Raw genomic sequence first — 72,089 nt, forward strand, 5'->3', positions numbered from 1 at the left:
GTCATGGAAACCCACTAACCATAAATCTCCCCTTTCAACCAGGCTGTTTGCAGGACCTGCTAGGAGAGAGGCATATGACTGGGAATTTGGAAGGGGAGAGGCTGGAGAGATTTAGTTTGGAGACTGAATCCAAGACCAAGAAATGTGAGGTCCACAGGTAATTTAGGGGACTAAGAATTGGCTCATCCACCGGAGGAGTGGAACCCACAGGAGATCCCTGGGGTACAGTCTTCTAGCATGGACCAGCAATCACTTGGCACTAGAGATGCATTGATTTAAAATCTCCCAACCAACTGGCATTCAGCAAAGAGCCCTGAGCACACATAAGCCTAAACCCCACCTGCAGGAATTCTGCCTACAGGAATTCTCTCCCACTCCAGAAATCCAGAGGGTGAAGCATCATGCTCCAGATGCCTCCCCTAAAACTGCTGAGAAGAGAAGCTGAGAATATTTTGAACTCCAACAGAAAGAATTCTTTACTTGTTTATAGAGTTTTTTTTTCTTTTCTTCATTTTTTGTTTTCTCTGTTTAATTGTGAACTTAATGGATCATTGACATTTGCACATTCTCATATTTGCTTTTTTGTCTTATTTCTAGCATTTTTAAAGGCAGCTAATTTACATGAATCAGTTTTTTGATTAATATGTTATTTGATTAGTATATTTTAGTTTTGTATTCTTTTAAATTTATTTTTAATTTTTAAAATTTTTACTTTGTATGTATATTTTTCTCTTACCTGTTTCCCTTGATTCTCTTTCTCTCTTTTCTTCCACTAACAGCAAATCTCTGTTGTTCTCTCTTTCACTCTTCCTTTAATTTTTTAATTTGATTTTCTCTCCTCCCTCATAATCATCACATCAAATATCACTTCAGCTTACTCCCTGTCCACCACTTAAAATTATAAACCCTTTTGCAAACTTGCTGTTTATATTAGGAAATAAGTGAACATAACATTTCTGTTTATTGTGATAATTAAACTTATAGACATTATAGTTGGAACTATTTAGTTTGATGCTGTATATTGTTTGTATTGGTTGTTGTTATTATTTGTCTCCCCCTAAACAATGAGGTACTGGAAACCTTCAGGGACACTTTAATTCCACAAGGTAGAAACTCTACTGCGTCAGTTCCATGATGTTAGATAGGTGGATACACAAACAACATGGAAAAGCAAGAGAGCAAATCACCACAAACAAACCAAGATACTCCAATAACAGAATCCAGCAACACCACAGTGGAAGAAAATCTCAAAGAAGAAGTTTAGAATGTACACAGTTAAACTGAACCTGTGAAGAAAAAGACTGTATAAGGAGTGGAATCAAAGAGAAGATAAAGGACACAAAACATCACTTAAATAAAGAGTTAGAAATTCTGGGGGAAAAAAAAAACACAGAAGTCCTCATAATGAAGGAATCAATAAACCAAATTAAAAATTCAATTAAAAGCATCACCAACACACTGGATTACCTGGATGACAGTTTAAGGCAATAAAGACAAAATATATAATTTTGAAAATAGAGTTAACTCTTAAAAAATATGTTAAGAAACCATGAACAGAACTTGCAAGAAATATGGGATAACCTGAAAATACCAAATTTGAGACTTATTAAGATACATAAGGGTTAGAGATACAAAGGAAAGGAATAGAGAATATTTTCAATGAACTAATAAGAAAAAAATTCCCAAATCTAAAGAATAAAATATAAAATTAAATACAGGATCAAATATATACAAAATTACAACAGACCAACAGTGAATCACATTATCATGAAAATGTCTGAAATATGGGGAAAAAAGACAATTTTAAAGTCTTCTAGAGAAAACCAATAGGTAACATTAGAGGAAAACCAATCTGGAGCTCAGCTGAACTCTCAACCAGACCTTCAAATCCGGGAGGTCTTGGAACAATATATACCAAGCTCTGAAAGAGAATGCATGCCAGCCAAGAATACTATACCCAGCAAAATTTAACTTCAGGATTTATGATGAAATAATAACCTTCCATGATAAACAAAATTTAAAATAATTCACAACTAGAAAGCCTCCACTACAAAACATACTCAGTAAAATATTTCATGAAGAAGAAATAAAAATTAAAAGTGAAAACCAACAAAGGGTTTTCTACAATAAAGAACAGTTAATCAATAGAGAAACTAATTCATTTTTTTAAAAAAAGAAATAAATAAAAATGACAGGGAATAAAAATCATATTTTAATAGTAATATTGAATGTAAATGGCCTAATTCATCAATCAAAAGATATACACTGGCAGATTGGATTGAAAAACAAGACCCAACGATACGATGTCTTCAAGAGATTTACCTTATAGGCAAAGACATCCAGAGACTGAAGCCCTAGAAAAAGAAAAACAAATCAACACCAAAAGCACTAGAAGACAGGAAGTAATTAAAATCAGAGCTAAAATCAATGAAATTGAAACAAAAGAAATAATTAAATAATTGATAAAACAAAAAGTCGGCTCTTTGAAAAAGCAATAAAATTGATAAACCCTTAACCAAGCTAACAAAGAGAGAAACTCAAATTATTAAAATTTGTAATGTAAAAGGAAATAGCACAAGGGATATTACTGAAATATAGATAAAATATAGAACCTAATTGGAAAATGTATACTTTTATAAAATAGAAAATCTTGAAGACTTTAACAGTTTCTAGAGACATATGACCTGCCTGAATTGAATCAGGAACATAGAAAATTTAAACAGATCAATTTAAAGTAATGAAAATGAAGATGCCATCAAAGGCCTCTCAAGAAAGAAAACCCCAGGACCAGAAAGATTTTCACTGAGTTCTACCAGACCTTCAAAGAACAACTAACACAAATCCTTTTCAAATTATTTATGAAATAGAAAAGGGGAGAATGCTTCCAAACTCATTCTATGAAGCTAATATCACCCTATAAAGATACATCAAGGAAAAATATTTCAAACTAATATCCCTGACGAACATAGATGCAAAAATTCTAATGGAATACTGGAAAATCACATTAAAGAAACATATTAAAAAGTTAGTGCATCATGATCAAATTAGTATCATCCCAGGGATAAAAGTTTGTTTCAACTAATGGAAATCAATAAACATAACTTATTGATCGCATCAATAGACATAAAGACAGGAACCACATGATTATCTCAATAGATGCAGAAAAGCATTTGACAAAATACAGCATCCATTCATGTTCAAAACACCAGAAAAACTAATAGTATTAGGAAAACGTGTCAACATTGTAAAATCTATATATGATAAACCCAAGGTCAACATCATTCTAAATGGAGAAAAATTGAAAGCATTCCCTCTAAAAACTGGAACAAGACAGGGAAGCCCTCTTTTACCATTTTTATTCAAAATAGGCCTGGAAACTCTGGTCATAGCAATTAGATAGTAGAAAGAAATTAAAGGGATAGAAATAGGAAAATAAGAATTCAAATATTAAAAAAAATAAGAACTCAGGATATAAAATTAACATCCATAAATTAATTGCATTCCTATACATCAGTGATGAATCAACTAAAAGAGAAATTAGGAAAAGTATTCCCTTCCCAATAGCCCCAAAGAAAATGAAAAATTGAGGAATCATCTAATAAATTAGGTGGAAGACAACGAAAACTAGAGAACACTAAAGAAAGACATGGGAGAAGATGGAATGATCTTTCAAATATTCTTGGATAGGCTGATTTAATATTGTCAAAATGTGCATACCACCAAAAGTGCTATACAGATTTAATGCAAGTCCTATTGATTTTCCAATGATGTACTTCATAGAAACAGAAGTCCAGTCATGAACTTCATTTGAAAAATAAAGGCCAAGAATACCAAAGCAATCCTCAGCAAGGAAAGTGACGCAGGAGACATCACAATACCAGACCTTAAATTATACTACAGACCTATAGTAACAAAAAATGGCATGGTATTGGCACCAAAACAGACATGAAGATCAATGGTATAGAATAGGTGACTCAGAGACAAACCCACATAAATACAGTTATCTCCTACTGGACAATGGGGCCATGGACATAAACTGGAGAAAAGATAGCCTCTTCAAAAAATGATGCTGGGAAAACCGGAAATCCATATGGATGTAGAACTGTATTTTTACATTATCATATTTAGGTATCTCTATCAATCAATGTCTAATACATGTAATAGTGTTTTTAATAACTGCATTATAGCTATTTTTATTCACTTATTTTATGTGGTGCTGAGGTTTGAACACAGGGCCTTACACATGCCAGGCAAGTGCTCTACTACTGAGCCACAACCCAGCCCCACATGTAATAGTTTTAAGCAGAATATTTAATCAACCCAAATATACCAATTCATCCTAGAATCTTAGATAATACATTGGTATTGAATTTTTTTATTCCCTTCTTTTTTTTTTTTTTCTAATGAAAGCTTTCAGTTGTTAAAAACTGATTTTCCCTCGATGCTTCTTAAGTATGGCTCAGCAAGAAGCCCATCACAAATGGTTTATTACTGCATAACAAAATGGTTAATAGCAGTGGATTCTTTGGACCCAGAGAAGCCTTTGTACATAACAGTTTGGAAACTTAATTGAATCAGTAAGTTAATTAATTTTTGTAAGCCTCAGTTTCCTTTCTTCTAAAATGGAAGAAATAAACTATAGGGCTTGTTAGCCAAACTCCTGGACACAGTTTGTGCTGTTTTGACACAAGAGGCAAATGCCCTAACAGGGACAAAGACAAAGGGTAGTGGCACTGGGAACAATGGTAGAACCAAATTTTTTTTTATCCTCAATAATTTGCATTCAGCAAATTGACTTTGTTTTGTTTTGTTAGCAAATTAGCTTTAGGTAAATTAGTCATTCGGCAAACTGGCTTTCAGCAAAAGAGTTGTCAGTTAATTGGCTTTCTGTAAGTTCTTTTATATACATTAGTCTATTTCTCTTCCAAACTAGTGTTTAGAATTAGTGGACATTTATTCTTTCAAAAGAAATAATCAGTGGCCACAAAAAGGTAAAATAGATTAAAATAATACATGTCAATATTTACAGCTCCCTAGTGCTGTCACAAAAGAAACAAGAAGTATATCTGTTTCATTATTTTAAGGGGAAGTTTCCCTCTTCTATATTTAAATGCTGGACCTTAATGGGAGAATGTTCTTGGAGATCCCTTTCCCCAGATTATCTGTATAAAAGCCCTCCCTGGGGTCCCATGTCTCCGGACAAGGTAGCATCAGCTTCACACCTTCAGTGATTCAGGTCATATTATGATTATTCTCTAATGTAGGCCACCTAATCCCTCAATGTCCCTCCCAACATCAAATGAATCATGTTATGACATATAACAATTATTCAACGATCAAAATAAATGTTATCTATATCTCTCCAACAAAAATAGTCAGTTTATGTCCATTTTCATTCATGATTTTTGCATCTATTCTGTTATCAAACTAGCTATTTTAGATAACTAATCAATTTCTGAGTTTAAAGGGTTGAAGTTGGGGGAAACTGAGGGAGAAAATTTAATCTTTGGGTAAACAAATATTTAGATTCTACTCTAAGGAGTTCTGGTTTTGCTTTCTGAAGAGATATCTCACTCACTGTGGTAGCATCCTATAAACTCTTCTGAAATAAACACATCTTGGTATCACATTTCCTTTATTTTCTCAAAAAAAGTTCTCAGATCCAATTGTTCATTTGTAATTTTAACAAGGCAAACTGAAAAATATATATATCACTACCACCATCAAGAGAGAAACCCAAGGTTCAGAAAAGAAAAAAAAAATGGAAGAAACATCCATTCATTTTTCTACAGAGAAGACATATTTAGCTCAGGTGGCGGCTCTTTGAAATGACTACGGTCAAGAATGGAACACGTAGATTTTCAATAAGATGATACCAGAGATAACATTTCAAATGAAATGGTGCCAAAGTAATGTTGCCTTGTTATAAGGAGGAGTACACATTCCTGATGTGAGAATATATTCATGAAAAGCGTGTTTGCCCCTAGGTAAACTCCAAAGAAGACAGACTTCAACCCTCACTACCAAGAAAGATGTAACAGGTTGTATGCACAGCCTATAGAAAGAATAGTCATAAACATGACAGCTATTTATTTTGTTTTGTTGTCAGCTAGCATTTCTTATCCCAGCCCCCCCCACCCCCACCTTTTGGTCCTAAAGCCCTCTCCCACATCTTTGGGACTAACCCTCAACAGTGATTGCTCCAAAGTTTTTTTTGAAGGGACAGATGAGGCAAGGCACCAAAGATAGCAGGAAACAGTTTTATTTGCCTGCAGCCAGGTTCAGAGGGCACAGCTTTTGCTATAATCAGTCAATCCCCTGAACCCTGAGTTCAGGTAGTTTCAGAATTTTATACCCAGCAAGTAAGGGGAGGGCTCAGAAGTTCAAAGTCTGTAGAAGTTCACATAAAAGCAGTTTTTTTTTTTTTCTTTCACTGTTCTGGGCAAGTTAACCCTTCAAGGACAACACCTGAGAAGGGGAGAGCTTCTTCTCCCCTTTCTTTCCTCCCACTGTCAGCTGTTACCATGGAGCCCAATTGTTAACTTCTCTTATCTTAGAAATGTAGACATCTCTGTGAAGCTCCAGCTCAAGGCCAGAAGCCTTGTTTACACATTTCTATAAACTACTATATTGGATACATGTTTGTGAAAGACTAATAAGGGTTGTCCAGCACCTGCAGTGCTAATTTCTTTCCAGCCAGTGGCCAAGTAAAACACGGCAACATGAAAATAGAAAGTTCATCTACATTGAACTCTTTTTAGAGACTCTTTTGCTGACAGTCCTAAAATCAGCCATGGTGAAGATTTCTGGAGAAGCCCAGTTAAGACTTTTTGTGGAGGAGGGGGTGCCACTACAGTTTGAGCCTGGTATGAAGCCAACCCAAGAGACCAGTTTTAAAAGAAGTAAAGAGATGATGCCATGATTTGAATATGTTTGTTCCTTCCAAAATGTGTGTTGAAATGTAACCTTTATTTTGAGCTATTAAGAGGATGAAACAGATGGGACATTTAAGAAGTAATTAGGCTTCTTCCTCACAAACATGATTAATGTATCAATTTATCAGTGGGTTGCTGGTCATATTGAGGGTGAGACTGTTGTCAAAGACAATGTGGCTATGTCTCTTATACACTCCCTGTCTCTCACCATGTGATACCCTATGCTGCATTGGATTCTGCTAGCAAGAAGGATTCAGATGTGGCCCCTTGACCATTGACAAGAACCATGAGCCAAAATAACCTTTTTTTTATAATGTACCATCTGTGATATTGTGTTATTAGCAAAAGAAGAGACTGACACATTGTATCCTTTGCAGATCTGTAAATCAATGGACTCCATGTTCTTAAGTGGCAGTGGATACCTTATTAATATAGAGTATCTTTACCTAAGGGAAGGGAGCCTCCTCAAAAGCAAAACCACTATCAACCACAGGGCAGAGAGTAGAGGAAGCACCTTCATTAGTGGGCAGGGACTTGGAAAAGGGAGAGTTGGTACTGAGTACAGAGTTCCATGGTCTAGAACGGATCAGAGATAACTACGTTGCATAGCTCTATAAATATTTTGTCAAAATCTTTTGCTAATTAGCCTTTGATTCAGGCCAAAACATTTTCCCTTCACAAATGTGAAATTCATCCTCTTTCTTCCAAGACAAGCAAGTATATAGGAAAGAACTAGTGGGCTTACTTCTATGGGAAGCTGATGTCTTCCCTGAGAGATTGTTCTGTTAACCAATCACTCAGAGAAGACGTAAGTCTTTGAACAAGAAGGGAAAGAGAGGCAAGTGTATCTCTTCCTCTGAATCTTCCTGTTGACTTTGACAGTTCTAGATGATCATAATGGTGTTTCTAAGGGGGCAGTGGTCGAACATGTCATCTGTTATTTAAGGACAATCATATGAGGGTCTAGAAAAGAGTTGTTGTATGTCATAATAAAATTCTGCTAAAATTATGCTCTGTCCCATAATCCAATCAGTCTAGCTTGTACTCTTTCCGTTTTGTTATTCTTTAATAAAGTCCTGTCTGAATGCCCCATTTCAACCACACTGAAGCTTATAAAGGTAAACTCCACACACCTATAGTTGTATTAAGTGGAATAGCCAGAAATACACCATAACTGCCTTTCAGGACAAAAGTAGGACTGGGGTTAGATTTGGGATTAAATGTAGTAATATCCCCCATGCTCAAAAAGTCACATAAAATGTACCTACTCTATTCAGCAACTGTATCAGTTTCCTTACATCAACCTGGAAAATCTTGGTTTTCTTTAATATAAAAGAAAAAAAAACTTTCTAACTATTAATTCTGGAGACAAAATACCATGCAAGTTTACAATTATGGAAATTTCTTAAACAAAAACATAGAGCACTGTAATTCAATATATTTCCAGTTTATTTGGACACATACAGTGACATAATTCAAGAACAACTCCACTTCTATTTATTACTCTATAAAGTAGCAACGAAAATAATGGCTAAAATTTTGTTCAAAACACAGTAATTATTTTAAATATTATAAAATAACAAATAAAAAGCTTTTTAATGAATTCATCATGTTTGGGGGTATGTTAAATGTTATTTTTCAATTATGCGATTATAATAAAAAATCAAGTTTCAATGCAGTTACTGCATTATTATAAATGAGAACTGGAGCTACCATTGGCTTTGGCTAAGTTCTCTTCGAAAATAATCTTCTAATGCATTATAAATTACAGTAAATTCCTCTATAATTAATACTTGAGGATGCAAAATTGTATGCATTTATATTTGAGGAAATTATGGTATATTATGTATAAATTTCCTTTTCTGTTATTGTTTTTGAAAGAGAAGAAAATCAGCTAGTCTTGCTACACTGGATTTCTAACTGTACCTGCTATGCAAACATGCACAGATATTTTTTTTTTTTAAAAATGAAATGAAAACAAAATGGGCATTTTCTGGTCTAATGAGCTATTTCCATCAAAATAAATTCTCCAAATGGAAGTATTACATGGCTCATGCTAAGCATAACAATAATGCTTTATGTATTTCAGAGGCATTGCAATATCCCAGTAATATATGAACTTTGAGAGCCAAGCATACAGCTGCAGCAAATGTTCCAACAACTGTATTCTTCACTTCTAATCAGAGCAGCACCCAGGAGCCCTCAAAACAAGCAACATGAATACAGGCTGGAGGGGAGAGAGAAGTTCAACAATAGTTGAGTCTCCCACTGCTCAAAATAACAGCCTCTCAGTGGGCTTGGTTTTATTATCTGTTATATAATGTCTCAAGTTTAGTTATTTCAGTAAGATTGGAGGATTTTTCAGGCGGATTTTGTTTGGGTTATTCACAAAATACTCTTTCCAATTTATGGAATGTCACCTGGAAGGCAATGAAAGATGGCATTGAATAAAGAGGTATTGTTCATCTGATTGACTACCCAGCCCTACCTATCTCTTCATGATGTAACAATTGAATGAGGCAACATAAACTTAGTAAACATGAACATGCTCAAAACGAGGCCCAGTTAGACATCAGGGCAGTGTTGCTGGGGGAGGGGGGCATACCAGGCATTCTGGCAAGATCATAACAAAATAATTCAGTGAGGTGTAGGGATCAGGGTATAGCTCAGGGGTACAGTACTTGTCTAGCATACAAGGGGCCTTTAGGATCCATCCCCAGCACCACAAAAAGAAAAAAAAAAGTATACATATATCAGTGGGGTATAGATGAATATGTGCACATTTTATGTATAGTATTTCTCAATAGAAATTTTCTAAAAATATGGTCACTGGCATGAGCTCATCTTGTTCAATTGTGTCAAACACAAATGCCCACAGGGGCTAGTCAGGATGCGAAAATGAACACGCAGGATGGGCTGGCCTCCTTGGAATGGATGAGCTAATGTCCTGTTTGAAAGGGCACAATTGTTCAGCTCCATTCTCTAGTGGCATGGGACTCACAGGGACTTTGGATTCAGATTTCTGAAGGAAGTATCGAAATTTAGATTTTTCCAGACTTCTCAAGAAAGTATTCAAATTTAGATTTTACACTGTGAGCACTAAGGGGTAAGGAAACTTGCCACTCTTGATCTTAGTGTTCTCAACAGTAAGAATCATCCCAGGGTGCCGGTGTGAAGTTCCATCAAGGGTCAACTGGTAAAGATGGGAGAGCCATAGGCAATAGCCCTCACTGATGAATCACAGAACAATGAATTTCCTGGAGAAGAGGTGCCTAATATCTCTGACAGTTGTTCTGCCAATATTGTGATAACTGGCCAACCTCTGGATCTGAGCTTTTGTGCTACTACAGGACAAGAAGATGTGACAGGTGACACTAGAGGGCACCCCATGCTGCCTGCAAAGAGGTGAATTTTTGACTTGCTTTTCTTCTTAATCTCAGGTCCTTTGGAAATATCACGCAAAGGAATATCTTACAAAGGATATTATGAAGTGTGACATCATTGTCCTAAACCTCAATTCATTCTTATGGGACATAATTTTGTGTTTGATATGATAAGGATGTGAAAAAAGAGGTAGGAGGAGGGAAGGAAGGGAGGAAGGGAGGGAGGAAGGGGAACGAAAAGAGAAATAAAAGGAAAAGCTGACTCTACTTAAGTAAGTTTGGAGTTTGGTTATGGCAAAGGAGTTGAGTGGCACTTTAGGCCCTCACACAGGGAGATCCCATCCACATGATTGAAGAACCTGAAGACCAAATCTTGGCCACCTCTGTGGAGATGAGGAAGACAGTTGTCTATAGTTGTTACTGTTGAAGTTTCCCCCTTCCCTCCTACGTACCTACCCCTCCCCCAGGTCCTCAAAAAAGATGCAAATTCATGCATTCAGTGCCAATTTTTTATTAGATTGGTTTACCATAAATTCATTTGGGTAGTAACTAGTAATATTCAGGTTTTATTTGTTTAAGGTGTGAGAGTTTGAATTTTTAAACTATATCAAGCAATCATTTGAAGATAAGACTCAATGTAAAAAATGTAATTTATAAAGGGCAAATAAAATGAACCCACTGTGTTGATGCTAATTATTGTAGTCTCTTTGAGAAGATACAAGTGGTCCAGGCTCCCCTTCTCAAAGTATCCACTTTTCCTTTTCCCTACTCTTAAAAATGTGGGGATGACTATAAAAATCTATTCAAGTTAACAGTTTCTCCTACTTTTAAGACTAAAGTGACCATCACTATATTTCATAAATATACCACTACCATTGAATAAAATAATATTAAATGCTTGTGTAAATAAGAAATATTGTTATTTATGGCATCTTCCAAAACAGAGCTACCCTCCCACCCTAACAATATGTTTCATTTATGACAAATCTTTCATTTTGTTCTCTCATCTCTAAAATTTTTTAAATAAGTTCATTTGAATTTGTGTTTATTTTTAAACCATAGTTAATCATCCCCAGACCTAATTTTTATTAATTTTTGTTCTAGTTTGGTATATAAGACAGAAGAATGCATTACAATTCATATTATACATATATAGCACAATTTTTCATCTCTGTACACAAATTAAAGTCACACCATTTGTGTTTTCATACATGTAGTTAGGGTAATAATGTCCATCTCATTCCACCATCGTTCCTACCCCATGTCCTCTACCTTCCCCTCTCTCCCCTTTGCTGTATTTAGAGTTTGTCTAATCCTCCCATGATCCCCTCCCCAACCCCATTATGAATCAGCCTCCTTATATCAGAGAAAACATTCTGCATTTTTGGGGGGGGCGGGGGAGATTGGCTAAATTCACTCAGCATTATCTTCTCCAACTCCATCTATTTACCTGCAAATGCCATTATTTTATAGTTTTCATTTGCATTTTCCTACTTGCTATAGATGTTGAACATTCTAAAAGAAGTCATGAGATTCATCTGGAAAACTAAGAGACTCAGAATAGCTATAGCAATTCTTAGCAAGAAGAATGAAGTAGGTGGCATCACTATACCAGACCTTAGACTATACCACAGAGCAAAAGTAACAAAAACAGCATGATATTGGCACCAAAATAAACTTGTAGACCAGTGGTACAGAACAGAAGACATAAAGACGAACACACATAACTACAATTATTTTCTATAAGGCAAAAAAACATACATTGGAGAAAAGATAGCCTCTTCAACAAATGGGACTGGAAAAACTGGAAATCCATATGCCACAAAATGAAATTAAACCTCTATCTCTCACTATACACAAAACTCAACTCAAAGTGGATCAAGGACTTGGGAATTAAACCAGAGACACTGCATCCATTAGAAGAAAAAGTAAGCCCAAATCTTCATCATGTCAGATTAGGCACTGACTTCCTTAAAAAGACTCCTATAGTGCAAGAATTAAACTAAAGTGCAAGAATTAAACTAAAGAATCAATAAATGGGATGAATTCAAACTCAAAAGCTTTTTCTCAGCAAAAGAAACAATCAGTGAGGTGAATAGAGAGCAAATTTGGGGAGCAAATTTGGCCACATGCACATTAGATAGAGCACTAATCTCTAGGATACATAAGAACTCAAAAATCTTAACACCAAACAAACAAACAAAAAAAACTAATAAATAAATGGGCCAAGAAACTGAACAGACACTTCTCAGAAGATGATACACAACCATGCAACAAATATATGAAAAAAAATGTTTGACAGCCCCAGCCCTATTCTATATTTTATTTAGAGACAGGGTCTCACTGATTTGCTTAGCGCCTCGCTGTTGCTGAGGCTGGTTTTGAACTCAGGATCCTCCTATTTCAGTTTCTTGAGCCACTGGGACTACAGGTGTGTGTGACCATGCCCGACTGCCCCAAATTGTTGATGTGTGACTTTTTTAGCAATGTCTATTCCAAAATGAAAAAACAGGAAGTATTTTAAAACCATAGTTTGACTGAGGGGAGGGGAGTTGAATTTCCAGAGGGGAGCTGACTTTCTCCTGGTTCTGTTCAGCAGCATTTCTTTCCTTTTCAAAATAGAGGATTTTCTAGGTGAAGGGTTGATGACAATTCTTCCCAAGCCGTAGAATCAGTAAAGAGGGCTGTGTTGGCCATTAGAAGCATACAAGTACCAATGGCATTTGGCCATGCAAGAGCCAAAGTAGTTGAATATGTGCAGAAGAATCTATCATGAGATTCTCTTTGAAAACAGCAGCAATGAAATTTTAAAGTAGAAAAAAAAACCCTAGAAAATAGTGAAACATGGGTGTTTGGGCATTTTCAGGAAGAATAGTATTAAATAAATGTTGAGTTACTGATAAAGTCAGGAAGGCTCTGAACATGCAAAGCAAAATCAACAGAACTGTTCCTGGGAAGAACAACTGCTAAGAGCAGAGAGAAAGACAGCATGGAGCACTTTAGAAGGTGACAAACAACAAGAACACAAAGGTTGGAGGAAATCAGAGACAGGAATGGAACAAAGTAAGAAGACATCCATTAGAAAAAAATCATTTTTATACTTTCTATATATGATTGTGTTATTTCAAAAATCAGATCTGGTGATACTGGAATTCAACATATACTTATAAATTTTACCAGTCATTAATAATTTGTTGTACATTTTAAATTTGAATGAAAAACTGGTTAAAATCTTTATACACACTTAGGTAGTTTTTTGGTCATTTATTTCTGTTTAAATAGTCTGGGAAACTTGAATGTGAAATAGTAACAGTGAACAGACTCATTGAGCTTTATTGGGGATGAGACAAAATTACCCAAAGACAGTGTCATCAGGTGCAATTGGTATAGACAATAGCACACACACACACACACAAAAAAAAAATGCACCTGAATATCTTGACTCCATTACTAAGAAGTGTTGTTAAAATAGATAGGACATTATGTCTCTGAAGAACTTATTTCCTCACTGTTAAATGGGATAAAGGAATACTACTTGTAATAAATATCTCACAGTTGTGTTATTTAAGAACAAATAAGAAAATATACAATAAAAGTGCTATAGAAAGGTTATTGGTGCCTACTGTTAAAAATGTTCATTAGTACTTGTTTGTGCAGGATACTCATCCCAATTCAATCATTTTCTGTATAGTTTGTTTGGCATATAAGTACTTGCATATTTAATTTCTTTGTAATGATCTTCTGAGATAGAAATTATTTACTCTCTACATAGAGAAACACTAAGGCAGAAAAATGTTATGTAATTTGACCATAGCTAATAGTCTTATATCCCAAATATTGATGTTGGTCAAGTTCTGTGACTATATTAGTCAGCTTTTTGTGGCTGTGACAAAATACCTGAGATAATGAACTCATAAAGAGAAAAGATTTATTTTGGCTCCCAGTTTCAGAGGCTTCAGCCCATGGTTTCTTGACTCATCCTATGGCCATCTAGTGAGGCAGAACATCACAGTGGGGAGCATGTGGCAGAGAAGAGCTGTTTGCTTCATGATGGCCAGGCAGCAAAGAGAGAAAGAGCTTGCTTTGATAGCAAAACCCCTCTCCCAAACCCATTGAGCTATGACTCCATATATAGAAAATCCATTCATGAGGTCAGACTCTTCATGATCCAATCACCTTCCAAAGTCCCCACTTCTGAATACTGCTGCATTGGGGACACTTCTGTTTGAAGTTGTGAACTGTGGAAACGAATAGAGGCTTTTGATCAAACTGTCTGGGTCACTTGTGTGGAAACCTAGAGTAAGTGCCAGTTCTCTGAGAGATCTGAGTGGCATCAAGCAGCTGACAGAGTCTGAACCACTCAGATCTCCATGTGCTGCCTGGACCATCATCTTAATGGAAGCACACTCATGGTTATAAACCAGGCACGAAGTAAAGTACTCCATGTCTCAGTCAGAGATAACCCAACCTCATGCCAGAGTTATGACTCCCACCAAAAGTTGACCTGTCTGTCTCACAATGAAGGACACATTGCCAGAAGCATTGTTCCCTCTCACTCCCAGCTTGACAACAATATCAGAATTTTGACCACCCCTTGGGATTTTGGGTGGATCCATGCTGTTATTGACATTTTTTCAGGTTACAGCACTGATGTGCTTGTTGGATCAGCTGTCTCTGGCTGTCCCTTGAAATGACCTGTGTTATGTTTTTGGCTTTTCAAATAATTTACATTATGGGAATGTTCCACCTTTTATTGGAAAAAACACTCAACAGTGAGTTTATATTTCAGATATAAGTCAAAGACTTTCCATGCATCCACAGGAATCTGATATGACTGCACATTGGAAATGCCCCGCCTCCACCCCGCACAAGGAAAAAAGAGAGAAACGTTTCCTAAGGAATCAAATCAAAATCATTTCTGTCTTTACTTCTCTTTTCTGCTACTGATCCAAGATGTTACCAAGGCTATGTGGTCTCTGAAGGGGGTTGTTTCCAGAAAGAACTTCTTCCCTTTTACCTTCTTCCTGGGTAATGAGCAGGTCAAAAAAGCTGGGGTCTATATAGATCTATTTTGAAAAAAAAAATTGGCATTCTTCCCAGACTTTTCCTAGACATGATGCATCTTTCTTTAACATTAACCTCAGACAGGCCTCCTTTCTATACTCATTGTGCAGTATCCCCATTAAAAGGGGGTCTAGGGAGCTCGAACTTCATTGCGGTCAACAACCTGGATTCTCTTATTGGATTTATGTTTCTATATTATAAGGATAAGTTAATATTTGCATATGCATACTGCTAGCCAGGTAGCTTCTGGTAGCCCACCTAAGCAAAAGAGGGTAAGATAATGTGTCTCTCGAGTTTTGTAATATTTTGTAGTATTTGTGAGTTTTATTATATTTAATACTTCCACAGGATGATCTAGATGCAAATAGGGGATGACTGGAAAACAAAAGGTATGACAGCTATGGGAATTGGAAATGCTGATTTTGTCACAGTGGGGAGAAAGTAATGACTTTGGCACTTACAGAATCAAGGAGATGAGGATGGATGAGAAACTTAGCGGGGAGCTAGGGATGTTAAGACCTGTTGTTTGTCAGAGCTACCCTGGAGTCTTCCTCTTGAATGAAAACACCTTAGTGCAAGTTTCCCAGAGTGTTGCAAGAGTCATATTTAACTGACTGCCTAGGTCACCCATTACCCAGAAGATTGCTATTGCCATGAATTGTACACCATTCCCCTTAACCTTACATATATATCTATTGTCAAGGACACAAAGGTACCAGCTCCTGTTCCTCACACACAAATCACCATGCACCACCCTCATTAGCATAACCTAGGTTTAACCACTTCCTAAAGCAGATGAATGGGATGAGCGTGGTGGCAAGGAGAAACAGAACAAATTGGGAAGATTTCCTCAGGTTTTCCCTCCAAGCACAAGGACTAGTCACCAACCATTTGACCTAAGTTGGGAAAAACGATGCTGACCTCCTAGCCTAGAGGCTCTGTCAACCTATGCCTTCCAACTGATGTAGGTCCCACATAGGCAGCCTAAAAATTATGAATAGCATTCTCTCCAGAGGACTGCACCACCCCAGGAGTGTACTTCTTGGGTGAAATCCAGGCATTAACTTATTTCCCTCCTGAAAAGAGTGATACATATCTTTGAGTATTCATAAAAGACTTTCAGGTGTGTAAAGAAATATAACACCTGGATCAAGAAAACCTCAGATAATTGAGGGAGTTTCTGCCAAATTAAGGTACCTCAAAATTGGGCTACTCAAGAGTACTTCCAAGAGGGTACTACCTAAGTAGTTGTTGTTGGCAATTATCCTTAGGATCAAAGCTATCCAATTAGAAAAAGTGATAAAGAAATTGTCTCTGAGTTTAGCAATAGTGGAGCTTCCAGTGGAGCTCATGGGAAAATCTGCCAGATGCCCAGACAGTATAGAAATAAGAATTGCATATAAGTGGAACAGGAGTCTATAAGTCCTTCAAGTATCTGCCCAGTCTGGGAGCAAAGGCACAGCCCTTGTGATGCCTTTGTTCTGATTATCCTTTAAAGGATATTTATTTAGCAAACAGCCTTGGAATATGGAGAGGTACATCTTTGCAGGTATGTTTATTGTCTTCTAAAAAGGTAAGCATACTTACTGTCCAATAATATAATGTGTCACTCCAGAGAAAAAGTTGGTCTGCATGCTGTCTGTTATAAAATTCTAAGTAGTCTAAACTCAAGGTTTCTCTTCTGTCGTGCACCCCACTGCGATCATAGGTGTCATCTACCACCTTAGATTTAAATCCCTTACCCGAGTTCACAACCTGCAGCATTCCTTCAGTCTTAATATCTTTCTTATTTCCCAATCAGACTTGATAGCTTAGTCTTCATGACTTTTTCTAACCATCTTTAAATGCCTTCCTCATGCCATGATTCCATGGGCAACTCTGTTTAGTTTTCTCTAGAATTCTCCATCCCCCCACCCCCTCTCTCTCATAATGGGAAGATGCTTCTGAGTCTGACTTCTCTCATTTTGAACCAAAACAAACCTGGGGATGTGGAATGGGGACCAGTAATATTAATGCTGAGAAATTGGGAAGTGTTTTGATAAATGTTTCAGGCAACTTTACATGGGTGTGACCAATATACCTCACAAGAACAACTTAGAGAAGGAAAACTTTATATTCACTTTACATTCTTGCATTGTTTTGTACATGAACTTTCGGGAGACACTTCATATTCAAACCATAATAGCCAACATTTTATTTGTGGGACTTTTGTTTTCCATTTGATTGGGTAGTATTAGAATAGAGATAATGACAAACAATTGTGAGTCTTTTTTGCAAAGGGAGGTGATGACTATAAGAAAAGAACTTAATATTAAGCTCCCTGTGTGGCTCCATAAAGCCCACAATTTAGATCACAGGTAAACAGGAGAGTTGGCAGCAAAGTATTATGCTATGGAAACTGTGTCCTTAGCCACTATAACTTAGAGAGGTGCAGTCTGGTATTGTGATTAAAATCAGGGCTTGAGATCAAGTAGGCCAGGTTTCCATTACTAGCACTGTCATTTACAAGCTGTGTAACCTTGGACAAATTACTGAAATCTCTTTAAGCCTCAATCTCCCAACCCACAAAGAAAAAATGAAAAAGGTTTCCATGTTAGGGGTCATTGGGAGAATTAAACTGAATAAACCATGAGTAGTTCAATAGCTGCCAGTCATATGTGCTCAATAAACATTGGGTATTCTGATATGTCCTCTGTATAGGTAGAAAGCCGACTCAGAGTTGAGTCCAGTCATGTGAGTCAGTGTTTACAAAAATATAACCTACAAGAAGTAATCCCTAACTAGGAAATGATTTTTATTTGTATGGCTATTGTAAGCAAAGAATGTCATAATATTAAATTACAACATTAAAAGTGTTATAAAAATATGACATTATTAGCCAATTTGTAAGTAAACAAATAACAGATGTGGTTATAAATCTCAGACCAAACGTTTCTGTTATTCAAAACACTTTTATAACACATAGTTGTGGATTGTAAAAGACAAAAACTTTGCTTAGAGAATGTTAGAAATTAGACATCTTATAAAAGCTTTCATATTGATAGTTTTGCTTGAGGGACAAACTGTAAAAGACATTCACAGCTGTTACACTTCTAGAAAATGTTCAGATTTACAATGTAGTCTTTCGCAATGTATGTCATTTCCCACGTACTTAGATTTTAATCTGACTTGGGAGTATCAACTTTTAAAATGAATATTATAAAAACCCTAAAAACCAACTATCAAACCAGATAAAAACAAAGTACCTGTAATAAAAGTCGCATAAACTTCTGTAGTACACTGGGTTGGTATTTTATATACTCTACAGACAGTAAATGCTCTGCTTAATCATATAAATTCATGTGTAGCTACTCCATATAAATCAGAAATCTGATAAAATATAATGTTCTACCCTGTATTTACAGGGTATTTTCTGAGTCATGCTTTGTTGAACTTATCATCATATGTGTTTATCAAACACATTTGCAGATCCTACTTTGTAAAATAAATATTTATGGACTCTTATTGCCAAAATTTAACTAGGTGTGGTTAAAGCATTGTAGAAGCATCAGCATATTTCCACATAATCTATGTCCATGTGCAATCATGGAGTCATCAAATCAAACTTTTCACAAGTGTATGTATTTTCCCCCAGCCTCCTTTACACTTGATTTCTTCTCATAGATTTAAAAAATTCCTTAGCCATTCATTCCAGTGTAGTGGTGACTATATCAGAAAATGGATTAACAATGTTCATGTGTTGTAGGGACAAAAGAACAGTGAAAACAGTTGGATTCTGAATTGATTTATGATCACAGGGATATCTTTTAAAAAGTATACTCTAAATATTTTTTTTTGCCATATATTTGGAGTAGAGATTGAGAATTTCACAAGGAAAAGAGGGAAAGTGTCCATTGCTCTGGATCATTCACAAATATGTAGCTCATTGTCTCCTCCTAGTCCAGCCTGCTTTCATAGATACACACCCCATTCAATAAAACCAAAGTCCCACCGAGACTAAACCAACTGCCTATAAGAGGTTACCATATTTGATTATGTCCTCCAGCATATAACAAATTTATTTCTCTTCCCCATAGAATATTATCTATGAGAAGAAACGTGGAAATACCATTTTCACCATGCTGTTATGTTTACAGAGATATTTTTTGTGCCCTAATAGTGTTTTGGCACATCTTAAAGATCAGTTCTCTAGCCAATTTCCTGATGAACCCCCTCTTTCATTCTGCTTTAAATACTGAGAATTCAGTAATAAAAACATAATTTCTCCTATTCATGGACATAATAATCTTACTGATTTCTTCACAGGATTAAATAATATGAAATTTAGCAGCAACTTTTAAAAAAGAAACTTTTACTTCAGCAGTCTGTTGGATGTTTTCCCCATTTTTAGTTTTATTTTGAATTTCGAGTGCAGTCTCTTTTCTACTACAGTAGCAAAATATCTATTATTTGTAAAGAAGAGAGGTTCATCATAATTTTGAAGGCTGAAAGTTCAAACAGCATGGCCCTGGTTCTGGTGAGGACTTCATGACGAAGGACATGATGCAGGAACATGTCTGAGAAGGTAGATCAAATGGTAGTAGAGAAAACCAGAATACTGATTCTGGGGTCAGGGTCAGGTTTTTATAGCAACTCACTCTCATGAATCAGCCAGAGTCCCATAGGGACTCTATCAATTATTTCAGAAGGTGGGAACCTCAATTATCCAAGGACCTCTTACTAGGTCTCATCTCTTAAAGATACCCATCTTTTAACACCACCACATTGGGTACCAGGCTTCCAACCTATGAACCCTTAGGAGAGCATATTCAAATCATATCCAAACTGCAGCAGTGAGTTCACTTTTTTCTTTCTAATCCTTATCAATTTAACTCTACATGCAATTCCCATTTTCTTTCCCTTTAAACAACTAATAAAACTACATAAATGCTGAATAATTAAAATTTTACTTGTCCCCAAAACTCACTTTATTCCTAAATAAAATTGGAGCACACACTCACAAACGTCATCCAGCTAAGACATGCAAGAATATTGAATCAGTCAACCTTATTTTTCCATTAAAAGACGTACAGTATATTTTACTCAACCCTTATACATCCTCATATACCAAAATTGATAAGAGAATTTATTTATCACAAAGGATATGAAAAGGCCCAGATTATTTTCTCCAGAAAAACTTGATTATTTTTATTTTTGGTACCTACCATGATGATAAATTTCTGTAAAATTAAATAGCTAATCACCATCTATATATTTTGCAGTCTATGTTGTTTATGCTTTACAATATAGAAAATACTGCTAACAACCTAATCAATTATACTGAGTTTGAGTCTTTTTATTACAGACAAATTCAATGGAATGCAGTCTGGCCAAAATAAAGGAGCTTCACACATATGCACACATTCTCACAAATCTATATATAAATATATAGATAGATATGAGCATTGATCATATTGTCATTCCATAAAACAATTCAAGAATCTTTAAGCAAATTTCTCCATTTTTCTGATTTCTTGATAGTTTTCCTTCATTTTTGCTTCATTGTTTCTAACTCATTTCCAAGTCATTGGTGGCTCTTTCATGCCATGTATAGTATTATGTGACAAGCTCACTGCCAATCTCCAAGTATAAAAGGTGACTATATTATATGAGTACTAGCATTCATTGCTGTATCACAAATTGTTGAGTACTAAGAAGGAGAAACACAAACATGTCAAAATAACAGAAGTACATGATGTAAATATTTATGATAGTGAAAATTTGGGACAGTGTAAATGTCCAAAACAGGATATTAATTAGAAAAAAAATTTAACGTATCATGATTAATGTATGGATGAAATAAGTGTTGTAATTTGTAAAGCTTTAAAGAGCCTATTTCCAAAGACAACCAGATGGTATATTCACTTAAAATGTCATTTATTGAAATTTTGTTATATTCTATATTCTAATGATAAGTATAAGATGACTTGTAATAACCCTGTAACAAATTATTTTTCCCATTTTACAAATTTGTTATTAATTAAGATCTTTTTTGTTTCTGTGTATGTATATGAAAACATAAATAAAAACAAGCAGAGTCAGTTTTTTTGGTTTACAATGTTTTTACCAATTGAGAAAAATGTTTGTCAAACATCTTCTATATGTCATCACTATGTACTGTTCTGGACATTTGGTGCACATTAATGAACAAAACAAAGTACCCTATATTTATAGAATTTACATTCTTATGAACAGAAATTAACAAAACACAAATACATAAGGGTAATAATTGAACTTTATTATATTATCATGGTTATGTTATAGTAAGAAAAATATGGTTTTGTAATGATAAAAAAGTAGAATATATTAAGAGGGGACGGGAGTGAGAGGTACTTTCAATTTTTCATATATAGGAAGTATAGACCCAACTGAGGTGTCATTTAATTAAGGTTACTTGGAGGAGATGTGGTAGGTGACAACATTCTCTCTGGAATCAGAAAGCTCCAGGTAGAGAAAACAAGTGCGAGGGAAAAAAAGGAGGGGGGGGCAGTCTGATTGGAATCAAGGGGTAGAAGAATAAATAGATTAAATAGGGGAAATTTTCTAAATGGTCTTAAATAATTCCTTTTTGTTTAAATATTATTTAGCTCTTAACACAATGCAAAACTGCTTGTGGGGAACAAGAGTCAGTCATAGACCAAAAGATTTACATCCTTTGCAAAGATTCACTTCTAATGGAAAAATAAGGTTGACTGATTCAATATTGTTGCATGTCTTAGCTCTGATATGCTAAAAACAAAACAAAACAAAACATGATTTCATACAACCTACTAAACTGGTCACATTTATATTATTTAACTCTTACCCTACATCTCGGACAGAGTAGCTGCCATAATAAAACCACAGTCTGGGTGGCTCAAATAATGTACATTTATTTCTCTTAGTTCAGGGAGTCTCTGGGGTTTCTACAGGACTGAGATGAGGGTGCCAGCAAAGTCAGGTTCTGGTGAGAGTGCCCTTCTTGAACTGGAGATCGCTGCCTTCTCCTTGTGTTCTCTCATGGTGAAGAGAAAGCAAGCAACTTCTCTGGTGTCACTTCTTTTAAGAGCACTGAACCTTTTATGGGAGTCCCACCTTCATGATCATCTAAATCCCATCACCTCTCACCGCCAAATTCTATCACACAGGGATTAAGCCTTCAGCATACAACTCTGAGAGAGACACGGTTCAATCAATAGCTCTCCACCACTGAGCAATAAAACAGTGATTTTTTTTAATGCTATAAATAATCCAGAGAAGAAATAAACAGTATAAAACTAGGAACTAAAAAACACTGTTTTTTAAAATGCCATAAAGGATTATAGACATGCTATTTATTAGAATGCCCTAATCACCAATCCTTAAAAAATAAGATATTTTTAGTATTAATATTTTGTAATGATCAGTCTTCCTACCAAATCTTAAAGCCAACTGAAATTGTTTTGGATTATATTTTTCTTTAACATATTTCCTTTTGAAAAATTTCTTTCTGTCAAATCATGGGTTACATTTTTCTGTTGTTAATGTGGCCTGCATAGGAATAATGCCAAGTAAGATGGGGAATCAAGATGTATTACCATGAAACTGTGGCTTTGATGACCTAAATTATTTTTCTGGCTTAAATAAGGTAAATAGAGCCCAGTATCAATTAAAGTTGAGAAGTGACTTCTTTAAGCCAAGTATTTAGCAAGGACATTTGTTAAGTTTATTGAGTATACCTAATAAACACTTGTTGATTGATTGGTTAGCACAGATAAGAAGACATGGAATTAAACAGAAATGATGTTATTCCTAGTCATCGACCAAAGCTTTGTTTTATCTTGAAAAATGTATTGGCAAACGACAGCATGCAACAGCCGCAACACATATAAAGTAAATCAACAGATTCAAGAAGTTTTAGGCATTATTGTTCTGGTCAGACTTATCAATAGGAAACTGACAATAATATTACTGCTATTTACATATTGGTACCACACTGGCATGGATTTGCATAATGTATTGAGGCTGTATGCTCTAGAGAGTTGCATTGTAACATATTGGTGCTTAATGAACTCTGAAAAAATTGATTTTCCACAGAGTAAATTAAGGAATGCATTATAGCTGTTAAAGCAATCTTAAGGGAAATCCGAAGCTTCCACTGCAGCACCATGCTTAGTAAGTAATAAATTACATGTTATACTTATTTGCCTTAATTCATGCTAATTTTGTCCAATTAATGTATCACAGTAATTCAGAAGCCTGTCACAGGAGAGCTAATTATTTATTGGATTTTTGTGTTCAGCTCCCTAGGAGTCTACTAGCAAACAAACTTGCGACTGTCTTTCTCTTAGGTCCACGGTGACATTCTTATGTCTTACTGTGGGGAAGTAAGATTTTTTTGCTCCTGTTTCAAGTTTTTAAAAATGAATTATGAGGTATCTAAGTCATATTCTTGTTTTTTTTGATTGGTAAAATAGTGTGACAGGCTGACACTCTGCCAGGGTAAGACTGACTGTCTTCCTTTCAAACTCTTTTCTCTTATAAATCTGTATATTGCAAAACTGTCATAAGAAAAAAGATACATTAAAATTTTTATGCACCAAAAGGTTCTATGTATTGTGAATGTTTTTATCTATGCATCCAAAATGAGTTAAAAAATTGAACTGATTATTTGGATAATTCACAACAAAAATCCCCACTCATTGCCTCAATTCTCTGAGCTTTCCAATGGATTCTCTTATATTCTTCACCTCATTTGGGGTAATATTGATTCTAAAACACAAAAAAAGTTACATGCATCATCCTAAAAGAATTGTTTGAAAAAAAATCAAATCATATTCACAATAACAATTGGTATCTGCTTTATAAAAAATATATTTTTATTTTACAATGGAGCATGTTAAATCTCAACACCCAAAATTAATTATTTTTGAGATAAATAAATAATGAGGCAATTGCTAAATTTTCATATTGTAATAAGATGCAACTTCCACAGTTCCAAAATGTTCACTATCTTCAGAGAAGCTGACAGACCCATGTTTTTGCAGAGGTATTTATAGAGGATAAAGTAACATTTGATCTAGTTTGGTCTCTCCTATGAATACCAGGAGACTACAAGTCTGCTGCTTACCATAAGCTAGCCAAAGGAAAATTAGGTAATGTCTCTTTGAATCCATAAAGCACTGATGTTTATCAGCATGTGCTATCAAGGTGATTCCGTGTAGCAGTAGGTAAAGCATACCACTATTTGTGTCACAGACATAAAAAGAAAAAAGTGTACTTTCACAACCCTCTTTAATTTGATGCGAGAAAATAATGACATCTTTTTATTCAGCCACTTTATACCAGCCTGTTTGCCATAACCAGTCAAGTATCTGAGAATCAGCAAACTTTTCCATGCTACGTCCAATTTTACACCTTAATATATCATTACTTCAAAGGAAACTGCCACCTACTGTATAATCTTATGCTCCCTTCCTTCCAATTGTTCTTATTACCTATTCAAAAGTGGAAATAAAAGTTTCTTTTCTTACCCATTTGCTCACTTTTCCATATGGCATTAAGGTTTCAGCCACTTTGTCTTTCTTTTAACTATAACTCAGAAGGTTAAAATTACCATGTCACTTCCTGGTTCCTTTCCTAATAAACAGTGGTGTTATGAATGACATTACTTCTTGAGAAAATGAATTTGCAATGGCAGCTTCAGCCTTTCTAAGCTTTGACAAGTTAAAAAAAAAGTAAAATAAAATAAAGTAGCTGGCTTGTTACTGAAGTCTTCCAAGGAAAATGCAGAAGAAAACCTGTTAGTTATTTCTTCACCTTTCTGAGGTCTAAACTCTTCAACCTATAGTTTCAAAGCCCAGCACTATCTTTTTTTTTTTTTTAATGAAAGATTTAAACTCTTACCCTCCAAGTTCATTCTTTGCATACACTTTCTTTCCCTCAATTTTTACAGGACCATGACACTAAAATCCTGAGTCCTGACTGAATGCTAACTGAGATAATTAAAGTTGAACCTCATCTGCTCTGTGCACTTTAGAGTCGATTAGTTTTATTTCTGGATTCCTAAAGATCTTAGGACATTACTAAGCTATGCCAAGCCAAGCTAATCCAGAGCATCTGTATTTGACTCAGCCCAGGCATCACAAAACCTGGCACACATCAGCTTTGCACTTCAGGTATCTTCAACAAAGATACATCAAAACAGATAAATAAGCCCTTGACAGTGTTGTCAGATTCCCTGCCTTCCAGAGTTTTCACTTGGCCCATTGAACTTGCTGGGAAGACCATCTCTTTCGAGTCCTGTGGGAACACAGGACATGACTGGAAGCAGATTCAGCAACAACCGCATTAGACTAAGGTTGATTGTCAGACTCTTGGCCCTGAACTGCTTCACCTTTAAAACAGAGTCAGGCAGAGCAGATGACCACTGAACTTTCATATGATAGGCCTTAACAGGCAATAGTAGGACTTCCTGTCTTATAGTCATTCAGGTCCAACAAAGGATGAATAATATCTTGTAAGACATTTTTCTCCCTTCACCCTCTTAAATATGCAGAAAAGTTCCTTCAAGTATATTTGAAATATTTGGCCAAGTCTTGTTCCTTTTTTGATCAAGTTGCCCAAGGCGCTAGATTATCACCTGCTCTAATTCTAGTAGTATTTTCGACTTTCGAATTTTAACACTTTTGTGAAGCATAGTCCAAGATGCCCCCTGCCCACCTCTACTCAGCAGGTCTGAGTTCTATATCTCCACCTCGTGAAGGCAGGGTTAGGTAAGCCACCTTTTAATTCTGCATTCTCTAGGAGGAATCCTAAATAACCGGCATGGGGCTGACACTTTCTTTTTGTAGAAAGGCTCACACACTCCCCATAAAAGTCAATCAGGAGTCATAGCAAAGTCAGATTCAACTAAATTTATTTTTGAATGAAAAAAGAGAATCTTGTATCAAAACTAAAAATAATATGTCTATTTGGGGCAGGATCATCTGCTTTCTGTTCTTTCGTGTAAACCTAAGCTTTTCATCATACAGTATGTTGTCATTATTTTTCTATCTCATTAAATCTACTGTGACAACAATATTTTCAATCTCTGTGCATTGTAAGTCATACTCTAATTATTATTTATTTTTTAGCACTTTTTAAAACCATTTATAAAATTTATCAGCATTTGGAATAAAAGGTTGTCTATAAATGACCACCTTCTACCCAGACCATGGCACAACCACCTCTGAATATAGTATTTAAATGTGTCTCCGGGTGATTTTAACAAATACCCAGGGCTGAGAGTCTATCAGCTAGGAAAAAACAGAGGCTGTAAAAGACTTGACTACTTCGACCTTAGATTTTGACTCTTTAAATGATCATAATACTTCTTTTTGGGAGTTTGGGGTTATTCTTGTTGCTATTTAGAGTAAAATCCCTTTTGTATGAGAATATAGCAATTCTCTCATTAGTCTACATATTCATGACTTAATTGTCAGATAAAGATGAAGGATATGATTCTACAAGACTATAGTTCAATTGTCCACTTACCCCTTCTTATAAATACCTTAGAGACACATAATGCTAGAGGAGTAGTACAATAAACAGGAAGAGTCGAGCAACTTTTCATAGTCTTTTACTACAAAGAAATGAATGACTAATGTTCACATATCTTATGACACAAATTATAGGTTCCTTCAAGAGGCAACTGGACAAGTGATGGTCATGATATTAACATTCTCCCATTGCTTCTTTTAGGATGGGGCATTAGGATCCTTTGATGGGAACTCTTTAATAATATGCAAAAGAAAAATAATGCACAAACTGTAAGGCAAAACAAGCAAATTTAACAAGCATTAATTAGTCCAGCAAAGTTCCATCAATTTATGCCTTAATTAAAACATTCATTGAGTAATATTAAGAATCATATGCTTTTCTATTTTCTGACGCTACCATAGTAAATGGGACAGCTGTGGTTTATGCTCTCTTGGAATTTACACTGTAGAAGTGCAAGAGGACCAAAGGAAGGAATCAAAAGAGGGACCAAGGTAGGTAGGAAATGTCAGCTGGTTGTGGGTCCCAAGCTGAAAGTTAAAGAAATATTATGGGGAGGATATAAAATAATCGATTTCTCTATATTGTGTTGTTAGGGAAAACTTCTTAGCAGAAATAATATTTACAGTAAGATCTGGTTGGCATGAAGGACCGGCAGTCATCCATGGGATGTCCAGGGATTAAGGACATTGTAAATAGAGGAAAAAGCTACAGCAAAGGGTCTAAGATTAAAATAAAACAAAATGAAATGAAAAAAAATAGTACATAATCTATGAATGCTAAAATATACATTATAAAAGATCATAACTGTAGCAGTAGCTCTCACAAATTAGTGGATCACATTTACTAACAAATCCTCTATGGCTGATATAAGCACCATACTTCCTGATAGCAAACCAGGAGTGACAGCTACAATCTACATCAACCTCAGGGTCTAACCACAATAAAATTGTCAATGGTCCTAACTTGTTGATGCTCAAGCTCCTGTCTTAGGATCCAAATTCTTGGCTTTGTGCGCTCCTCCACCCTACCCCTTTTGCACCTACCTTGTTCTGCCTCTAGTCTTTCTGACTCCCCACTGGGCAGCTTAGACTTTGTTTAGATCTTAGTTTGGTCCATACCCAGGGCTGGCTTAGCAAATGCATTGCTCAGGTAGATTCTTCTTTTGCCCAGCCCTCAACACAGTCCTCCCATCTCTTTGATTGACCTTACAAAGTAGTCTACCCATTCTGTTCTTCTACCCAACCCGCATCCTCTTCCTACAGCAAAGGCAAATAAATATATATTAAAATGTAAGAAGGTTCTGAAGTGATCATTGACCTTCCATAAACACAGTACTTCTCAAAACACACACATGTACAAAACCCAGCAAGAATTTCTCTGAGGCTGTGTTCCCATCCAATGGGTGGTAGGAGAGAAGAGTAGGAACTTGTAAACTGCATGATGTGTCGTCAGTCACTTGGTTTTGTTTGCACTGAATGTTTATTTGGCATAGTCTGATAATTACAACTGTCAAGAGTGAGCTAGTAAATTTAGAAGGCTTTTCTTTTCTCTGCTCTTCAGAAGTTCCTATTTTATTAGATGTCAAAATTGGTAGTGGAAAAAAAAACTCTCACTTCTAGTTACGGGAAGGGTATTAAGCTGTGCTTTTTCAGATTGTCTACTTTCTGAAGTTCTGCTAAACTGCATAACCAGATGTTCTGGGCATTGGGCCTGCTTGCTCTGTTACAAGTTGAAGCTGAAGTACCAGGCTCACATCAACCACAATATAATGACAAAGCATAAATGGCATTTTGATGATAAACGTAACCCACATCTGAGTCCATGATTTTACAAAATAAGGCTTAGGCCTATGCAAGCTTATTTGACAGTTCTATGTGCTCTCATTTTATGAAATTCATTGTGTGCCAACATCAAAACTAACTCTAAAATCCAATTCATCTTTTAATGCAATTGTCAACATGACATGAACTGGCACTGAGTACTGGATTTGGAGTACTCTACTTGATAAAGGTTTCCAGATGATTTTTTTTCTCTTGCATAGATCTTGCTCTTAATCTGAAGCCATAAATGTTATCCAATTTACACTTGAGTATTCCTTTAGGCACCTCACACCTAGCTAAACAAGAAGCAAAGGGTTGGGATTGTGACTCAACAGTAGAGTGCTTGCCTAGCACGTGCGAGGCCCTGGGTTCAATCTCCAGAGAGAGAGAGAGAGAGAGAGAGAGAGAAGTATTAAGCAAATTTTCAATCTCAGTTTCTTTGATCTAAAATGTCTATAATAATTGAACCTACTTTCTGGGATGTTATGAACATTAAATAGATAAAACAGTGTGTGTAAGTCACATAGTATGATGTGAGATGGTTGTACACAGTCTAATAAATGTTAGGCAGATGCTTCACTTCTTCTTCTGTAAAATGAACATAGTAGGGAGTTGAATGGTTGCTTTCTAAAAGATATGGCTACATCCCAATCCTAAGAACTGTAAATGCTATCTTAGTTGAGAACAGGGATATTCTTTACAGATGTAGTTAAGTTAAAGATCTTGAGATGAGGAGAGCATCTTGGACCAGCTTGATGGGCCCTAAACTTAATGAAAAGGGTCCTTATAAGAGATACACTCAGGAGACAAACAGGAGAGGAAGCAGAGATTTAACCATGCAGAGATTAGGGTGATACATGGCCACAAGTCAAGGAATGTCTACAACCACTACAAGATGGAGCAAAGGATGGATTCTCCCCCAGAGCCTTTGTAAGCAATGTGTCTTTTCTGGATTTCGGATTTTTAGCATCCATGAATGTGGAAGAATAAATTTTTGTTGTTTTTGTCCTCCAAATTTTTGGTAATTTGTTATGACAACCCTAAGAAACTAATATAGTATATCATGAAATCGTGAGGATTGAGAAAGTTAATGTATGCTAAACTCTTGGCGCCTGTACATACTGCATTAAATAAAGATCAGTTGTCATTGTTGTTGTTATTACTAGCCAAATTCTAACTTAGTTATAAACCTGGAGTCACAAGTCCTCTGACTTGGAGTATATTGTGAAATAAAATAAATAAAGCCTCCATGGTTGATTTATTTCCTCTAAACTTTAAGCTGATTTGTTTTGCTTCCATTTGTCTATAATAATTTCTGTAGGAAGTCTATTGCTCTGTTGCTAATTTTAACTGTATTTGTTATTAAATGCTCTAGGATTGCAGAACAAAGGGCAATATAGCAATGTGAGAATGTATTGTTTCTGTGATATTCCAAAAGAATGTGTTAATGACAGAGATTTATAGCTAAACTCATCATTTCTAGGCTTTTGTTATTTTGAATTTCCAGTGTACCTGCTCTTTTAAAAGAACAGATTTCTTTCTTACAAATTTGAATCTAGTTTGACACAGTAATATTTTGGAAGCATTTCATTTAAACCTCTTCTCATATGGTAAATCTGAATAATAAATTTAAAGCAGGAATGCTGTACTTTAACACTGTGCAATAGCAAAGCCAGATGACATTAGGTTTCGGTATTTTCTAGGATGCATAATAATTAAGATGCTGTTCTACATTTTTCTGTAAATAATTTAGTTTATCCTTACACATATCACCATTTTCTCCTGTCAGTTCAGGACAATGGTTTGCCTTTTAGCTAAGTACCCAATTAATTCATTAAAAAGAACAAACTGTTTGACTGGCTGATGCCACAGTTCAGCCACTGTGGGGGAGCTGCCGATGGAGCTGTACCCAGGAAAAAGTGCTGCACTGAGCATCTGCTCTGCCTGAGTCCTGAAGCACCAAGGCTATCTCTCCATCCATCCCCATCCAGCTTTTGCACATGATGGTGGAGGTGGGGGGCACAAGGAGGAGGTACAAGGAGCAAATCACTGACCTCCAAATTCCCAAGAGACCAGGATTATGGTAAGAGCAAATCAATCAGGGTGTTTCTCTATTTCTATTTCCTTATTAGAAAAAGACCACACAGAGTGAGCATCAGTAACCAAATACAACTGTGAAAACAAGATTTTGGCAGGAAAAAGAGGTGTGAGCAGGAAGGTGAGAAGAGTAACTTTGGAAGCATTCCACTTCATTTTCTCTGGGAATAGTTGGTGAGCCAATAACATAAATCAAGAAAAATGCTTAAAAAACATTCATTATCTTTGAAGATCATTTATTACGTATGTACGAGGTCAACTTGGTGCTCTATGAAAGAGCAAGTAAATGTGTAGCAAGTGTGCTTGGATTATTAAGAAATGAAATAATGTGTTTATTCTTTTTTTCCTAAAAGAGAAAAATAGCCACTATTGAGTAATGTATTTCAAAACCCATTTGAGTAAATAAAATTCCAGAAGGCTTTTGTTGTTTCTTGACTGTTTTAAAACTGAGAACAAAAGAATCTGCTTTCTGAATACATCATTAGACTGTATTTAGAAAACAAAACTTGTTTTATTTTTAAATTAATTATCTTTCAATAGTGTAAGATTTTTCCACATCTGTACAAATGCAGGTACAGTAGGTGCACGCTAAAATTATATGAATATAATTTATTCCCTATCACTGTGTTCTGGTGATTTGTTTCATAAACATATTTGATACAGAACTCAGTGAGAGTAATGATGGTGAATATCTATGTAATGTGGGCAAAATACCACTTCTCAAGTACTAAATGAGAACTTCTGGAACGCCAGACTTCAGATGAAAGTAATGTCTATTAGAAAAGGTAAACATTAGCTTTGGAAGGGCAAACGGAATGTTTCTTAACAGGTTTGGCAAGATGAGTGGAAAGTATTACTCACACTCATATTTTTTTTTCTGAACAAGGGATAATTTGTGAAGGGATAAATTAGTGTTGGAAAAACAAATAGAGATAGACTGTAAGCAACAGGGTAATGAAGAAACCATCCATAGATTCCCAGAAGCTGTTTTTGACACTGAGAAGAACTGTCACTAAATATATGGTAGAGATTACCTTGAAAACCTCATGAAACTCAAAAACATACAGATCATTATCCATTAAGTTATATTTCTGGGTCTTTTTGAATGTGTACAAAATTAGCCCCAAACTTCGACACTATAATTTTCTTTTGATCAAGTACATGGATTATCAGTGTGTTTGGTTTTTACAAACATTCATTAGCAGCTATAATTCAGAAAGGAGCATATTTCAAAATAGTAGAAATTTCCAACTATTAAGTGGAATAAATTGGTAATAGAAACTTAAACACTTATCACATGTCTGGCATCAGACTAGACAGTAATAGAAATGTGAAATGGTACTATCCTCAAGAAGTTTACTGATTTCTTTCAAAAATCAGAAATAATACACAAGATACCAATATGTAGATAATAAATGAAAATGTGACAATTTAAGGGACATAGGTGTTCAAATTAGGGAGAACAGTGAAAGACAAAATTAGGGAAGGCTGACTGACTTATAGATACTGGAGAGGAGTTTAGGACTTAACCATGTCTGTGATTTTCAAGAGAGCAAACACATCTATTTTTTTTAAGTAGAGATAAAGGGCATTGTTTAAAGGAATACATATTCTCTATTATAATTTCATATTTAAAATATGACCTGAGCCAAGGAGTTTTGCTCTTACAGTACAAATAAAGGACAGCAGAGCTTTACTAATCCCTGGCTGATGTTATAAACAAAACTATTGGTCTTAATAAGTAAAGGAATAATGGCCATATCAGAATCTGTGAGAATCACAAAAATATTTATTTACTAAAGCTGAGAAATACAAAAGGAAGTAGCATGAGGATGGGAAAAAGCACAAAAGAGGATGGAAGGAAGTGGTAAATACTGTGATGTGAAGAATAAGGTAAAGATATGGGATTAGAAGAGGTGCTGGTCTCCAGGGAGAATGTTTAAAGATAAAGTGCTGACTGAACAAGACTGGGCTTATTGGGTGGACAGCAAAGAGTTGTCTTGTGATGCTTGAGAATTGGAGTCCTGAGGTGGGCAGGATTTAAGATAGTTAGTCTATCTGATATTGGTAGATAGAATGGAGAAAAAATTGAGAGAAGAAAATGGAAGAAGACATGAGTTAGAGGAAAAATTCAGCTGTGATGCACCAGGGTTGGGGATCAAGTGAGGCTAATAGACTCTCTACTGCCCTAAAGGAAGTGGAAAGCTATGACTTCAGGTCTGGCAAAATAAAATAGATTTTATTGTAATCATGCCCACTCTCTCCGGAACTTGCCTCTTCAGAGTGTGTTTGAAAGCATGCTCACACATTAAAGGACAGTCAGCTGGAAAACAAAGTTGGTAGTTTAGGGTGGGGCCTAATTTCAAGGGCTCAGTATATCCCACACCTTGGTGTAGTTTATCCCTTTGAACAGGCATTCTCCTGTGTTCCATGGGTAAAAATAGTGCTAAATTATAGATACAAAACTCAATTTCTCTTTGAAGTTGGGCTTATGATAGACATGTATATTCAAGAATGGTTGAATGAAATGTTTTTGGCCACAGCTATAAAGAATGCAAATAACTAATTTTTTTTTCACTTTTCATTTGTGTGCCTCTTCCAGCATTTGACCTTTCTTGGCTGGTAATGAAGTGAGAGTTATATTTCAAACATTGTGGTCAAGTGGTATTGCATTGTCCCTTCCCAATGTGGGTTCCCACTTTTTTCTCTGTGGTTCTGAAAGTTCATCCACAAAATCTGTGTTGCCTGGTATACGGAGAACTCACCAACTGTGGATCTAAAATTATCTATCTTGAAGAGGACAAAACGTGCAGTGAATATTTTTCCTGCCTTGACCATAAATAAGAGTTGCTGCACCATATAGAGTTGGAATGAAAAGTAGGCAGAAAAACTGAAAAATGTATGGTTTCTGTCTCACTCCTCTTTCCACAGTATTTCTTAATCAAAGTCAGATCTGTTATCCTGGGTTATTTTTACCTTGGCATGGTGAGGTATGATTTTAAGTTCCAGTAATATGATTGTTTCTAAAGTCTTGTGACATTTTTCTTAAATAAAAGGAAAATGTGGGGCCATCCCAAGGACTCTGTACTGTCAGTGTCAGTTTTAGTGGTGTCAAAAAACGAACTGCCATGAGCCAGCTATCCCTCTCCTCGTTATATACCCAAAGGACTTAAAAACAGCACACTACAGGGTCACACCCACATCAATGTTTACAGCAGCACAATTCACAATAACCAATCTGTGGAACCAACCTAGATGCCCTTCAGTATATGAATGGATTAAAAAATGTGGCATATGTACACAATGAAATATTACTCAGCAATAAAAGAGAATGAAATCAAGGCATTCGAGGTAAATGGTTGGAGTTGGAGGAGATAATGTTAAGTGAAGTTAGCCTATCCCCAAAAAAACAAATACTGAGTATTTTCTCTGATATAAGGAGGCTGATTCATAGTGAGGTAGAGAAGCGGAACATGGGAGGAACAGATGAACTCTAGATAGGGCAGAGGGGTGGGAGGGGAAGGGAGGGGGGATGGGGTTAGAAATGATGGTGGAATGTGATGATCATCATCATCCAAAGTACATGTATAAAGTGTGAATACACTTTGTATACAACCAGATATATGAGAAATTGTGTTCTATATGTGTAATATGAATTGTAATGCATTCTGCTGTCATATATATTGTTTAAAAATTATTTTTAATTTTTTTTAAAAAAAATGAACTGCTAGTTTTGAAAAAAAAAAAAGATATGTCTACAAATATATCACCATTGCTGCCCAAGTCACCAGGGAATATGGTAGTATTGGAAGGGCTAGGTGTAAATTATTTAGTGCTTATTGTGCCTTTGGGTTTGACATGCCACATCCTGGATAATATGGTTTAACTCTATAGAAAAGAACAGGACTATTCATAAAGATGGAATGCACACAGTACCCAGACGCCAGTGATTTTTTTGGATTTGGATAAAGTTTGAGTTGGAAGTTGTGAATTTGAAGAAAGCAACAAAAAATAGGAGAGAATGACAGATAAAGAAGGAAGAAAAGCCAAAAGGATGGGAGGTGATGATGTCTTTAACAATTTAGTTTCCACAGCCTCAAATGAAGACAATGCCAGAAAAAATAAAAGTCAACCTGGATGGAACAGTACTTTGAATGTAATAATCCTTTGCAAAAAAAAAAAAAAAAGAAAATAAATTGCTAAAAATAAACATGTGTAATTCAAAGGAACAGAGTGAAGATTACTTAATAAAGTCACACAAGGAAAATTTGTCAAGGCTCAACAGCAGCAGAAAGGGAAATTGTGACTCTTTGGGTAGAGAACCCTAATAGTAGGTCCCACCATGTCTGTGGCTTCACTTTCTGTGTTTGAAGTTACCTGTGGTCAGCTCACACCATCATGGCTCAATGGTTGTCTTTCTAGCGTATCACCAGAAAGTTAAGAATAGCTAAGAATAGTTAAGAATATCCTATGACATAGGCATTGTGTCATCTCCTATCATCACAGGAAGAAGGATAAGTACAGTGCAAGAAGATAGTTTGAGAAAGGTTAAATTCACATAATAACTATTATTAGTAGCATATGATTATAAATTACCTTATTTTATGATAGTGATTATTGTTATTTTTAGTATACATAAAAGAAAAATTAAGCTTTAGAAAAATTGAACTTTTTGAAATTGAATTTTATCAGAGGAGTGTATATATAGGAAAAAGAATCATAGTATGTATAAAGTTTTATATTCACAGCTTCAGATATGCACTAAGGGTCCTAGGACACATCAACCCTCAGGTAAGTGGGGGACTCCTATGGAAGAATACCAGAGATGGGCAAATCCAATCTGGGTCACAAGAGCAGAGTCTAGCCACAACCATTCTCAGGTTAAGTCCTCCTCAGAATGCTAAGGGCAAGAGTGTGGCCTTTACAGGCACACCTAGGGCTGTGTTCCCAAGCATGACAAAGTTGTTTCTTCTTTATTGTCCTTCATCACTTCCCCCCAAAGATAGCACAGCTAAAAGGTGGAAGAAGAGATGAGGAGAAGTGGGTAGGGTTAGAAAATGTCTGAGAACCAGAAAATTGCCCTTCCCTGCCCATCTGCAGTCTGTTTTGTCAGGAAGAAAGGAGAATAGCCTTGGGCTGGGGATATATCTCAGTTGGCAGAGTGCTTGCTTTACATGTATAAGGCTCTGAGTTCAATCCCCAGCACCACACAAGAAGAATAGCCTTGCATTGAATATGAAATTTAAAATGTAAACCATAAAAACTATGCTTGAATACAAAAAATAAGCTATTCAAACACCAAAAATTTTGCAGAAAAGTAGAATTTATCCAAGATAGTTGCAAGGGAAGAAAAGAGCAAGTACAGCTCAATATAGAACAGTTAATATTTACTTTTATTTCAAAAGATAAAATCTTTTGTTGTCGATATACCTCACTAATGCAGTTATACAGATTTGGCAATGAACCTATTTCTTCACATCTTTTTTATCAGTTAGAAATGTTGTATTTGATCCTGATGGTCCACACAAATAAATCTAGACCCCATTCCCAAAACCTGCTGTCCCTATCTACATTCAGAGCTACTTCTTCCACGAACATTCTTTTTTTTTTTTTAAAGAAAGAGTGTGTGTGTGGGGAGAGAGAGAGAGAGAGAGAGAGAGAAAGAGAGACAGAGAGAGAGAGAGAGAGAGAATTTTTTAATATTTATTTTTTAGTTCTCTGTGGACACAACATCTTTGTTGGTATGTGGTGCTGAGGATCGAACTCGGCAGGCAAGCGCACTACCGCTTGAGCCACATCCCCAGCCCCCCACGAACATTCTTAAACAGCTTTATTGATATATAATTTACATGGTATCTAATTCATCCATTTAAAATATATAAATCAATGGTTTTTGGTATACAGTAGTGTAACCATCAGCACGATCAGTTTTATATCATTTTCATGCTCCAGAAGGAAATCCCATTTCCCATCTCTCCCCTCAACCTCCACAAGCCAGCAAACACTAATCTACTTTTCTGTCTCTTAGATGTCCTTATTTTGGACATTTCTAATATATGGACTCATATTTCTTTGTGAATTTTTATTTAATGTAATGCTTGAAGTTATAATATGAACCAGAACTTCATTTTTTCTTATGGCCATATAAGATTGCATGGTAAAAATACAACACATTTTTTAGTCCATTCCTCAATTGATGAACATTTCAGTTGTTTCCATTTGGGAGCTATTATGAATAATGCTGCTATGAACATTTGTATAGAAGTTTTTGTGTGGACATATGTTTTGATTTCTTATAGGTATATACCTATTTGTGGAAATGCTTTGTTGAATGTTAACTGTTTAATGTTAACTGCTTTGTTGAATGTTAACTGTATAATTGGAATCCCAATTCTCCAAACTAACTCTACCATCTATTGCTGTGTAACCATCAACACTTATTATTATATTTGTTTTTATTTTAGCCATTCTAATTATGTGAGTGGTAGCCCATTGTCATTTTGATTTGCTGTTCCATGATGGTTAATCATGTGAGCATTTTCTCATGTGACTATCAGTCATTTGTATCTCCTCTTTGGAAAATGTCTACTCACTTTTTTTCCTTATTTTAATTCAGTGAATTCTTTTTTAGCTTTTATTGATGGCTTCCTTTAAACTACAAGAAAAATTTGATGTTTGTCTCATCTTTCTATTTAGTTGTTGTTGTTTTGTGTTTTTACTGTTATATCTAAGAGACTGTTGTCTAATCCAGAGTCACGAAAATTTATAACTGTGACCTCTTCTATGGATTTAATGTTTAGCTTGTATATTCAGAAACTTAATCTATTTTGAGTTATTTTTTATGTTATATGATGTGGAGATTCAACTTCATATTTTTTTGCCTATAGATATTCAATTGTCCCAGCTCCATTCTTTGAATCTCTTCTTTCCCTGTGAATTAATTATCTTGGCACCAACTAGATTTTAATGATATTTCTATATTTTGTCTCCATAATATATTTTTCACATACCATTTGTTACTATGAAATGTGGTACCCAGATTTTGGAAGTAAATTTCTACTAGCCTAGTACTAGCTACTGGCTTGTATTGGTGGCCTCTCCTCAGCTCCTCATCACCACCCACCATAACCATCACAGCTCTGGTATGGAGTAACCTCTAGGTAATAGTTGGGTTCACTCCTGATACAACCCACAGGAAATGATTATAAATCCAATTTCTTCAAAATTTTTCTCTATGAAAATTATTATGTGTTTTTTTCTAATCCCAGCCCTTCTCTCTGTTTCAAGGCCTAAATTTCTAGTACCCTATTGGGATCTTCATATAGATGTTCTATAGCCACCACAAAGTCCAGCATATAAAATGTGTGACATCGTAAAGTTGTTCCAACTCCAGCATTCTATTTTCTAGCTAGGGAAATGATCCTCCTTTTAATCAGCAGACGTGCAACTTCAGAGTCCTTTCCAACACTATTTGCTGACTCCTATAGTCCTGTAGCTAATTTTTGGTTCATTTGATCCATGAACAAAATCAGAATTAATTTCTTGGAGAGTTGACTCTTAAGCAAAGACCATATTAGTCTGTTAGGGCCACCATAAGAAAAAAAAAAAAAAAGCACAAATTGAGGTGGCTTACACAAAAGAAATGCATTGTGTCACAGTACTGAAGACTTGAAATCTGAAATCTGAGATGACAGGATTAGTTGCTTCTAAGGGACTTGAGTGGGAAGTCCATCCCATGGCTTTCTCCCAGATTTTGGTGCTTGTTATCGATTTTTGGTGTTCCTTAGTTTCTGCCACATCATTCTTGTCTTTACCTTCACTGTCACATGGCATTCTGTGATTATGAGTGCATATATGTCAATTTCCCTTATGTATAAAAACAGTTATATTGGATTAGGGGTCTGTCATACCCACTATGACTACATCTAACTAATTATATATGCAGAGACCCTACTTCCTAAAGTCACACTCTGAGGTTATAGGTTTTAGAACTACATGTATTTTAGAGGACACAGTTTAACTCATAGGAAACACAGAAGACGAAAGAAAGTTAGGGAAACCTAAACAGGCAATCTCCTCTTTCCTACTGTTGAGAATTGAAGAGCTTATGTAATTTCTATACTTTCTAAATGTTCATTATGTTCATAGGTCCGGGTTCCCCAGAAAACAGGTTTGGAGCCTGAGATTTGCATGTTTGGGAAGTTTGTTGAGGAATTTTAAAGTTTTCCCATGTATAAATATTTGAAGGACTCACAGATTCCACAAAGCACACTTATGTAAAGTGTTTAATTAATGGGAAAAGATGGTTTTAAAAAGAAAGCAAGTACAGGTAACACTGGGGTCAGAAAGACAACTAGATGCTAGCTTCCAAGAGCCCTTATACACACAAGGATCATGCTTCATATCTGGATTAATCCAAGATTTATGTAAGAAATCTTTGGGAGAGCAGAAGCTTCAATAAAAATTTTTATGCCTCTCCAATCATGCTGTCAAACCAGGCTGTTTAACCAGTTAAACCATTTGGAAATCATCAGTAAAAGAAAATGACCCTGGGGGCTGGAACTGAAGTTTCAGACTTTTCACAACATGTGATAAATCTCACTGCCCTTGTCTTGGCCAAGAGTCAATGTCAGGCATCCAAATATCACCAGAAGTTAAATTAGGGTTCTTCCAGTAAAGCAGCAGATCAATTCTATCCTCCAAAAGATTGTTCTTGGGATCACCACCTACAAGTAAGAGAGAGAAATCTAGCAAATTGGAAACAGAGGCTGGGTTGCAATGTCAGAGTTCTCAGCCAATGCTGTGGGGACTCTGGAGGTAGGAAGGCCTTTCAAAGGTGTCCCAGATTGAGGCAAGGAGCAGAGAGGAAAATCGATGTTGCCTCATCAAGCTGTTATGCATGGCAATTGAACATGGTTGAACATGTTAAGCTATATGTAGCCTTAATCAAGGACTTAGCCCTGGGAAGGCAGCTGTCTTCAGTCATGTTCAGTTCAGGGGGGTAGAAAGTAGAGAGCTGAAAACTTCCAACATATCCAGCAGCTAAGGATTGAGAACCTGAATCCTGAAAGTCCAGGGGCCAAGTACAACAGGTATACAGTTCTTCCGTTGTATTTATTACTCCAAGTTGCTTCCCACAAGTTCCTTTTTTCACATAAATTTTCAAAGTTGGTTTATGTCACTAATAATTAGTTGAAATTTTACTGATATTATGCCCTTTTAAAATCAGTTCCCAAACTTTTTTCCATATTTAAATTTTGGTTCTATTTATCTCTTGGCTGAGGTGACGTAATTGTCATAAATACTGCCTTCCAATCTTTTTTTGTAGTTCACCCTCTTACAAAACGAGTCTATATTTATCTTTATATTCTCAATTTTGTCTACCACAGGGTTGTGAACATAAAAGGTCCGTAGTAAAATTTGACCTCTGGTCAGCTGAACAATAGTCCTCTTGGGGTTATCTAGGCCATGGGAGCATGGGGGACAGAGAAATATTTCATATAAACTTACCCAAAAGTGAAGGGCATGAATCCAGGCAACAAATACCCAGAGTCTTATTCCAAAAATAGAGACAGTTATAAAATTCTCAAAGACCCAGAAGCATAGGAGTACGTGCCAATATGAAGAAAGCAGTCAGCATCATCAATCCCAGATGAGACAGAAGATTGCCAGCAGGTTTATAGTTCACAATAACAAAGAAAACCAGGATGCATGGTGCTGCAAGCCTGGGGCAGGTGCCCAGGCAGGCAGCAAGCAGCATTCATGTTTTGGGGAAACAGGACTTGGCCTCTGCGTTGGTGTTTATATATAAAGCACTGTTTCAGGAGTAGAAGACTATACTGTGATTTGAAGTTTCATTTAGAGCCCTTGTTCAGCATACATAAGGTCCTGGGTTCAATCCCTAGAATTCATTGGGGGAAAAAAAAGTATATTGAGTTCACATAAAGATGGCAAGTTTTTAGGCTGAGGTTTAGAGAAGAACTCTGTCTTTGAACATAAAGGGTAATTTGACCAAATATGAGAGTGAAGGTCAAGGCAAAATCTCAGTGTCAGTAGATGAAGCCAGCACAAAGGAGATAGAAAGAACCGTGACTCGAAGCAACAGATACCTAGTCACTGAGATGCAAGAAACCCTATCCCAGACATTGGCTGGGAGAGAATGTACAAACCATGCAAAACTAGGTAAAATTGTAGTATTTGTGAGGACATTTCTGGTTTTGCTTATGATTCCAAAATCCTGTTCCATTTAACATGTGCCCCAGACAAAATCTGAGTTTGAATGGCATATTATGTGGTCACTCTACATGGTATATACTCTAGGGAATAGGAAGGCCAATGAATATGGAGTCCTAATTTTTACAACCTCTGCTTCAGTCTAGGGACTGCAGGTAAGACACTGAGAGCAGAAGAAAGGAAGCAGAGGTGCACAGACTGATGGAATGAGGTGACAAAGGAAGAAATAATCAAAGACCACCTACCTAGGCAGAGAAGCAAATGCACTCTGTATCCAAATATAGCTTTTGTCCCCCCTCTGTGTGCATGTTTTTATTTTTATTTTTTTTAAAGAGAGAGTGAGAGAGGGGAGAGAGAGAGAGAGAGAGAGAGAGAGAGAGAGAGAATTTTTTAATATTTATTTTTTAGTTTTCGGTGGACACAACATCCTTGTTTGTATGTGGTGCTGAGGATCGAACCCGGGCCGCACGCATGCCAGGTGAGCGCGCTACCTTTTGAGCCACATCCCCAGCCCTTGTGTTTTTATTTTTAACAGTATCAATACAAATGAATTGCTAAATTATTTGTGCCCCTCATAGATATGCTTTTCTCTTTAATTTTTTGTTTTGTTTTTTCATTGGCAACTGACCCTATTGCTTTCCCCAAAAAGCAGTGGGATTTGGCTTGCATTAATTTAGTTGAAACTCCTATGGTAATGCAAAAAAAAAAAAAAAAGAAAGAAAGAAAGAGAAAAGAAAAATTGATATAAGCAACTTTCAGTTAACATAAAGAAAATGATTGTGTGACTATAGCATAAAGGACACATGCAATTGCATATATCTAAATCGCTACCAAAACAAAGCTGTAGAAATCTAGTAAAATTATACATTTTACTAATTTGCTTTAATTCAAGTGAATTCTATAGCTTAAATTTAACATTCTTACTCCTGGGAAACCAAATTCTTTAGAGATTGAATATAAATCCTTAGGCCAAGACAGAGTCTTTAATTGAAAAGTAATCTTATTCTTTCTTTTCTGTTTCAAGGGGTAAAAAAAAAAAAAAAAAAAAATTAAAATCACTATATATTTTTTTTCCTTTTGGTCCTAAGAGAGGTTTCCCCATTCATGACATAATTGAAGTTTTCAAACCAAAAACACCTTTAAATCAGGAACAAATCAGGGCCAAATAGGATTCCTAAGTTTTGAAGAACAGGTTCCATGAAGCTCTCAAAGGACTCAAAGTAGGACAGTGTAGTAAGAAATGAGGCTAGAAATAAGGGCAGGTACCAATGGGGGAAAGGGCTTAGCAAATAATTGTCTTAAGAAAACATTCAACAAAATCTGGAAATCTTATAATCAGCGTGGCCACCAATATTGTTAGATTTTATCTCAGTTGCAATATAAACAAATGACTAAGAAGAAACAAATTCTCTAAAGTATTGTTTCCTGTATTTAATTCATTTCAAGGTAACACAGTGTAGTGGCTAAGAATAAAGCTTGAAAAATCAGTCTATCTGGACCCAGCTCTTAGCTCTATCTCCTACAAGGTAGGTTACCCTGGGCACCTTATATAACCTTTAATTCTCAGTTTCATCACCAGTAAAATGAGACTGACCAAAATACTGTGTCACAGACTTATGAGAATGTGTCCAATTAATGTAGTCTCTTAAAGTACTTAAAATTATTTTCCTTAATCCTTTTTTCATTCTGCCAGCCAAAGTCAGAAGAAATTTTAATGACTTCTCATCTGGGAACTGGATATTTAGGTTTCCCACTGACTGAGATGGTTTTATTCATTCAGGTTTCTGTATATAATCACCTCCGGAACTCCTTTTAAACTCTGTCGGTTCAAATAATTGTTGACTTCTGCACATATGGGATTATTTATCCATAAAGTCTAGACAACAAATTTTCTTTGGAAGACTGGTGCTTCTGTTTCTAATGTACTTTTAGAATCCAAAGTATGTTTATCATCCTGAGGCATAGCCACATACCACGTGCTTGTAACAAATAAAATAATCAAAGCCACCTATAAAATATTGGAAGAACATAGGTGCTATCACTTAATGCCTAAGTTTTAAAAAAGCCACACAAACAATTTTAGTCCTTATATAATTTTTATAACTATAAACATAAACATGATGGAGCTTCCATAAGTACTATTCTTAATATTGAAATATATTGAATAATAGAATCACATTGAATGAGTTGGAGGAATTACTACAAATAAACTTCCCCTTTTCCCCTTGATTTGCAGGTGCACATATAAATTCTAATATTTGTCCAGAGGGTATAATTACTTTGCCAAAAGACAGGACTTTTAGTAACTTCCTCAATGCTCTTATTTCCTCAGGTGAATGGAAAGAAAACAAACTTGCCTATACATGATAGTTGCAACAAGGATTGAATAAAATAATGATTTTATAGCATAAATAACATGGTGCCTGATGTATGGCAGGTGCTACCCAGATTATGCATATCATCTAAGAAATCATTAATTGTTTGTATGTCAGAGTATATTTTTACACCAAGTACAAAATTCTTAAAATTTAAAATCTTAGAAGTCAGGCAGCTAGAAAAGTAAATCATCCATGTAAGCTGCTCGTTAAGCAATGGTACATTTGGTTCTGGGGATGTGAAATATTCCCTATCCCTCACCAAATTTTTGTTGTTATTTTTCTTATTATTAATCATATTTTAAATCTATTTTAGTTCAGCAAAAATTTGAAGCTGAAACATAAGAAAGCACCCTCATGAGTCTATGATATCTCAGGAAAAAAAAAAGTTTGCTATAAAATGCATTATTTAATGTTCGTGAACTGGAATAGGACTTTCCATTTCCTTCTTGCTACTTAAATATTTTCTTTCAAAGTAATTTAAAACATATAGCTGTAAATATTACATATGTTCAATAGGAAAATACCAGTCAGCAAGAAAAAGAAGGAAATAAAAAATTGTGTGTGTAATTATCAGCTTCAGACAGAACAGAGGAACTGGTACTGAACAAGTTCTGCCCCCAAAACAACAGTGAAACTGGAAAACTGTGTGAAGGAGCTCATTCAGTAGACAGCACAAGAGCATGACTTCCAAAGGTAGGGTGTCCCAGCTCTCTTACTGGGGATAATTCCCCAGCTTCCCAGCATAGGGAGCTGGATGACAGGCACAACATGATGAGTCTTCCAGGAGGAAGGGGCAGGAATACAACTTGGAGGCTGGAATCTTGAGAAGGGAACAAAGAGGTGGGAGGTGCACAAAGCTGGGGAGTGGGGGTAGGTAGGGGAAGCTCCTTTAGGGATTTCCTGTGAATCCTTGGCTGAGGAATCCTGCGCATGCGCAGAACCAAACAACTTCCAAAGTGGCTGCTAGGGGTTTGAAAAAGAGAGACCTATAGCTCTAACAGTGCTCGGAAGTGAAGTTGCAGCCTGATTTCAAAACAATGATCAAGTTGAAAAGTAGAAAGTCCTCTCCTGAGGAGTAAAGATCACACTCTAAAGGAAGGCCAATTATAGACATTCTTTCGGAGCATAAGCAGGTCTAAGCATTCTCTAAAGGGTCTCAGAACATGCAGTATTTGGAGTTTGGTCCTTGACATTTTAGGTCTTGAGAAAAACCGTTAGCTTTTCACAAAATGGGCCCACCAAAGCATAAAACCAAACCAATATATGGTCACTGCAATCAGCCAGTTACTGACTTGCCTATAAGAAAAAAAAAAAAAAAAAATATATATATATATATATATAGTTCTTCAGAGATAGATAGCAGACTCCAGAATTGCTACAATGTCTCATGCTGATATTCAGTTTAAAATAAGTGAGTATGTAAGCAAAGAAACAGAAAAATGTGGTCCCTAGTCATGAAATAAAAGCAGTTAATAATTGACCCCAAAGGGCTCAGATGTTGGAGTTAACAGGAAATAGAAAATGAATGCCCAAAAGAGATCCACAAAGCCAATTTTTTTTAATTTTAGGAATTAGAGGGTGTATTGATGTCTTCCATTGCTTAATTATCTGAATATATCTGTTTTATGTGTAAAAATATAGAAACTATTAATATTATGAATTTATATATGATTTGGATCATATTATAAGTACATACTGGTATTAAAACCTATCCATATTCATTGGCTTATAAAGATCAATGAAACTATCATTTTAATTTTTAATTAAACTGTTCACAAGATAAAGTGACCTGTTCAATTTAGCATATTGGACTTACAGTGTAATATTAACACATGTTCAGGTTTGGATTGTACTTGCCTGATGGAGTTTAAGTATTGTGTTATTTAAATTCTTGAGTTTATATTTTAAAATGTCTTGAGAACAATATGTAATTGAAATTAATTTTTAATATGTAATTCCATTCCAACATGATACTAAGTACTGTATTAAAGTTTAGTCAGGAACATAGAAAACATAGTAGTAATTTTCACTGAAAGGATTTAATACAGAAAACAGCAGTTAAACAGTCACTGAAGGACTAAAAGAACAATCAAGAGCATTGAGGCAAACATGAATTGTACTTAAAAGAAACATAACAAGAGAGGGATGTTGGGGACATCTGAACTGGCAGAGCTAGAACTCTGACCTTGGAGGAGATGGCTTTTCTGTCCCTTCTACTGCACTATTTTTTCAGAGGAGGGATTCACCAAGAGGGGAATACCCAGAGAGGGGATCCCTGGGAAGCACAGGCTGGTCTGGGAACCTGGAAAGAAGCTGGAAACCAGAACCAACTGCACTTCAAGAGGTAAAAGAATGTTTCTAAGAGGTGGCACCAGGCACCACAGGCAAGCAGAAAGAAGCCAGTCCTTGTCTCTTGTCCCCCCCCCCCCCCCGCCGTGTGTCCCTTGAGTACTTCTCATTGGTATTACCTGTCTGGAAACATCCAACAAAGAAAATGAAGCTTGTATGGAAAGTTGGTTCTAGAGCCAAAAGACAAGCTTATTAGTCAGCACACCATATCTTCACAATCTTTAAGCTCAATTTTAATTCATCCCTTAGTCAATTTGAATAAATCTTCCTATGATTTCAATGCCATGATTTTACACATTTTTTGTGTGTGAATTTAAAACTAGAGTATTATTTTCTTTTCTTTGCCAATAAATGAAATTCATCCTTTACAAAAATCTTGGTGTGTGTGTGTGTGTGTGTGTGTGTGTGTGTGTATTTTTTTTAAACCAGGGAGAGAACTCAGGGACACTGAACTACTGAGCCACATTCCCACCCCTTTTTATAAGACAGGGTCTCACTAAATGGCTGATAGCCATGCTAAGTTGCTGAGGCTGACTTTGAACTTGTGATTCTCCTGCCTCAGCCCCCTGAGCTGGGATTTACAGGTGTGCACCATTGTACCCAGTGACAATTGGTTTTCATGCTTAAAATTTCTTAGATATTATTCTATAATATCCAGGAATTTAGTGTGGCAGAGGAGAGGTTGAACACTACATTATTTTGTTTCCTTTGTGGTTAATCCATTTTCTTCTTGGTATTCACCAAAACAGTAATTGAGACATGTCCAAGGTTCTCTGCAAAAGAATAACTAAGACATGGCCAAGGCTCTCTGCATTTGTGTGGTTTGATAGAGTGACTTTCCTTTGTATCATGGTCTGTCTTTGGCTTTGAGATACGGTTACATATTTTATCATTGACTACTGCATCATTTCCATTGGTTCTATTTTTTCCTTCATGCATAGAATTTTCTGTATGTTGACTTTTGAGTCTTATTCCTAGATATGTATTATTTCATTTCTTATTATTTTATTATTTTTCCTTTTCCTTTGATGGCCAGAAAAGCTATTCAAATATATCCTTTATATCCCTGATTCAGTTTTCTGCAATATCACTTCCGTTCAGAACTGCTATTGCATTTCAATTTTTTGTAATTCTTTCTTATCATATCTTCTTTCCCTCACATGCTGTTGCTTTTTAATATTTTTAAATAAATCCTAACTGCTATTAGTAAATACCATGACTCCTTGAAATCTATTGCAGAATTTTCTAAAAATTTCTGCTAGATCACTTACTAGATAATGTTCAGAAGTATTTTCAGCTTCCAAGTCTTAAGTCCCATTCTCATAACCACTTTCAGTCTGTGGCCCTGACAATGGGAAATTTTGTCTTTTAAGATATATCTCCAAATGGTCTACTGTATTCAATTTAAATGGTTCTCATCATAGAGGGTGTAGATATGGGGAAGTTTTGTTTTCTCTGACAAATATCATTATCTAGTCTACATTTCAAGAGCAAGTTTGTTTGCTCAGTTCCCAGTTCAATTCTTTTTCCCAAAAGATTTCAAGTCATTGCCTTCTGAGATGAAATCCTTTACTATATCTACTTCATGTTTTCTGACATCCTGAACACAAAGTGTACATGAAACCTTAGCATTTCCAGCATGCTCTAGCATTAGAGTTATTCATGCTTTCTTTCCCATCTTTACAAGTTTACTTGTGATAATTTTGTCATCTTGCATCCAGTGTACTCCTGAAGGTTCTTCTCACCCTCTTTCTATCTTTCACACTTCTCCAGATGTTTTCACTGATTTGGGTCCTCTTTCTCCCCACTCTCTGCAAAATGTATAGTCAGAGGCTAGATGTGGTGGCTAATATATAAGCAAAATACTTGCCAAATTATGGCATTTCCTTAGTGAAAGGAAAGCGAGGAACTAGGAGATGGGTGAGCGAGAAATGAAAGACAGAGACCAGGCTGAGATACACATGAGAGTTTATTTGTCATCTCTCTATAAATGGAAAGAGACAATACAGGTTTGAGTTTTGGGATTTTTATGAGGCAGGCCATGGATTAGAGCCCCAAGGGTCCTAACACAGGTGGTTAAGGGTTGGGTTGGTGTGAAGGGAGAGGTGAACCTTTCTCAAAAACACCCTTCGGTGGGAAAGCGAAACTTTTTCTTAAGATAGAGGCTGTCACTTAAGATGGCCATCCAGATGCTAAGCAAGGACCTTCAATTAGGGATTCTATTGTCCCCTGAAAATTTGAATCTGGATTTTTTCTATTTGGAAAAGAAAGAAAAGGATAGCTTCGTAATATGAAGCCAGAGACATTGAATGGTCTTGCTTTTTATCACTTCAGCTTCATTAATGCCCCTGCTTCACTGCCAGCTGTGGTCCATTTGAAGATCCCACATCAGTCATCTCTGCTGGGAAGGTTGAAAGACCCAGATGAACTGTAAAGAGAAACATCCTTAGAGAAGTCCACTGGATTAAGGAAGAAGGTGAATTTATTTACAAGCCCTTTCTGTCTCTTGCTTCCCATTGGACAAAGTTAACTCATGGGGAAGTGAACTTTGTCACTCTTCCAGGTTCCACCATCTGGTGTTTTGTTTTGTTTTGTTTTGTTTTGTTTGTAGCTGTTCAGGATGCCAGAATTATGGTCTGAAGTGTATATTTTGCTTGGGACAAGGAAGGGCAAAAAAAAAAAAAAAAACCTTAAAAGCCCAAGCATTTAAAACTGGTCAGCCTGGTTGCACTGAAGTGGCCAAAAGATTCTTGGCACTTGCAGGGCCAAGAATTTATTGGCTGCTGCCAGGTGGAAACAAAGTGGTCCAGGAAGAGCAAGGGCCAAAAAAATCCGGGTAATTAATACAATAGGCATGATGCAATATGACTTATAATTAATAAAGAATTGTTAATTCTTGTATGACAGCACCAATCGGACATTCTTCTCAAAATTGTTATTACTTTTTGGCAATGTTGTCATTACATTTTGACAACTGAGCTCTTAAATTTCAGTGTGAGTCTAGTGGGAAGTTGATAACTAGTGCTAATGGCCAGATGTGAGATTCACTTTTCAGATTTTCATGAATACTTCAGAGAAAAGTAAGTTTGTTCTCTCTACCTAGTTTAACATGTAACTAATAATTATCAGTAAGTCAATTTGTAAAATTATTCTAGCTGATTTATTTTTAATGAAAGGTGAACTCTCATTTAGTAGTTGACATTGTTTAATTCCTTTTCAAATTAAAAAGGATTCATTCTCTACTGGAATGCCTAGTATTTGACATGTCACATCTTCTGTTTATATTTTCTTTTGAGGGATTTAGCTGATTTAGATGAAAGTCTGAAAGCTAGTAAGAAGTATAAAGATAAAGCATGAAATTATTTTGTTGTTCTGACTGCTTTCTCGAAAAAATGAATAGCAACTTTTCACATTAATATAAAACCCATGATTGTAGAAATCATGATTTATATTTAATCACTAGATAAACCAAAATGTACTGTCTATTAAAATATTTTAATATATCATCATAACAAGTTTCTACCATTTTGAGTAATATTAGTAAGTAAAGTAGTTCTGTAATTCCCTCTCTTCACTGATTTATGTCATTTTGTACAAAAAGGATATGTTGCTGATCTGCCAAGAATAGGAAAATGGTCCTGAGATAGTTTTCTAGAGGGCAGAAGTGATTTTTTCAAATAAAGTTTTACACTATGATCATACCTGCAGTCATTTGAAGTACGTCTTTATAAAGAAATTATTAGTTTCTTTATTCAGTATTCCAATGGGGAGAAATAAAATGAGATATGTGCACTGTGTCCCAAAACACATAAATAGACAGTTCTCTGGATTTAAGACAGTAAAATAACTTTATTGCTTAGAAAAGTATGTCTCTTAAATACAAATACGAAAAATAAAAAGAAATTCTTTCCTAGTCAGTTTTAACCTTGTGTTCATTTAGGTAATTGGGCGGATGGAAAGAATTAAAGGATAGAAAAACAGCAGAAAGAACACATGGCTGAGGAGAAGATGAAATGAATAGTGAAAGGAAAGTTAATGAGAAAGGTACACAAAATTTATCTGTCAAGTATTAGAAATCAGCATTAAAAATTAGAAGTACGTGAACTAAAACCTTCATTATTTCACATAAACAGAAGAACTTTGTTGCATTATTTTTAATTTTTTAAAAATCAAGATATTCTAAATGCATTTTTTCTAAATAAGTGATTCATATTATAATAATCAAATTAAGTAACACATAAACTCTAAGTTCATAGAAACTTGTACTTTTCATTATAAACAAAAGTAATTTTTTAACCCAAAATGTATATACCTTAGCAGTATATTATCTACCTCAGCACAGTTCTACAGTGTATAATATAGAGTGTATGGAGAAGTTACTCTGTACGTTTCCTCTCAGAATCTGACTGTACAATGTGACCTTTAGTGGAAGCTGGCATTATGTACAGATATTTTGATATCTCAATTGCATGAAAACATTCCTTAACAAATTGAAAGCAGTGACCTGTCTCCCTCTCTATATAAAGTAGAGAGTAGAATCTTTCAAGCCGACTGAAGGAAAAAGGTGGAAGAAGGGTCATCAAATAGTGTTAGAGCAGCTTCATTGAACAGCAGAGCAAGAATGAAACAATCAACCCTTCTCATTCTGTGATGAAGTCTTTTAATAGATAAGACAGAAATAATGAATAGCTTCATTTCTTAAATTTGGATTTCTTTTTAAAAATGTTTTAGCTGAACTTCAATTCACACACCTGAGTGGGCATAAATGCCTTCATGGAGGAATATTTGCCTTCCAGCATCAGCTTTTAGGAAATCTACCAGGACAACTCACATGAAAAATGTATATTCTTATAAAGAAACTTTTTAAAAACCAAATGACTTGTTTCACTTGTTAAAAAAAAAACTAACAGGCTTTTCCATTTTTTTAATATTTCTGGTAGCAGAAAGAGGTTTTCAGTTACTCGACAGCTACACCTTATCTCACACTGCAATTCTCTCAGGCAATGCAAACGCATTTTTGTGTCCTTTCACAGTGCAGTTCACTTGGAGACAAAAGCAAGAAGAATTTGTTTCACTTGAGCTATTCCCTTTTAACATATGCTTTCCGGCTGACTAAAGTTATCTTTAAAATTGTAACAGTCAAAAGGGCATCAGCCATAACCATCAAAATGGTTATGAATTATTTTAGTGTTACAATGTTCAATAAAGGACAAGATATTGGTTATAATTTGTTCATTATTGTTCTAGCATTCATAGTTTATGGTGCACATATATAGTTCTGCAATTACTTACAAATTAACAGTATTAAAAAAAAATACCTGATTTTAAAATATCATGTTCAAAAACTACCACTTATGAAATCTGACCACTGGAGAAAAAAGAATTCTTGTGTTGCCATTCTAAATAAGAATATCTCATTGGCCTTGCTGTTAAAAGAACAATAGAAGACTAATTAGCTCAACTATGTATTAGTCCCAGCGAGGGAACCCCAAAGCCCACAGTAATTTTGACACAGATGTATGCCACATGATACCTTTATTATATGCTAATGATATTTGACCAGGAAACATAATAAAAACTTTTTAAAAAAAATCAATTAGAACAATTCCATTATAATAGGAAAGAAAAGGTTTATGTTCGCTGTAAGTTCTTAGGATTTTTGCTAATTTAATTATATTCGGTACAACACCGTTGTATGGATCAATCTAATGTACTTGACAGCTGAAATAATGGTTTGAATATCTCTAAATAATCATTTACAAGTTGTTAATGAACATGGAAATGTACACAGTAAGCTAACAAGTAATTTTGTTTTGTATGGTGGGACTTCTTTTTCCATGATTTTTGCTGCATTGAATAAAATCACATCGTATCTTTTCTTATTGAAACAAAAATTTCATCAGTAAGTACAAATTTATTTAGTGTATTAGGCAGGAGGGATTTTTGTTATTGTTGATAGTGGTGGTGGTGCTGTTGGTTAGTTTTGGTTTAAACCAAAAAATGCAGCTTAGATATTTTAAAATATGTATCTAAGTCCACAGATGTTGGGATTAACTAATAACACCCTGAGTCTTCTCTATTTTTCCTACTCTGCTACACTAATGTTCTCTGGGGCCAGAGTTCTTTCTAGTTTGTTTACCAAAGTATGCTTGGCATCTAGCACTATAGACTTAGATAGTATTTATTGAATTTACTTATTATTGAATAAAGGAAGAATTGAATGCTAAAATTCTCCATTATGAGGAGTTGCAAAGCAGGAATCCATTTTGTGATATTTTCCTTGTTTGCCATGTACTAATGCCTTGTGTAATTAAACACCAAAGAAAATTTAGATGCCGCTGATGGTGAAAAATGATAATAATAATGATTATTTGAAAGTATTTTTGTAAATGGTGGCTTTGCTTTGAAATCACCTGGGAAGTTTGGGGTTTTTTTTTGTTTGTTTGTTTGTTTTTGCTGTTGTTTTGTTTTGTTTTTTAAATACTGTTACCTGATTTTCCTCTCAATAAATCTGTTTCGAGAGGTCTGATATGTAGCGAAGGGCAATGGGATTATTTAAATCTTTCCAGTTAGTTCAAAACATACAGCTAAGACTGAGAACTAGTGTTCCATATGATCCTATCATGATGAGTATGATGAAGGGAAATTTCAGGACACTTACCTTATAATTTTAATTTATGAAAATAAAAGAAGTTTGGGACTGGGGTTGTGGCTCAGCAGTAGAGCACTCACCTAGCACGTGCGAGTCACTGGGTTTGAGCCTCAGCAGCACATAAAAATAAATAAATAAAATAAGGTACTGTGTCCAACTACAACTAAAAAAAAAATTTAAAAAAGATAAAATAAGTTGTTGTTTTTTTAAAGCCAATTTTAGGTAATATAATAAATGTATTCCGCTTCTGCTAGACATGCCAGCACACCAATCAAATTATATCTTCAAACACTGTTCTCAGCCGTTTTGCTTATAGTTCAAGGAGGAAAGTTACATAAACAAAGACTTATCATGAGTTAAAGTGGCTCTAGTCCTGGAATAATAACAATGCAATTATGTGAAAAATTTGAAGTTTGGGGAAGGGAAGAGAAAGTGGGGAAAGGTTATGATTCCAAACCAAATAATCTATTTCCATCAGTATCAAAGCATCAGAAGATGCAAATACATTCACATGCTTTCCTTCTCAACTGTCACTGGTGATAGTCACACTATAATTTATGGATCTACAAATAGTATGCTAGAGCTATAATTGTGAAAGCTGTATTTTCTAAGCTATAAATTGGGATACACCTTGAGGGTATCTGGCAGCAGAAGATACTTGATGCTAACCTCAGTAAATTCAAAAATAACTAAAGCAGTCTTTCCAAAAGTACTCCTTAATGGTCATTCAGACCAGGTAGCCCTTGAGGGTGTTCTTGTTCCTACTACTGGAATTTTTAATGCATCTCAGATCAGGGAAGAACATTTGAATCCTGATACCAAAAAAATGTTTAGAGAGAAAGAGAGAGAGAGAGAGAGAGAGGAAAAAAAAACTACTCAGGAAAAAGGAAATAGTTAAAACAGTGTTTATACTATAATCTTTCCATTTATTGACTGTGTGGAAGTGGAAATTTTTCTTTCTTTATAGAATTGCTTTCTCATCTATAAATTGAGAAGAATAATCCTGATTTGGCAGCACTGTTAGGAGAATTAGATGACGTACCAAAGAAATATGTATGAAAATGTAGTTCCTATCATAATAATTATAGTTGTTGTTAAGAATAAAAATTATATTCCAAGTTTCTTCAAAAGTGCATGAACATTTTGTTGATTTCTTTGCAAAGAACCTTATTCATAAGTCTAAAATCTTCCACTAGTAGTTAATTGTTGGTGGAAATATAGATTACCACTTTCGTAGCTAATCCACTAATGAGATGATGCCCCAGAAATGTAATAGAAAGTATTACTTTCTGGAAAAGAAAGGAGAGCTAACAAGATGTTTTCACCTGTTTTAAGCTAATTTTTTAAATACTTATGTACCACAGCAGGATCGTTTCACTTCCAACAGCTCTTCAGATGCAACTACCAGCCAGGTTGAGAGTTTAGTGCATAGTTATTATGACATGATTTTTTGACAAGAGCAATCAGCTATTGTTAGCAAGTGAAAGTTGAAACGGTTGGATTGGTCAAATAATAGCACTTTAGGGCAGGAATGCAATTGAGAAAAGGCAACAGTCAAAACACTGCCAGAGTGATTCATGATGTTGGAATGTCATCTGGATTGGGTCAGAGGAAATGGAGTGGTATCTTGGTTTACAGCTCAACTTCAAATATAGATTCTGATAACCTCTTGGCTTAGAATTGTGATCAGAGTCAGTCTTCCCATCCCTGTTCCCCCATGTTTGACCTTGTCCTACTCCCAATAGGGAAATAAGATTGCAATGTGGACACCAACCCAGTCTTCCACATGAAAGACCCCTGCTTTCATGAAGCTTAGAGATCTGGGATATAGAAAAGTGAAACTTCTGGATTAGCCCTCTAAAGGCAGGCCTTTTGTACTAACCCAGATGTGATTTCCTTGTGTGTAGGAAAAAAGGAAGCCACACATATTCTGCCTGGCTAGAATATGTGTGGCTTCCTTTGATTTGATTGAAACAAATCAAATAGTGCCAGAAGGGCTAGAACAGACTTGTTCAAGGCTGTTTACCATTCCATCTGGAAGGGTCAGGGATTAAATTCATTCTTTCCACTGCTATCCCCTCCTGATAGGCAAAGAGGAAGAAAAGAAAGTTTCCCCCTCCTTCTTTCTGTGCAAATGTCAAGAATGGGTTTGTAAGCATTATCTTAACAATAATTTGATTGGTTTGACAAACAGGATTGTATGAAAAATATGACAAGAAAAGTGTTGGTAGATATTCTAAATAGGAAACTAAAGCATCCAAGACTGGAGTGTAAGACATGAAGAAGGATGGAAGCTAAGAAAGGGAGGAAGGAGAGGGCTCTGAGCATGGAAGAGTAAGCAGATACTCACATTCATGGTTCAGAGCCTCAGGGATTTGGATTCAGCATGCTTGAAACAGCAGGGGCATGGGCATCATGGGATCTACTTGGTTTAATGTTCCAGATAAGGACCGTGTAATTCTGATCTCTAAACCCTCCGTCAAAATCCTCGGCTTCTGCGTGATGAGGAAACTCTAAAGAATTTAAAGCAAATTTAGAAGCAAGCATATAAAACAAGGATTACAGTGGAAGAGAAAAGAACTAATGCTACCCTCATTGTATCCTGCAAATTGAGGAACTCGATCTTCATTTAGAAGCTTCCCTGGAACACATGATTGAGTACTGCACAGAAGGAGAATGGGCACTGATGGAGTTCATAAAATCTATGGGTGAGTTTCCCATTAGGTGCAGAGGAAGCACACAAGACCAACACTCCCCATGGTACAAATGAGACAGACTACACACAAGCACCCAAAGGATAAAAGCATGCAGAAGCTGAAGTTCAGCCTCACTTTGCCCCTCCCTGGCATGAGACTACCTCCAGAGTAGTGCCTCTTTCTTATTTGTCCATAGTTACATCTGGCCTAGAGGTGGCCCTTAGACCACCAGGTATCCAGGTGAGCCTTATTTACTGTTTAGAGCTTTACTTATTCTGGAACCTATCTTACATAAAAATAATTACATTGATAGTAAATTGCTTTCATTTAGTCTTCAGCACCCAGTTCTGTTAGATCAACAGTTTGGGGATAAGGAGGAGGCATTCACTATTTTTTGCTACAGATAAGTAGAAGATGATTTTGTCATTAAAGGAGTTTATAATCTAGCAGATTAGAAAAGAGACACACAAATAACTAATCAAGACATGAGCTTAAGGAAGCACAAAGTCTATCATAAAAACTAGAAGGAGATTCCTTCTGACAGAGAAAACTAAAATAATCCAGGAAATAGTAATATTTAAGCAGCTGTTGCAAGGTGGGCAGAATTTTAACAGCAGATGAGAGAGCTCTGTGTACACCACAAACTCAGCCCAGAGGCAAGATGGTCAGCAAGGATGGAGACAGAGGGAAATCATTGTGCTTTCAGGGAGAGTGGAAAATTTTCAAGAAGAATGAGTAAAAGCAATGAGAAATAATACTGTCAAGCTATAATTAAAGGAGAAGGGCTATGTACTTCATACAATGTAGTCTTTTGCAGAACTGGCTACATGTCCACTCTGGCCTTTTCCAGTGAATGAACTCCACATTTATCTGTTTTACATAATCATGTCAGAAGCTAAAAAGAAATATAAAGTGAAGTCCACTCATCTAATATGACTTCATTATTCAGATGAAAAAATGATGCCAAGAAAGACACAGAAAGCCCAGCCAGCATCACAAAACAAATTAATGGCAGGCCTGAAATAGAACTCAAGGCTTTCACTCTTTACCAGCTCCTCATACTGGAATGCTAGTATACCCAGATACACAGGATAGCATACTAGAACATAAGTGCAGCTACAGAGTTAGCATGGTACTAATCTTAGGACATGGATTTAATTCAATAGTGAGCAAGTAAAAGTATTTTCTTCTATAAAAGCGAAATGCACAAATTTTTAAACATGCAAGCTATTACATTAGGTATTCCAAATTCCTGGAATATAGCATGACTCTTGCTGGCAATAGAGGTATTTGGATGGAACATTTTAAGAAGCACTTCATTATAATGAGCCTGGAAAAGGAGGTTGTTGCCAAATTTGGAGGTCCTTAAACATCACTTTCAGCAGTTGGATTCAATTCAATGGGCAGTGCATAACTCCCTAACTTTTTAAACTGTGGAAGAAAATTATTTGACCTAATTTATGTTTTAATTGCCTTACTTTAATGCTCCTAATGTTTGTGTCTTTTAACTGGCATGCAAGATTTCTCTTTGTCTTTGTGATTGATACTGTATACCTGGAGCCAAATTGACAGTTTAGGTAGCTGGCTTGGTTCTATTTTGCTTCCTGTGTTTTCCTAATTTATAGGTCCTTTGAAATTGTTTGGGAATCGATCTGAGACACAAGCACTAGAGCAGCACAGAACCTCCAAAGACTTCACCCCACCAAGTATGAGAAATAGAAAATACGATGGCTGAAGGAGGCACTCCTGTTGAACAGGTCTTTTGATTCCAGTTCTTATACTAGGGGTGGTTTACAAAGTCAAAGAGTCCCTGAGAATAAATGAACTTGACTTGCCTTAGAAGGTTTAATAATGGTACATGGTACATGGTCCAGCACAGTGTATCCCACATTATAATTTAAATTTAAAATGTTTTTTAAGTCTCTGTTGTTGTGTCTAGGAAAACTTCCAAGTCCATGGTCTTCTTTACTTCAAAAAGCTAGATCAAAAAATTTTAAAATATCAGTCAGTTTTCTGTTTATAAGTTAACAATGTCAGAATGCACACTAGAGCAAAGAAGTCAACAAAATTCAACACTACCTTTATTACAGTTATGTAGCCCTTTGGTCTCCTGGATTATCTATCTTATATATTTTCTCTCAGAAGCAAGGACAAAACCAAGAAACCCTAGCTGGAATTGAAAGTGATTTTTTTTCTTCTTTTTAAAAGAAAAAAAAAAAAAAAATATATATATATATATATATATATATATATATATATATATATATATATATATATATATACCACAGTTTTAGTCAGCTTTTTCATCACTGTGACAAAAATACCTGACAAGAGCAACTCGGAAGAGAGAAAGTTTATTGGGGGCTTATCGGTGCAGAAGTTTCAGGCAATAGATGACTAATTTTATTGCTCTGGGCCCAAGGTAATGCAGCACATCATGGGGGAAAGACCCAGCAGAGGAAAGCTTCTCCCCTCACGGCAACCAAAACACAGGGAAAGACAGAGAGAAAAACAAAAGAAGGGGCCACAGGAAGAACAACCTCTCCAAGAAACTCCCCAGAGGCCCATTCCTCCAAACATATCCCACCTGCCTACAGTTACCACCCAGTCATTCCATTCAAACTCATGTTGACAGATTGGATTATAGCTCTCATAACATAACCATTCTACCTCTGAACATTCCTGCATTATCAGGAGTTTTTGTAGGACACCTCATCTCTAAACCATAACAATCATAGTATGTACATTGGGACTGTGAACAGCAAGAAGTAACTTGTAAGGTTAGGTCATTGTTCAACATTAAATATTGTGTGATTGCAAGGAAATATAAGTTTAACTTACTTTGTAGAATTGTTTCTGAAATGCTTACAGTCTAAAATGTTTAAAATTTCTGGGAATCCATACAAATGGAATGCAAAGGTTGTTATTACAGTGCCAAAATCCAAGAGTCCTTTTACTCCATGAATTGTTTTTGAAAATACAGCATCTACTTTACAAAGCATGTTCTATTGCATCACTCAGGGTCACTTTAAACCAATGGATTTTTTTAAACATTATTAAAAACTCTAAATTTTTATTTCTCTTACTTTTCAAATGTCATTCATATTTTTGGTGCTTCTTTATTAATGCTATTGTTTTAAAATGAGGTCCAGAGACTCCTGATCTCAGCAAATAACTTGGTGAATATACTGTTGCTTTGGGGCAAGAATAACTTAATATTCATAACCCTTGGAATTGAAGAAGCAGAAAGTGAAAAGAATCATTGTGATTCCCAAGCTTTAGGTATTGGGGCTAAATAGCTGATGTGAACAACTTATCAGGGGATTGGCAACATTATTAAAGTATCATGTAAAAGCCAAGATCACTCTGAGTTTCAAAAATCTAGGGAAGGAAAAACTCCAGTACTAGTTGACATTTCAATAAAATGTGGCTAAGAAGAAAATGCCTCGTATCAAGAGATCTTGATGGGCTAGCTTTGAGCAAAACAATAAAGCAGAGACAAAGCAGTAAGATACAAATATATCCTCATGATAACACACAAAATCTGAAAATCAATTAAGGCCCTTTCAAAATAACATAGAATTAAGCAATTTTATGAGAAATTTAAAGGAGTGAAATGGCTGTGTGTACTAGTACTCTGGTAGCAGAGATGTACTGCTCTCTACTCACGGCATTACAAATGTCATTTCAAGCCCCTCAAAATGTTCAAACTTAATTTTTCTATTTCATGCAATTAATATTATATAGAATACACCCCAGTGTGTAGCAAAAGTAGAAAGTATAAAGAACTGTTAGATTTTTAGGGATATGAGTAATTTTATTTTTCTGGAGACATCCAAAATTTTCCCTACTTTTAAGTAAGAATGTTTCACTGAAAATCAAAAAATATAAAATGATATCATATATGTGATATCATATGTGTGTTTTTTGCTTCTATTCACTTATTGTTTTTGGTCCTTACTTTTTTTGCATTTTAGGTAATATCCAATGGCTGAGTACCACTCTAAAAATTTATTCATATGCTATTTGTAAATTTATACATACGCTATTTGTAAATTGCATATCAAAAAAAATGTGACAAATAAATAGATGGGTTATGCTGGAAAACTGAATTCTGAAATAGGTCTATCAGTATTTATAGAAAAAGATAGCTTTAAATTTTCTAAGAATATTCCCTAGTACCATACAGCTTGCCCAAATTTTGAGAAATTTAGAATGAAAATGAATAGTCAGACAACCCAGGCTTTCAATTGGAGCTTAGAGGAAAAAAATTACAAAGTCCCAGGTAAAAGAGAAATAAACAATAGAGAATAAAGGATCTGGTAGGGGGCCTTGTGTGAAGCATGCAAAAAAAAAACAAACTAGAAATAAATGGCATTGCAACTATTTTAAAAACCTGTATACAAGGAGAATGCTAGAAAAGAATAAGGAAATGAAAAATCTATTGTGGAAAGAAGCAACCTAAATAAGGAAATGAAAAATCTATTGTGGAAAGAAGCAACCTAAATAAGGAAATGAAAAATCTATTGTGGAAAGAAGCAACCTAACATCATAAGCATATTTCCCATGAAGAATTGACTTCTCTTCTGAAGGAGATTCAAAGAAGCCAACTTGTGGAGTAAAATCCACTATGGCAGAACTAATAATTTAGACACTGTTATACACAACAAGAGACAAAACAGACACTATAAAAATATAAAACTATTAGGAAAAGGGGTATAGTTATGGTGACTGCACAAGAAGAAGAGTACTGAGATTAGTGACTAGGGGGATAATAGATAGAAATAAGGTTTTTTAAAAAATATGCATCATAAAAGAAACAAACAAACAAACAAAAAAATCAATGTACCTAACTTAGGATGGTCAACAAAGACAATCGAAAAGAGGCCTCAAAGCACAGGCAAAATAAAAAAAAATTGGATTGCAGATCCAACAGATTTATTATAGTCTTAGAAAAACTTTTTACTGAAATCTACACAGAGAAAAATCTTGATAAAGTTTTAAACTTTGAAGGATACGGAAGAATTCTTCAGTCAGGAAACAAAAGTGAATTGTGTGGGTATGTATATTTGTGCAGGTATATAAATATATAAATAGTAAAAGGTGAAGTATCAGTCTAATCTCAGGCTTTTACTAAACCAGATTTAATGTCAGAGGACATAACAGCACAAGGGAACAAGTGTTCCAACATTCAGTTGGAAAGAGCTACTCAAGATTCCTGCATAAACCAAGTAGTTACAAATATGAAAGCAACAGGAAGATAGTTTATAGAAGAAAAAACGGCAACACCAAAAATTATTCAGGGAAAATCCAACTCATGATCCCTTCCTTCCTTAACAACAACAACAAAAAAAAAATAAAATAAAATAAAAAGGAAAGAAAATAATTAATGTTTAAAATCCACCAACTAATGATATGTGATTGGAGATGCTGGAGTGAAAGAAAGTTCAACATCCAAAGACATTGAAGCAATAACAACAAAGCAGTAAGGTAAGGAGGCGAAGGAAAGAATGCTCAGCTACATCACTATCCAAGGATAAAAGCCAACACAAAGCCATCTCATTTTTAGAAGAAGTGGCCACTTCCTGGGAAACAGAAAACAAACAAACAAAACTACTTAATGAAATCTTGTCCCAAGAGACGAATGAATTCTTTTTAGGTTCAGAACTGAGAAAAAAATTATAAAAGAACTGAAAGTGAGTTTTGAATCCACTAACATAAAAGCAAATAAACAAAAATGTAGAATTTGAAGGAAATTTATATTATGCACTGGGATAACTTGTGTACAAAAGTATGGCTTTAAAATATAGAGGGAATTGATGCTCTGGGAAACTGCAATCAAGCTAACCTGACAAGCGACTTCCCTGTATGAAAAAGGAATTTTCACTCACCACCCTCCCAAAACACCTTCCTATGCAGAAGTCATCGACACTATGTAGTTCAAAATAGGCTGTTGCTGGTTGTTAAATAATATATAGCCAGAAAGAAAATGTGGGAACCCTTCAGGATACTTATTACTCATCCTTTAGCAGAATTCACCCCAGAAGAGGAAAAAGTTGAAACATACTTTAAAATTTTATTTCATAATCTTATTGTTTTCATCATATTTTTCTTAACTTCAGGCAGATCTTTGGCAAATTATATTAATAGTGAAAATAAAATTTTATGTAGAGTTCAGAAATTCTATCAGTTTCATTTCAGTTTTAAAATTCTTCATAAAGACAATCCAATTTAAAATCAATATTTTTAATTTAAAGATAGCACACTATTGTTATGAAATCATCTATTTATCCATCTTTCTACATATGCATATGCCCTATCTTCAAGAATATTCAATTTTACTAAGAATTACTTCTGATGAATTTTGATTGAATGTCAATTTTGGCTGATTGCTGCATTTTTATTTTATTCTGCTTGGTGTTGAACCCACACATGCCCAACCACTGAGCTACATGTTATGCCTCTCGAGAGGCTGAAGCAGGAGGATTACAAATTCAAGACCAGTACTAGCAATTTAGTGAACCTTGTGTCAAAAAAAAAAAAAAAAATGGGTTCAATGCCCAGTACAAAAACAAAAACAACAACTAAGAAAAACCAATAACATAATTTTTAAAAATAAAAAAATTGAAGTTTAAAATGTAATATTTCAAGTGGATAACATTATAATTGTTACCAAGGTACAAAAGACCATTATTTTCATTCTATAACTAAAATTGCTTAAAATTATTAACAATATATCATTTCTTAATAACAATATCTACAGTGAGACTTTTGACTTCCTACATGTTTCAACTCATATGTAGGATTTTAAAGTCTTAAACATGAATATTTCATATTTGAATCAGAGCTGTGACATCTAAACATCTATCAGACAGTAATTTCATTTGTCTGACACCAAATTCTTTTTCAATTAATAAAGTCACTCAAGATTTATTATTTTAATCTCACAACACTTGTTACTTGTTATTGACCTGAAATTTCACATTTTCAGCCTACTCTTTGAAAAATCAACATATCTTATGCTCCCAACATCAAAACATGTCCAAAAAAAAAAAATCTCATCTAGGATAAAAATGTTCTTGTCAGGTAAACTATGCTTTAGAGCACACCCGAAGTCCCCTGCCATTAGCATACAAATGTCAATTTCTTAAGTCTATCTCATACCAATCACTGGGTAGGAAAGAGAGTTTAGACACATAGAATAAGTTGCAGTCTGTATGTGACACCATGTAGACAAGGGCATGTACTATGGAAGCAGACTGCCTGGATTTGAAATCTAGCTCTATGATTCACCAGCTTTGTACCTTGGACAAGTGTTTTAGTCAGCTTTTTTGCTACTGTAACTAAAGGACCCAACTAGAACAGCTAATAGTCAGGAATAGTTTATTTGTAGGCTTACAGTTTCAGAGTTCTCAATCCATAGACAGCAGACTATTCCTCAAGGCTCATGGAAGAAGAGTGTGGCAGAGAGAAGCACCTCACATGTTAAGCAGAAAGCAGAAAGAAGTCTCCACTTGCCAGATATCCTACAGGGGCTGGGGTTGTGGCTGTGGCTCAGTGGTAGAGCGCTTGCCTAGCATGCGGGAGGCACTGGGTTTGAAGCTCAGCACCACATAAAAATAAACAAATAAAATAAAGGCATTCTATCCATCTACAAATGCAAAAAATAAAAACAACAAAAAAAGAACAAAAAGTGAGTTTTGAATCCACTAACATAAAAATACATTAGCAATTCATAATTCATTCCACAAGTATTTATGGAATGCTTATTTTGAGGATACGGTTTTTAACTAGAGGACAAATTCTTTACTCATGGAGCTTATCTTTTTTGAGGAAAAACATAGAATTAACAAGTCTCTAGAATAATATTTGACACATAGTAGGCATGCAATAATTTGTAATAATTTTTTAAAAATAAAATATAATTAACTTTAATAAATGCTCTGAGAAAGTGAAATGATAAGACAGAGTACCTCAATTTTTTTAAAACAATAAGATGGTCCCCAAATGGCCCTGAGTGTGCAGTCTGGTACCTGGATTTGCACAAGAGATCTAGGACCTGCCCCAACCCTCACTCTCTAGCTCTTCGAAGTACAGGGTCTGCCTCCAAATTCAGCTATACAAGGAACCAGTCTTCTTCTCCACCTGGGCCCCAACATCTCTAGAGTCCAGGCTGTCTGATGTCCTTCATAAATAAAGTCACCCAAATGCCTGACCTATTAAAATGGATAGAAATGAGTGGGCAAAATTTGTCTACTACAGTAAGGATCCATGCTGCTTTTTCAGCAGAGTTCCATGACTTAGCATTTCTCTGTCCAGGAAGCTCTGGGTGATGGAAGAGCCAAGTGGACCATGCCTTCTCTCTTGAAGAAGCTGACCTTGAACTTTAGTATTGTATCCTAAAGGTAATGAGAAACCAATGAAAACTTTAAAGCCATGAAATGAGATAGTCTGATTTGACTTAAGAAGATTAGATTTAAGATGATTATTCTTATGACTGTATGGACAGTGGATTGGAAAGGAACAAGAATAAACTTAGGAAGATAAGTTAATAAGTTACTGCCAGTGACTGAAAGAGTCAGTGCCACCTGGACCAGCACGATGGCAGTGGAACCTGAAAGAAGTGGAATGATTTGAGATATATTTTGCAAGACTTGTAGATGAATTCAATGTCAAAGGTGGGAAGATGAGAAGAGTCCAAATAACTTCTGTTTTATTTTCTTGGAGTCGCTGAATAGATAGGGTAATATTTCATGAAAAGAGTAGGTTACCTGGGTTAAATCAAGAGTTTTTCTCTGGATATATTATGTTGGAGATGCCTATTAGACATTCAAGTAAGAACAGTAAGGAGACAGAAATATAAGACTTAGGTGGAGAGCTCCTAGTCATGGTAGTGGATATAAAATGTAATACGGGGCTGATCCTTAGGAACCACAGGTACCCTGGAGGTTTGGACCTCTGGAGGCAGTGGTAAAAATCTGGAACATGAGGCAGGGTGGAACAAGTGCTAAGCATCTCCTATAAGAGGAGTGAACAAGCCAAGTTGTTTCCCCCACTAATCTATGATGGTCTAGGTCTTTTCCCCTTCTTGGGGCATTTACTGGTATGCAGGAGTGAGAGGAGATACCAATCTGGATGGTGCTGTGCCTTACAGTAGTTCGCCATTCAGTGGTAGTAATTATCCCATAAAACATAAATGGAAAGCTTTGGTAGAATTGGCATAAAAAATGGGTTGGTAATATAGCTGAGAATTTGAATGTGAATGGTGGGAATATTGAAACCTAAGCTCCAGGATTAGGGCCACACAGTGACCACATGGTCACCAGCATTCACTTTTTCAACAGGAACTGTGTCAGCAGAATTTCAAAACAGAAACAAGAGTCTAGGCCATTGTTTCTGTTTATTTCATTATTCCTTGAGTCTTTTTTTATTTAATTCTAGCTTTTCTCATTCAATTTCCATAATACATAACCTAATTTTTGAATATTTTAATAAGAATTGTACATCTCAAAGGTGTCCAACATGATGGTTTAATATACACAGACATAGTAAAATAGTTACTATAGTCAAGGATAATTGACATACCCATTGTCTTACATATTTACTCCTCTTTTTTATTTTTGATACTGACAATACCCAAAATCTCTTTAGCAAATTTCCAGCATACATAAAGCATCATGCCATACATGAGATCTCTATACAGTTCATACTACACAACTGCAATGTGACAACTTACTGCCTGCATTTTCCCAGTCTGTGCCACCCACAAGCCCCAGATAACCACTGTTATATTCTCTGTTTCTATATTTTCAATTCTTTTTGTTTCCACATGAAAGTAATGTCATGAAGTATTTTCCTTTTTATGTCTGGTTTAGTTCATTTCACCAGTTTTTAAAAATGATTCTTTGGTCTTTAAGTTCTTACGTAGTCACTAAACCTCTGTTTCTTCCTCCCAGGCAGTGTGAGATGATCCAGCTATAGGAAAAAGATTCACCCTTCAGGGAGAAGCATTTGGGCCTCAACTTCCTGAATGCTTGTCTTATTAAAAGCAAACTCTCTCTTCTCCCCTACAATATTATACATAATCTATACGTTAAATTTTTTACATCTTTCCTAAGTATGATTTGACATGACAATTATTTGAATTTAAGATCAGACAGTTACTAGCAAGCTAAATGCTTTTATAGCTTTCAAATATGATGCAATATTGGCAAAACATAATGAAGGACTTGAGGTAGAAAAGGGGGACATTACTTAAAAAACAGAATTCTGTAGATATTTATTTATTTTCCCCATATGTTTCTCTACATTGCATTTGGTATCATTAAATGTGACATTTCACCTACTATCTTTTAAGCTTCTTCAGGGTAAAGAAAAAAAATACAGCAGTTTTTTCTCTTTAAGAGTAAAGGATGAATGTTATGTTGTTATGGTTACCAAAGCTGTAAAGTACTTAGAGAAAGATAGTTCTTCAAAAGTTGCCATAACTTGGTAATAGTGTACAAAAAAAATGCATTTATGTGAAATGCATTCATTGTTACAGTATTATAATTGTCCCCAGGATGCTCCAAAGGATTTTTGAAGAATGACTTCCTCAATGCCTTTTAAAAATTAACAAGCTAAATATTTATTACTTTATTAAGAAAATTGTTCTCAGCATTTCTCTGAATTGTGTATATTTAAATTCATACCTAAATGTATTTAACAGTAATTTATGCATGTCTAGAAATTTTATTGAGAAAAGACATGAATCACTTACAGCTAGGCCAGTGTCTATAAAATATTTATCAGCTGTGCTTATACCTGTTAATTGAAAGAAGGGGAAATCAATATTTTAGGTGACTCTTACTCTATATTGCCTACTTGATATCACCAATATAGGATATAATTTTAATGGATAAAATTTAATTCATGTGTCACATTACATATGCATGTTAATATTTAGCTGTCAATTAGTCATTTCATTCTATTTCTAAATGTAATATAACAAGGCTAAACTTAGTCTTGTGATACTTATTTTTATGTTCTGTTTCTTTAGTATGCCTAAAACTTCTAACTACAGAATAGAGACAATATCACTATATGATATGGAGGTTTGATAGAAATATTTATACCTTTTCCCAATATTTGTTGCAAAACACCATGAAATATCCCAAAGACTAATTAAATTAGTTCTTAGGTGTACATATGGATCTTAGCTTCACAGTCCTGTAGATCCTGATTGATCAGGTTTGGGATGATTTTCTGATATCTCTGCTTTTAAAATTCTAAAGGTGGCTCTATGTAGCATCAGGAGTTTTTGAGAGCCTTTGGATTAAAGAAAAGCATCTTTGTAAAGACTGAACATTGCAAAGAACCGTGAAATTGGAACATGGAAGAACATTCTAAATCTTGTACTAGACCTTTATTATTTCTAAATTCTTAACAATACTTTAAATTAAACCTGAAACGGTATTGTCCATTCAGCAAAGTTTGTCAATAACTTTTGGCTGAAGGTTGTTCTGAGATCAGTGGGGCAAGATGATGACTTTAGCTAAATTGGATCTAAGCCTTGCTGTTTGGGTCTACCAGGTTTTGATTTTAATTGAGCTAAATGTTTTACAAATTTTTAGAATTCAACTTTAACCAAGGCTTGCCTTGTAGAATCAGAAGTTCTGGCTACATGGACCCTACTTTTCTATCAGACTAAACTATGCTGCCTCTTCAGAAGCAGCTGTATGATCCAGGTTGCCATGGCCCACATCTCTCAAATCCTGTGATGCTGGTGATGGTAATAGAGGCAATACATATGTCCCTCTTTGCCAGGGCTGGCTTCCTGAGTGTGAGACCTTTCTAAGCATGTGGTAGCAGGTTCTGCCACTCAAATCAGGGGCTTACCTATTATATCTACACAATTTGGATTTGCACTTATCTACCCATCCTTTTCTTTTTCTACCTAACTCTTCATGATTCAGCTTAACTATTTACCCCCAGTAAATTCTATCAAAAACCTCCAAACTATTTCAAGTGTTTATTTTTTCTGAGTTCCCAATACTCCAGATCTTTTTTTGTCCCCTCTGAAACAAAATGCTCACATTATTCATGCTATTGAAAATATGTGTGTACTTCCTGCCCCTAAAACCAAATGTAGGAGTAAGTTGCACATGTGAGCAGTATATAGGAAAAGAAGGTGCCAAGAGCACTTAGCACGTAAGTCTTATGAGGGCAGGAGGGTGCCTTGTGACATTCATTTAGCCAGACATGCATGCACAAAAAGTCACATAAAGTTCCCACTCCTGACTGTATTACATCTGTGGAATTTCCTGAATATCACAAGGGTGATGGAGATAAAGTCCCTGACCTCAAAGAGCTTTCATGTTAGCTCCCAGAATACTAGGTGTAATAGGATCAACAGTTTTTTAATTCAACTCTTGAAATCCAAAGCAAAACACCTGAAAGATGAGAATGTGTAATTCCTGTGTTTTGTTTTCCTTCCTGTTTCTGTAAGCTCTCATCACCTGATTGTTTTCTAACTAGATGTTAAAAGTCCAAGGAAAATGTTAGGCAGCAAATGGGATCTAAAAGGTGCCTCATTTAGGAGTGAGGAGAGCGACAGAGTGGAAGAGGAGAAAAGATGAATGAGAACATAACCACAATTAATGAGGAAGAAATAAGCCTGGAAGATTTGGGTGGAGAAATGGAGTGCTAGAAGGGCATTGTCTGTATGAACTCCCTTAATATCCCCCAACAACCAGAGCAGCAACAAAGGATAAACACAAGAGGAAAGCACCACAGGTAAGGCAGGATGAAAGGTTAGTCAAAGTGATGACAACTTTCAAGCTTCTGCAAGAAATATATGTTGAGCTCTTCTTAGTTAAGATCACAGGAACAATCCCCTGTTTATTCATGCAGAGACAAAAATCTTGGAATGTGGAGTTTTGTTTTCTTTTTCTTTTTCTCCTTTCTTTTATTTTTCAAAGAAATAAGGTAAAAAAATACTTTAAAAATAAAAGTGGGTCAAGCAGAACTTTACCTGGAGCAGTTACTGTCTAAATAGAGCCTATTTTCATTTTTAGAGCTATCCATCCCTGTGACAGCCACCAAAACAATTCTAAGGATAGATCTGCTTTTAGGGTGGTATTAATACTCCATAAAAATGCTAGTTTCAGAACTCTCCCTCTCTGGATGCTGGTTGCCTATATGCACATAATTAGGAATACATCGGTGTTAGAAACACTTTTACATATCTATCAGTTTGTTCCCAAAGAGATGCTCCAGTTATACCTGTTATTTTAAAATTCAGAAAAGTAAATCAGTAAGCTATAAGTTGAACTGTAAGCATTAATATATTTTCTTGGTTTAAAAATGGTCCATACTCAATATGAAAAGTATGCCAGGCAGAAGAAATGATGCAAATTTAATGTTTATTAATTCTATTCTGCTATCAAAAAAGCATCAAAATAGCTGTTCATATTTTGGTGTTTGGTTTTCCAGACTTTAATTGCAGAAGTTTTATAACTATTTTTTTTTCTTTTTAATATCTATTACTTATATCAACAACTTACAATGCACAAATTTCATTTTTTTATATTAGATGATTTACTTAACCAATTTCTTACCCTTGAGCATTAGCCAGCTATAAATTTATCAATAATGCAAACTTGTCCTATGCATCTTCCTTTCTTTATGTGCAACTCTAAATATTTGGGGGAGATATTTTCATAGGAATCTACCTCTTTTCTGGGCTTGATTCAGTTTTTTCAATTTTTTAAGAGAAATTTGGATTTACAATCCACACCTTGAATGAGACAATTTTTTAAAGAGAGAGAGAGAGAGAGAGAGAGAGAGAGAGAGAGAGAGAGAAGAGAATTTTTAATATTTATTTATTTTTTTAGTTTTCGGTGGACAAAACATCTTTGTATGTGGTGCTGAGGATTGAACCCGGGCTGCACGCATGCTTGAGCCACATCCCCAGCCCCAAGACAACTTTTATCTACATATTTCAACCAACAATCAAAGAGCATTGTTCTTTTTTATTGTGTACCAATTTTGTTTCAAATAACAAATTTTGTAGTTTAAATTTATATTATTTTTAGTTATTACTGATATTGCCTTATGAAAAGCTGCTTATATTCATTTTGGATGTTTTTATTTATGCTTTTATCCATTTTCTATCATAGTGTTTGTTTTTTATATTATTTGGCAGGAATATCTTCAAAATAAACATTAATCCTTTGTTATGTGTACTTTGTCCCAAGCTTGTCAAATTTCTATATGATAATTTTGAATTTCAGAAGATGGTGTTTGTTTTTAATATGGCTTAACATAATAATAGCATTTAATAAATAATTTCTGAGATCATACTCGGCTAAAGATTATAAGTTCAAAAATGGTAAAATTCACACGATAATCTCATTAGACACTCTTATTATCTCCATTTATAAAGCAAAAACAAAGAGAAGAGGTAACAGAAGAAGGTGTTTTAGAATTCAAAAATCATATCCATCAGGCTGGAATGAGAACCAAAGGAAGGGTTACCCATGAGAGCTGAGATCACAGATAGTAGGGCTGCCCAGAGAAGCTGGAGCCCTGAAAGACAGGGTCTGTGGAGCCGAGATGGGGAAGATAATGAATGTGCTGGAGGTGGCTCCTGCCATCTTTATTCAAACTACCTTCCAATCTCCTCCTGCTCGTGTCTCCATTGGAAGATAGCTAATAGGAAACGTGCAGAAGAGTGGAAAGGCAGAGAGAGGATACTGAGCCAATAGATGAATGATCAGCATACATGCATGCTATCAAATATTAAGTCTCTCTGTTTACACAGTCAGCTTTTTCACTGCTTTTACCGAAAGACCTGATGAAAAATTTCAGAGGAGGAAAAATTTACTTTGAGGTTCATGGTTTCAGAGGCCTCAGTTTATAGATGACAGGCTCCATTTTTCAGGGCTTCAGGTAAGGCAGACCATAGTGGCAGAAGAGTGTGGGTGGGGAAAGCAGATAAGAACATGGCCACCAAGAAACAGAGAGAGAAACTCCACTTGCCAGATACAGAATACATACTCTAAAGGCATGCCCCCAAAGACCCACTTCCTGCAGCCACACCATACCTGCCTTCAGTTACCACTCAGTTAATTCCTATCAGGGAATTAATCCAAAACACTGTTACTGAATTTTTTTCTTGGGGTTGGGTGGTATTCTTGCATTGGTAAAATAATATTTAGTTGTTCTTGTTTTACATTTTAATATTAGTATATATTAAAGTTCTTCTATATTTTGTTGTTTTTCAAATTCATTCTTGGCAAAATCTGCCTATTTATTTTTCTAATGAAATCCAGAATCACTTTTTTCAAGGTCCTAAAAAATTTTTAATTAAATTCCAAGATTAAGTTCTGAAGAATAGGAGCAATTTAGAGGGAAGAAGTATGGATAACCTACAGAACTCTATTAATAAGACTTAAATAAATTTCCCTGTATAAACAGAGTATAAAGATGTTGGTTCTAGCCAAGTCTATAAATTTAATACAACTCTAAATTTTTTTAAGTTACCTTTGAAAATATTTCAAAATGATTCTGAAATTATGGAGGAAAATTACAGTTAAGACATTTAAAAGAAAAAAAATAATATAGACTTGAATTTCAATGTGTTAAGCTTAATTGAAAAACTATATTAAGGAAAATGATGTCAAAAGACCCCTTAATATTTTGCCCTATCGCTTTTCATTGCTAAGGTGATATGTCTATGCTTTCTCATTTTAATTTCTAACATAAATACCTTACTCTTTTCACTATATTGTTTCTTATACTTTTATTTTTTTCATGATTATTGGCAATTAATTTTTACTCCTTTTGAATTTATTTTGTCAAATCATATTTTTTGAGAAAAACAACAATTTTACTGAGATTTATCTTTGTATAATTTTAGGAATTTAATTTTAAAAATCTCTTGCATGTCTGTGGTGTTATCACTCCATCTTATTCCTAAATTAGTTATATGCTAATAATTAAAATGCTTTTGTTTCAAGTAACAGAAAACTGAGCTCAAGTCGACTTACTGAAAATGTAGTTAAATCTCACTTTAGGCATTACTGAATACAGGAACTCAAAATATGTATAGGAAAAATTAACTTTCCCCATTCATATCTACAGCCTCTCTTTTACCTGCAGTTTCAATTATGTCTTATGTCTCATACATCCCCCAAGATCAGATATTTCTGCATTTCTTCATAAGCTTGCCTTGATGATTGTCTTTGTTATTGCAGGATTTTTTTCATGGACTAAGTGCTTAGATTCACTTTAAAAACTTATTGTTCTCAAAAACATGAATTTCCGTGATGTTTAACTTAATAATCTAAAGGTGTTTAGAATCACCAACTGAAGTTCCTTTTGGCATAACACAAGGTAGGTTTCAAAGTGAGACTAACAGGAGTAATAGACATAGAATCTCTTCATTGAAATAGGGCCATAATGAGACTAATAATTTTATTTATGTAGGCATGTATTAAATTATTTAGCATTCAATTCGTCAACTAGAATTCTATGGCACTGTATATGCCTCTGTGTTTGGGATGAGACTTATATGTGCTAAACACTCCCCAGCTTCCCCTTAGGTAAAAGAAAAAAAAATAAAGCAATTCTTAATACTTTTCCTCAGGCTTTTAATTTAACTAACAACAAGGATGCCCTTTTGGCCGAGGACAACATGTTGTTTTCATGGAAATAACAACATAAAAGTCCTAAATGGCACATGCTTTCTGAATAACTCTGACATAATTCTACTGAATATCTTGAGCATTTTCTCTACGTTATGTTGTCAAACATCCCTGTGTCTTGTTGTGCTTTTGTACCCCCAAAGTTTGTATAACCACATTTCATTCTCCTGAAAATGAAGTAATTGCGGAGCAGTATCAGTTCCCATAGAGAAGTAAGCCACCAGGACACAGCTGGCCTTGCCTGGGAGTAAATGAG

Source organism: Spermophilus citellus (assembly GCF_964194105.1).
Source record: "Spermophilus citellus genome assembly, chromosome: 3".
Taxonomy (NCBI): domain Eukaryota; kingdom Metazoa; phylum Chordata; class Mammalia; order Rodentia; family Sciuridae; genus Spermophilus; species Spermophilus citellus.